Below are 60,948 nucleotides of genomic sequence, written 5' to 3' on the forward strand. Positions count from 1 at the left end.
TATACCTAATATATAAGTTTCCTAAAATATAAGTCTATATAACCAGCTGTCTGCTATAAACAAGTGCCAATATACGAACAACGTGGTCTTGTACAAGCTACAGAGTCTGTCATCAGAACTAAGAGTAGCGCTGCGAAGTTGTTGATAAGGTACAGTTGGATGCAAAATCATGTACAGTAATCCTACTTTATAATAAAATCTGCTTTACTTCAAATGGTTACATTTGTCGTTTGCCTAACTTTGTCCCGTATTAATTGTATGACTGCTTTGTAGAAATATCGTTTAAATATCTCAAGCTAGATAGAGAGTGATGTAAGAAAATAAATGTTTTTTGGAGATTATTACGTTCAACTCGAAGATGTGATCGTACGTGATGGAAAATTATTACCTTCACGTTAAGTATAGGAAATTTATAGATACCTACACACAATTATTCATTCATATTCATTCATATCGTATGGTGAGTGGTCAACCTAGTGAACCCAGTATTAAAGTTGTTCAAGCCGCCCGTAAGGCCTTTGACATGGCTTAACGACTGTTATCTTAGTAGACAACAACCGGGACCGACTTTTTACGTGCCCTCCGAAGCACGGAGACGCCCAGCTCAAATACCACTATGCGGTCACCCATCTATAGAATGAATATGAATGAATGAAGTATAGAGGCATGACATCTCTGTCGAGAGAAAATCAAGCATTATAATAAAAGTTATAAAGGTAAATCTTTATACTAATTGTATATCATCTTCATAGTTTTGCCACCGGCTGTACTCACGTCTATACCACTACAGTAATACATTTGTCCGTCTGTACAAGTTCTATAAGCAAAGAGATGAAGTGAAGAGAAAGTGGGCAACTTGAAGCAATTACGTGAATGAATAGAACTACTGCTGTTCTCTATTTAATAAAGGGACACTATTTACTGGAATAATGCTTATTCATTTATTCGTTCATTGTTTTGTGGTACTATGAATGTAAAACGTTGTCAAGTTTTTAATTGTTTTTTCATTGCAGTGTATTATTGTAAGAACTAAGGTTTGTTTTTTGAGCCAATTTGCGGAAACAAAAGGTTAAATACATGATTGCTTTAATACTTTCTAATTACTGTTACATTGTTGCCTCCGTAATATGGTTGGTAGTGTTCCTGACGGGATATTAGTTCGAAAAAACGATTGATTTTCGTCTTTACTTTAGTTTGATTTTTTTGTCAATAGCAGTCTGAATTAGCTAGGTATAGTAATGTGCCCGGTATATGGCAATAGGCTCGCCCCCCTCTTTTAGTTTTTTGTACCTTTAGTAGGGAGTAATAAACCAATTATTCGTCGATTCTAGTAAAAGTAATATTTTGAGTTACAGCGCTATTGTATTATTAGTGCGATTATGTATTAACAACTAAATATGTCACATCATCCAGTCACTAAATAACAGTATTCAAATTAATGTTGATCGAATTTATTTGAATAACCTATTTTAGCAACGCAATTAGTATTGACAGCCCGTTAGTTGGCGTTTCAGAGCCAAATTAGATACTAATTTCATTTGGTAAATATTTGGCATGCAACTAGATCAAATATTGTATGAAGTCCTAAATTTAAATTGATGGCTGACCTAAAGCAATGTATTATTAAATTGTATCGAAATAGTATTTTAGTATTTGATTTATGAATCGATACGAATAAAAAATAGGAATTTAGCATATGATACATTTTGGAAACAAAATTATTCAAAACACAATTTAAATCTAATCTTGATATAATTTGAAAATATACGATATCTTTTATCGTTCCGGTCAAGGGTTTATAATATGATGTACGAATTATATTGTTAGGAGATATATGATAATTGTAGCCTACAACAGAATAAAAAAGCATGTCTACACACCAAATGGGAATTTAGTCATAAAGATGACAATTAACTGGGACTTTACCACTCCACATCACATTATTTCATGAACACAAAAACAGAGCTATTATCCTTGACTTAAATCAAGTCAAATTAGATCCAACACACAAAAAATCTAGCTTTTATTACCGCACTAATCCGGTAGGATAAACAGCTACATCAATTACAAAGAAAGAACTTTGCCCAATCTTATCCGACTACCCACATTTGCATAACAAAAAGCTTCACATAGAATCTGGAAACAACACCGTTACAAGGGTTCCCTTGTCGCTAATCTAATCGCTGAACCCTAAAAACACTCGGCGCGATTGTTATTTGGTAATAAAAGAAAAGTAAAAGTAAGGTACCTGGAGTTTATTGTGACGACTGATGGCCCCAGTTTGGGCGCCAATTATGTGTGGCGCTGTATTTTAATTGGTGAAGGCTTAATGTTTGGTTTTCAAATAAAATTTTCTTGTGTGTTTTTAGGACTTATTGGGATGTGCTCGAGGTCAATTTATGAGGAGCTGTCTGACCCACGTTGGGCGTCAATCTCAAACATTTGTGACAGTCTCAAAACCATCCAAGCGCAGAGCAAATCTAACCTAGTAAAATTATGTCATTTTTATCCAATTTTGAGGCTTTATTGACACAGGTCTACATACGATGACAGGTAGCCAATGGTGGATGGTAAGCAGGTATTGTTTGTTTAACTTTTAAGTAATTAATCACAGCTTGGTATTTTATCCTCACACACATTATAATAACTTCGCCAAACTAATCCTTTCCGTATGAACAAAAAGTTACATCTACATTTCCTACATCCCTACACAGCGTAGTTGCATCAGAAACTGCAGTACAACTCGGTCGATATCCAATTATGTTTCTGCTTATCCTCTACTGTGTGAAGCTAAACGATAGTAGTTATCATAAGAATGGCGAGAGACGAAGCGTTAACGTTGTCACATATGTGCCGACGGAAACGAGCAGGATCTTATTATAATATGTCTTGTATAGTAGTTTGTGGAAATAGGTTACGGAAACACATGTTTTAATTAAATATTAATTAAGTATTAAAGCTGTTTCTTGTCTCTAAGACTCGTTACGTATAGATCTGGTGTTTTGTAATTCAACAAAAATATTATGTGTATAATGTTTTCCAAAACCCATTCGTATCGAAATTTGAAGTAAAAAATGCTTGTAGATGCTTGTAAATACCACTGAAGCACAATTCTCTACATTCGGTACTGTCGAGTATCGAAAGTTTGACATTTAAAATGTACTGCCAAAATAGTTCTTAGGAGCCCGGTAGAGGCGCTAAAGAGGCGTAAAATTTCTCGAAGTTAGCCGGTTGTTGGTAGTCGATAGTACTAGAGAATCGAGCTATCGCTTTACGTGCGTACGTAAAGAATAATATTTACGATTAAACTCTATCATATTAGAAATTATGTTTCCAAAAACGCGAGCGTGTTCACTATTTTTTCATTCTTTTATAGTTTTTTTGAGCTTTGTAAAAGGGTGGTTGTAATACACAGTTTTATGCCAACACCTTCAAACGCAGAATACTCAAAAGCAAAGGTTGAAGTCATTCCTCTTTGCCAGCTATGCTAAAGGTACTAATTGTTTACTCGAAGCAAACGCCTTTGCAATGGGAAGCTCAAATTGCTTGCCAAACCTACCTGCACTTTCAAAATTGCCTGTAACTTCAGCGCTTTAATTGCTACTCTGTTTTGGCTGAATTCAAAGGCTAGTCTATACATGAATGTTGATTAAAGACCTGTTTTCCCATATTCAGTTGCCTTTAATTACCTCGATACTATTATTATCGAGAGATTATAATATTTTACTTTACCACTTTAACTAATGATGTATCCAAACCTAAGCCAAATCGGTTTTTATAAATCCTATCGCTCCAAAATCAAAAAATATGATACCCAGTTTTCCTATTTTAAAACACACGATGGCTGGCTCATTGGAGTTAGAAACTCCAAGTACGAAAATACGTACACAGATTTAAACATTTAAATAAGAATATAAATGGTCAAACTTAATATTTCAATATGTTGATAAGTTATCTAATTCATAAGCATTTATAAACCTCTTCAATTTCGTAACCCAATACACAGCGTAAAGATAACAATATCTTATTAAACCATTTCATATCTGCAAACAATACGCCTCCACACGCAGAAGCAATATCCTTACAAAAATAATGCAATTACAGAACCGAGTCCCGAGTATCGGTCACACCCTCCCTTAATAATTCCGTCAATAGTACTCCGAATTGGCCTCTCCCTTGCGAGATTTCATGACTGAAATATTAAAAGTGACTTAAATCAAAACCCAGAGGATTTCTGGATAACTGCTCTGATTCCGGGCGGAAAATGGCGGAGTGGGAATGTAGAATTCTAAAATTGGATTGAATAAATCGCGTTTTTTTTTTGTTATGTTTACTTTAAGTTAAATTAAATCAAAAACTAGTCTTCTGGTGCAACGTAAGTTTCAACTCTTACTCTGCTAATGTGACCCTAAAAAAATACTTACATCTGTGTATGAATAGGAGTACATGCAAACAGCCATTGCATAATCAAGTACAGCAGCGGCTTAAAATAAAGGTAGAATGTGTCTTGAGACGCAATAGCCTCTTAAGACACATTCTACAAAAGCTAATAAGCTCTTGTAGTTTTTGTTCTTAGAAAAACTACAAGAGCTAATAAGCAATTGTAGTTTTTCGTACGACATTTCTCGATAGCTAATTAACAGTCCATATGTACGAATGTAAATAACGCCACTTAGTTATGAAGCGGTATCTGCAATGTTTTCTGCTCATAAACTTGTACTGCACTTTCTAACTACAGCGAACAAGTTTAATCTAATTTTAATCGTGTCCAACTACGCTATCGAGACTCCACTTATCAGAAGACTTGAACGGAATCGAATCGACGTCCCGTTTGGTTCCATGCCAGATAACTTCGTCGACAGAACTTAAAAATAATTTTCAACTCTAATGCTCATATTTTAAAGTCGATATTTGAATGATAAAGTCGTAACAATAGTCCCAAAAACGAAGATTCTATACCTTATTACTTTGCAATAATGTCGAAAAGTGTAAAGCTCCTTATTGAGGTACAGGAAGTCATACGGACATACAAATTTCAACCTTATTCTAAAGCAATGAAAGTACAATTTTTACCATGGACAGTTTTTCCAATCAATTCGTGTAATCTACCAACTTTGCACACTTCTTCCAATCAGCCGTGGGAATTTTGGAAACTGAAATTTGCATATTAGGTTCAATCGGCGAGGTTAGCATACACTTGTACATGAAGCAACTACAACTTGGCAGGTCACTCTGATTTGTATTTTTTTTTCACTCGCAGGCAAGGCAAAATGAAAGTAAGTGAAAACGTCAGGGTACGAAACAAGATATCGTGGATTAAAATGTTTCTCGCTTTGTAAATTACATTGGGATTGATAGATACCTAAAAAGCAGTTATCTAAAATGTATAAATCAATATAATTATGAGATGATGAAATTGATGAAATTAGGACCGTCAGAGTACATTAAAAATATAACCTTCGAGAAACATGAAGACTGACTTTCTGTCCTGAGTAAAGCACGAAAACAAAAATATTTTGAAAGATATTAGGTGTTATTTATTTTACGTTGTTGACTCTACTTAGTATTCCAACAATTTTTGTAAGAAGATGTATCAAAGGAGTGTGCGTCTCATCTTACGGAGTGCGAGATGATTTCCGCACTCCGTAATGAGGTTCACGTATGAAAATGAAATGGAAAAAACGTTGAGGTATGTATGCAAAGCCAGTTACTATAGATAAACAGAGTTTTTTTCAAGGGAGGTGATATTTGTACCTAAGGAAATAGGCTTATTGCCGAAAGTCGCTGTCAATCGCAATTGAACTATACAGATTAAAAATGTCCACATGTCAAACGGGTTAATTACACGGTTGAGTGACTAGGAATTAATGAAAAATCATGATGAGGTTTTATTATATCAATTATTTACGATATTTTATGTGCACGATATAACTGGCTGTCAATTTGTTTCGTTTTAACCAATTTACCAAAACTACTCTACCGACTTATGTAAGCCTATTGATTGTTTTAATTAATTTTAAGTAAAATCAAATCTGAAAAAGGATATTTTTATAGTAACCAAATTAGTACTGCGGAGCGGTTGCGGCTTGCATTAAATGCATTGTAGAGAGTAAAAGGCATAAGTAACCTACATATAATATACATTACACAGTGACCCTATTTAATAAAAATAATCGCCGAATTCTCGCGGTCCAAAATCTTCTCGCTAAAACTATAAACCTATTTTGAAACTAGACAACAAAGTTTTCAACTCAATTATTTATAATATGATGTATGCAAGCTGCAAATTGCGGTGGACTGTCGCACCGCACCAGGGGGCGCTGGCGACGCTGTGACGTCACCGCGTCACCGCTGATGCATTTTTAATGAGACTTTTTAGACCGAATAAGTGATGTTGTACACTAGACTGAAACTATCGCAAAATTTTAGCCTATTTTTGGTTGGCTATGGATTATAAAATCTTTGTTTATGTTTGGTAACAGTGTATTATCATATTAAAACAATTTTCTTTAAAATATTTTTTTGTTCATAGTCAAAACAGCAATCAGATATTTGAAACTATGCATTTCGTTGAAATTTTTTCTGACTGAGAAAAATATCAACGTAGTGTAGTAGTGACAAAGTATTTTTTTAATAATAACATTACGATAATAATATGAAATACGAGTATACCCACGCGTATTTCGTGCACTTCACGCCTACATTTTCGGGTCTTACAAGCATCATAGTATGTACTTATAACACGTAGCATAATTTGCAAAATATATAACATTTAGTAGCATCACATTATTAGAAAATAACAGGATTGCAGCCCAGCTTAGCGATATAAAACAGCATCCTATGTTCGTTACGCCACAGTAAACTGACGGCATAAAGTTAGGCAAATACGAGTATAAACCCGCAAGGACTGTCGGATAATAAAATTTATGCCTCAAACTAGCCATGCAAGGTGCATACTTAAGTCTTACAGATATGAAACGTCCCCTTTTGAGAACATAATGCACTTTTTTGGAGTTTATTCAATTTTTATGCGAGACCGTGGTTTTTTAGATGATGCTGAGACTTGAGAAACGACTAGTTTTACGACTTGTTTAAAATGAGATTATGTCTAAAACAGATGTTTTTAGTACTTTAGCTTTTTCTTAAGTCGTACTAAAAGAAATTCTCTGAAAATATAATTAGGTATGATACGTTTTAAAAACATTTTAATGTACACGTTTAGTTGTGTCATTTTTATCATTTGGTTAGTGGTGAATCTGATGTCAAAGTCGTGAAAGGTTCTTGACATGGCTTAACGACTGTTGTCCAATTTGATAACAACCGGGACCAACTTCTTACGTTCCCTCTGAAAACGGAAACGCTCAATTCAAATATAACGACAACAATAACTGCAGGCGTCCATCCATGGAATGACCGCGTGAGAGGTTGCTTAACGCAGATCGTTTACTTACCGACCGACCACGCGCCACACATGCAAAGTTTCGGCAGATATAACGAAATATCTATACTAATATAGTATTATACAGCTGAAGGGTTTGTTTGTTTGTTTGAACGCGCTAATCTCAGGAACTACTAGTCCGATTTGAAAAATTCTTTCTATGTTATATAGCTCATTTATCGAGAAAGGCTATTAGCTATATGTCATCATGCTACGACCGAAATGAGCATAGTACCAGATAAAAATGTTACAAAAACGGGGAAAATTTTGACCCATTCTCTCTAATGTGACGCAAGCGAAGTTGCGCGAGTCAGCTAGTATTTGCTTAAACTTCACTGAACGATCATAACTTTTATTGTTCTTATGTTTGTACTCATTACTGTTCGAACCGAACAGAAGATGTCTTACGAACCAATATTTTATTATAAAACTTTCTCGAAGGTTTTATAAAAATAATTGGCGGAAGTGTAATGGTGTATTAAGAAATTGTAAGGAACATTTCTGTTCTCTTTTACGAGCGTTTTCTTTTTCTAAAGTAATTAGCGAGAGTCGGTGCCAAAACTTTCTCAGTACGTTAGCGACGATCACGAGATGCTTCAGTTAAAATTGCAATGTATTTTTTATAGAAGAATTATGTGTATGGTTTTGACATTAATTAAGATTTAACTTAACATAACGTAACGTTAAAGGTAACTTTATCTTTAGATGTTGGTATTTGTTGCGATTTTGGTCAGTCGCTATGATAAATAGAAAACGAATAATTAAAAAAAAAACAACAAAACAACATAAAATTACCTTCCTCAGAGTACACAGGATTATTTGGCTATTAATACAGGCTTGTTAGGGTCAGCGCAGACCAAGAGGAGCGCAGCGGAGAGGATTTTTTTAACGCACTTGAAAATCAACTTTAATTTAATTAAAATAAAGTGCATAATTGCTTGAACCTGACAAAAAATGCTCGCGCGTCCTCGAGGATGCGCGGGTATCCCCGCGCCGCATCGCGCCGCCGCCGGCATCGTACAAAAAATTTCAATGTTGTTACTGAGTTTAAAGAGGGAAAACGTCATTTTTATTCTTCTTCAGTCAAAAGAGCAATTATAATCATGGCCCAGTCCACCATCGTTGACGAATTTTCACGAAAACTGGCCTATTTAATGAAGAATGGTAACTTAGAACGCTTTCCTTGCGCAGGCTCGAGCAGTCGCGAGCATGCTCGAGCATCCGCGAGCCGTAAAGAAAATGCTCGAGACCGCGCGAGGATTATTCCGGTCTGTCTGCGCTGGGCCTTACAGTATGATAGAGATAAGGCAATACTGTTAGTCACTAGTGCCATCTGTGGTTCTGCTTATTTAATAGTATTACTCATACAGTTAACCTTTAAACTAAAAAATACGTTAACGACTACTATATTATATTATGTATCAGCCTAACCCACAAGTTTGCTTTAAGTCTGCCTACGCTTAGTAAGCCTAACTTGAAGATATATTGTTTCATTTTTCTACAACTAGATGCCGCTACCCAAACTACGCAAGCTACGACGCTACGATGCTGCTACGGTACTACCGTTTTGTAGCGCCAGGCTGATGTCGTAGCATTTCGTAGCAGTCTTCATAACTAGAGGGAGCTACAATCAAGTAAGTTTACGTTTTGTAGAACCATATTGAATGTCTGTAGAACGTTGTGAGAATTATCAATTCGATACATTATTTCGAGATGGCAATAATAACAAAATTGTTGGTACATTACTTCGTCAAGAGATGGCGTTGTTTATAATAAGTATACATGGTGTTGTTAATATATTGTTCATATTATTTTCTATGCTTTGCATGATATTGTGATAGTGTAACAATTCGTCTATACTTTTTAGATCATTATAACATAGGATACTCAATATTCACTGAGGATTATTATGTAACCCAGTACTAATAAAGAAGTTCAAAGCTCTGGCTTTTAATGCTTGAATACAGTAAGCTATAGAAGCAAATCGGAAAACCAAATAATCAACCATGGCTTTCAGCTATTAACGGTTAACCATGATTGCAACCTGAATGTGTTGTCTATGTCAGTTCAGACCGATTACTTGCACGTCCAGTGCAACCAAAAACAATTCATCTATACTAATCTATACTAATATTATAAAGCTGAAGAGTTTGTTTGTTTGATTGTTTGTTTGAACAAGCTAATCTCAGGAACTACTGGTCCGATTTAAAAAATTCTTTTAGTGTTAGATAGCCCATTTATCGAGGAAGGCTATAGGCTATATATCATCACGCTACCAGTAGAAAATGTAACAAAAACGGGGAAAGTTTTGACCCATTCTCTCTTATGTGACGCAAGCGAAGTTGTGCGGGACAGCTAGTTTTAAAAATAGCACGTAAATCTATGTTATCTACAATACTGATACATATTCTAGTACTTACAAGCAATTCAAAACACACATTGAGCCCACACTTCTCTCGAAGCACGATCTCGGAACAAGTCATAAAATGGTATGTATGCGCAATAAATTGGCACATCATCACGATAGAGTGTTTGATCTGTCAGTTTGTTCAGCTTTTACGACCGGGCCGCGGGAGGTCGCCGGATTTAGATCATTATCTAACGGTTTCCTAGTAAAACACTAAAAAGGCTTGTGACTATTGAGTTGATTGTGTTGCAATCATTGTTTAGTATGATGGCGAAGATTAACTTTTAAAATATAAGGACGAAATCTACATATTTTTTAAAAATACTGATTAGAATATGCGCACAGCTTAGCTGTAATGACGTAAATCAACTAAATAAGTTTACACGTATAATCTATGGAGTGCCACAAAGTAACATACATACGCACATTCATGCATAGACCATGAACAACCCTTTGGTTGCATAGTCCGGTTAAAATGCATATCGGCATGACCTTTATACATAATTTTCAAATCATATCAGTTTCTGTATCGCTAACCAAATTGTTTCAAAGAAGGAAAGTATAAGGCCTTACTACTAAATATTTGTCTTAGAATGCTGCGATGCTAATCATGGGATCCTTTCCCATGATTATGACGTATTTAAACAACAAATACAATGAGATTTCCTTAATTATAGCCAAGTGATTAAAGGCATTGTGAAGAATTAGTATTTACGACGGAGATTTTTTTAAACGGATTAATTCGTTTAAGGAAAATACCTTGTTTTCTTTCTTATGACCAAATGCCCAAGCTAGATAATTTTTTGGACCAAAATTCTTGAAAAACAGAGTACATTCAAGCTTTCAACGTTCCAATTTCTAAAGTATAAATTCAAAATCACGTACTATTATCACTCGAATGATACAGATTTCCAATTTATTATACTTTAAATTAAAAATTTATTGTAGCATTTTTGTGTGTTTTTACTATTTATCATTATACAATCAACAATACTTCAATGAAGTACTTCTGCAAACATATTTATTTATCTTGCTACTCGGACCCTTAGGTAATTTATTCAAACTAAACAACTTGCAGCTAAATCATAAATAACTACAATTTCTATACCTACTTTTGAAACTGCAATATACACAAAATAATAACAAGATTGTAAATACATTTATTAACATTATTATTTATATAAATCATTGACTACCATTCAAAAATAAATATTAATATTCCCAATTATCTCGAGCGTGATAGTATTTTGCATCGACAATAATAATTCATTTCAATAAAATTGTTATCACAACTTTCATCGCTTGTTTTGAAAAAAAGATCGTGTATCAATACTATTTTTTGGGTTTCTACAGTTTATAAATCAAATAGTCGCCTCTACATGTTTTTATAACTTTTAGTCACACATCTTACTTATATTAAAAATGCAAAACTTTAGATGTTTGGATGGACATCCGTTACTCAATCACGCCAAAACTACTGAAGAAATTTTGATCAAATTTGGTACACAAATAGTTGATAACGTTGATTAACACATGGATAAATCTTTTGCTGGGCTGAAGATTTTCGCTGCTAGTTAGTTACTCATAGAAATATTAAAGCAATCTAAATTTCAAGAAAAATATATCATAACACATATTTTTTTAGTTTTTCGTCCCAGTTTTACGTCCCAACTCCGCCAGTCCTGTTATGAGTGAGTATATTTGAATGCACGTTCGTTTCGGTTTAGCACCACGGAGTTATGTGGTAATATAACGGGCAGTTAACAGGCTTTAACCGCGCATAGTGGGCGGTATGTCCACTTAATTTGTTTTGCTTCCTCTATCATAGTTGTGGAGTGGTTTTTTAAGTTATATTTTATAGAAAAATCAGATTCTTTGGACCATTTTCCATGTGTACCGGATGGTGGAACTGAAAAGATCATAAAAATGTAATATTCTTTATTTTCCGTAATTCTGTATTTTTTTATACAATCTTGCATCTTTTTTTTCTGCTCGTTTTTGGGTAAAGTCGTATTAAAAGTTGTGGACATAATTTGTATTCAACAAATATCTTATCTTTAAGCTATTTTAATGTATTTATTCCATTCCCGGATGGATTTTACTTAACTACATAGCTTAGTCTATAATTATCGACACCCGATTATTTTTAATTTTTTTCTTATTCTGCACTATTTCACGGTAGAGGAGTTATTTTTACGTGTCATATTTTTCGACAGGTTCAAGCATCGTCGATCTCGCAGTGAAGTTCGACGATCATCCACTACGACCACACGTGTGTCTGTTTTATACCTATGAAATATAACGAATGTGTTTATCAGAGTAAAATTTCGATACTAGCCGCTTCGTTTATAACAAGTTCTGAGACGATTTTTAAGGATTTCTTTCTAACACTAAGTTAGTAAAATGAAAATATTTAACTTGTGTATTTACGTTTTAGGGGGTAGGTAGTTAGGCACTACTTATTTGTACCCACTAAAGGGCATGTCATTGTTCACATGTATTTGGAAGACATGACATGACTCACCAATCTGAAGTGTGCTTGTAAACCTAATAATCAATAAAAACATATGAATTCAGCCCAATTGTTGCAATCAGAACAAACAAAAAAAATTACATCTTTTAAAAGTCTTTTCAAAATATAATGGCATGGCACATAATATAATAAATTATTACATTAATCTGTATTTATTATTCGATGTGAATAGTGAAATAAAATTTAATTACGGTTAGTTTTAGTTGCCTACGTGATTGTCATAACGAATTATTTGTTTTTGTGTGTACGTAAACAGTTCAATGACCTTTGTAGCTAAAGTGCTAACTTCTCTTTTTGTAACACTTTTCTTATCGTCAGATCTGAAATGCAATTCTTACAATAGTATTTTTTTGTAGTCTTTTCATGAATTGGACTTGCAAACAATACTGTAATATACAGGAAATATGTTATGATTCCCATACATTTTATATTTTTTTTTATTTTTTTTTATTTTGATTAATATTTCAGTGAGCTTGAAATACTTTCAATCCTTTTTTTACTCTCATAAGTAAGTATCTAATTCTCAATAAGTGTACAAATCATTTGCGGAAACTTAAGAAACACATTCTCTACAAACTGTTGATCATCTTAACATTCATAAGCAGTACACATAACAAGAGTAAAGTAAATAAGTCAACATCACTCTATCATATTAATGTTACATACAACTTAGATACTCATGAATAGGAAAATGTTCAAAACTAACATGTAACGACGAACTAGGTGTTTGTTTTTGCATTTAATATGCGATTCTCAAAGTTTCGTGGTACATCAAAATGATCTGTAGCCAACAATTTCTTCCAACAATGTTGGAGTCGGCTCCCAGTCTGAGTATTACATGGAACCACTGCCTATCGATCCTCCACTTCCTAGCTACCTGAGTTATAACACGATTCCCCCTGGTGCGGCTATGTGCGGCTACGATGACACTGAAGTTCAGTCACAAGTTACAAAGTAAGTTGAGTGTGATTTTTTTCCAGCCTTCATTGCTCTTTTTTGTTTTCTTGACTTAGGGAACGACAATTTGAAGAAAAGAGAATAAGTAGTACTAGTCTACTTCTTCAACAATTTTTTATTCTGTGAATCATGGAAACATACTTATGTAACTCTTTTTATTCCGTCATCATATTTGTTATAATTAAAAGTTTGTATCGACCATCTGATGGTGCAAATGAAAAATATAGTTTCTGTAATACAAAATGTTGAGTACCGCTGTATCAAATGTTAGTGTTTCATCTCCATAGTGCGGCAGCCCGCGAAATTACCGCCAGAGACCGACACATACTAGAGCTCTGATTATTTGTTCCAAATACACAGGTACAGGTTGACAATTGACGGCTGTGTAGGTTAATCTGACGCTTGTAAGCGTGTGTTTTTTAAGCAACTGCTTTGGGGACTATATTATTTAAAGGGCCGTTTATGTTTAAATGGGTTTTGGTTATCGTTTGTTGTGTATATTTTTATTTTATTACACATATTTCACCGCTAAACTGAAGTAGGGGTGGGAGTGGCATGATGATCTCTAATGGCTTATGTGGGTCCATCGAGGTGGCGGTATGGTAAAGACAGGTTTGGAAATAAAGAGGAGAGGCCTTTGCTAAGCAGAGGGACACATAAAAAAGGCCAAAAGATCCTTTTTTTTCTTTTGGGCTTGCTTTGTTATGTATAAATGTGCAGTTTTGCAGATGAAAAACACAAAGGCTCATACATGAGCTTCTATTTAAGATAATCTGTTGTTAGTTACGTGTAAAAAGTAGATCATTTGTTATAGAAAAACAGTTTCTTAAGTAAAACGCAATAACTTTGTTCGTACCTGAAACTCAAAAATTCAAGGTCAACGTTTTTTTGTAGAAAACGCCAGTCGACACCACCAGCCGGGAAATTATCCCGGAACCTCGGAAAAACAGTAACATACGCTACCATTTACCAGGGCAGTTAGTTTATAGTGTATTTTAGGGCCAAGAACCTCAGTACAAATTCAGATTTGTACCGAAATCTCGGCAAAGGCATGCAATGTTCCCGGAGTATATATACCCGTTTTGGGAGACCAACACTATCGCGAATTTGAATCGATAAGCTCCATCTAGTAGTAGGAAACGAAAACACATTTCAGCAGTTGCAGTGCGAGGCACTAAATATTTTACGGTGTATCTGTAGTAAGTCGCTTTCGTTTACATCATTTTGAATTGCAGGCTGGTTCAAACCTCATAGGGCTAATAGTGTTAAATGTATTTTTCTGTGTACATTTTACATAAACATGATGTCTATTTTAAAGTCAATTAAACAATTTCCGCACTCAGCAAGGCTTTCCTAGTCACAGGTTATGCGAATATGATTATCATCTTTTAAGATGATACCATTTAAATTGTATGTTATTATGTTTTTATTGATTAAATCAGAGCAAAGAGGAAGAAAAAATGATAAGAGCAACGCCGAATGCATAGAGCTAAACAAAAATATACTGTAATAAAGTTTTCATCAGCCAGTAATTATAGATAAAATTATTTTTAATTAATATTCCTACATCTGCTACCCACTGATGGTATTTTAATTAGATGACAGATATAAAAATAACAGAAATATTGTAAATAATATTATACTGAATGGCACTCAAAGAGTTCCACTCTAACGTAACATGAGGAAAAACATCTTTGAAACTTTAAAGCCTAGATGTGTTAAGGTTCCGTATCTTTAATTTTTATCCGTTGGTGCAATATTGAGTCTGCTATTGGGTGACTAAGAAGATTTGTATATGGAAATTTGTCGATGTTTGTCCGTCACTGTCAGAAATTTGTTGCTGCACAAAATTATATTTGGGATTTGTTTTTGGACTACAACTAATTTTATATAACAAATCCTAGTTAAAAAGACAGATTGTATAAAATTGAGATATAACTATACTTTAGTCTCATATCAAAATAATCCAGTAACACATAAATACTCAGGTATTACTCTTGTCGCCGTAATTTTTCGTGTATTTAATTCTTACAGGAATCGAAATCAGGAATCAAGCTATGAAATTTAAGTAAAAATGTAATTTTAAAACACGAATATTTTCCTAAGGAACTCTAAAAATATGCAACGAGCTTTTACCACGAGACGGCACTAATCAGTTCTGAAGTAAAAAGGACATTGAGAGTGGTTTCTTTGATGGCGCAGATATGCATCGTTATTTACCCATATTTGCCCATTTTACCCATATTTGCCGAGTTTACCCATACTGGGGTATTTATGGACGAACGCCTTCGGCTTTGTGGACATCTTTCAGTTAGTTTTGCATTTATTTTTGCTTAATGATGTTAGTTGAATATGTTTACTTTGATTTGATTTAGTTAAGAGTGTATTGGGAAATGTGAAGTTTTTATGTAAATCTTTTTATGGAAATGTATTTTTTTTTAATTTTGCTGGTAATTGTAGACAGCAGCAGCTTTTTAATTCCATGTTTTGTAATTTGTAAAGAGGGGGGTTTTGGATACTAGAAGCGAAGTTTGGTCAGGCAAAAGTTCGTCAGAGGATAGGTAACTATATACATAACCGAGTTCTTGATTTATTGTTGGCAATCAAATTAAAAGTCTGGGCTCTCATATTCAAAGATTTTAGACAATGGTTACCATTAGTCAGAAACTTGAAAGTCTGACAACCAGGGGTATAGTAATGTTACCTAAGTAACTAGAAGTAAGAAGAAGACCCAAGCCATTAGATTGTAGAGGTTCGAGAGGCAGTTTGGTTTATGTAAAATACCAGCATTCAGCTGCAATCGGTGAGGCCAGAAGCTGACTACAACACCCTTAAAAGACTGGATATGCTGATGATGACAGAAAGTATTATTAGGAAATAATACGTTGGTTTGATAATTACCTTTCTCAAGAACCAACAAACTTCTAAGTAGTAGAAGTTCTATACATTTGCTAATAGACTGGTTTTACAATAAACATTTATTTTTATTGTTCCTTAGTATCGTTTGTTCAATTGTTTTGTATCTTCCCATTATTGTCCATTAAAATTTATTGCTATCAAAGTCGAGACGGTGTTGAGTGGCTTTACTAAGTGTAGCTTTAGTTTAGAAAACTACGGTGGCTATAGTTCCAGTTGGTGATTACGCAATAATATTTGCAGTAATATTTTTTTTATTTCGATATTTTCTCTAAAATACCTCGTCGATTGAAATTGCACAAAATATTGATAAGCTATAGGTGCAAAATTTACGAGCTTTGAAGTTTAAATGCTATATTATTATTTTTGTGAGAACTTGATAGATTGAAAGACTGAAAAAAACGCTTTTATTGTTACTTGAAGAATATGGTAATTTCAAGAACAATATTTATTTCACGAAAAAAAATGCAGCGGCTTGTAGTATCTAATGATCGTTAACTATTGTAGTAACGTAATGTTAATCTTAGTAGGTGGACTAGGAAAATAAGTTTCCTTTGTACAAACTGTTGGTTAAAATATTTAAATATGATTGTGGTAGAGTACTTTGTACTATAATAGCCTACAAATACCTAAACAATCATCTAAAAATTGACTAGGTACGTTAATCAATCCAGGCTGATGCATCATTGAGGAAACTGAGAGTTAGCCTGACGAAAGTCTTTGTGATTGACATTTGTCTGTAAGTGTGATCCAAGGAGATAGTTTGGAAAGAGATGGGTGACTTGAACAACTAAAAGTTAAATCGTCGTAAAGACAAGCATGATGATTTTAATTTCAGTTAAAAGTCGAACTGAAAAATGACAATTGGAGGAAGTCATAAAACCTTTTTACCTCCATGCATGCGGGAAGAGATAAAGGCAATATGATTAAAGTTCTGAAGCTTATCTTTTATTAAGGAAACATTTATAATATTTTAGTTTTTGGCAATACAATAACCGCGATTTTTCTTATGCAGTTAATAATCTTGTCGGTAAATTACAGCAATCTTTGTACTCGACAAATAATTTTATCAATATCATACAAATAAAAATCAATCATATATCAATTTATAGGTAGGTATACAACAAGGCACTAACTCCGTAACTAAATCACATAAAAACTCATTAGTATTCAAACCGTATAAGCCTATGGTGATGGCTACGCGGCCTACGCGCTACGAGATGCTACGGCATTGGCTACGGCGCGCTGTAGGCCGGCACGCGCCTACGCAAGAGCTACGTCACTCCGCCTACTTTGTTAAGGCAGATAAATAACAACTTTTGTTCAAATGTCTTTGTAGTTTATTAAAATAAATGTGTATAGGTATTATCAAGACTAGTAATTTATGACTGTAAATTTACCATATATCTATACTAATATAATAAAGCTGAAGATTTTGTTTGTTTGTTTGTTTGAACGCGCTAATCTCAGGAACTACTGGTCCGATTTGAAAAATTCTTTCAGTGTTAGATAGCCCATTTATCGAGGAAGTATAGCCTTCCTCGATATATAACTATATAACATCTATATCGGCTATATAACATCACGTTACAGTCATAAGGAGCGGAGTAGCAACGAAAAATGTTACAGAAACGGGGAAAATTTTGACTCATTCTCTTAGGTGACGCAAGCGAAGTTGCGCGGGTCAGCTAGTGGAAAATAATTTGTATATGAATTAATTTAGTACCACCAATTTGAGTAAAACTTTTCTTGTATTTATAGCACTTGCTGCATTGTTCAGGAATAATATTGATACTATCTCAAAGATATTTCACTTTTGATTGAACTTTAATGAATGAAATTAAATTGTAATTACAATATCTTCAATAGTCAGAAATATACTAGATATTGTTTTAAATTACGTTATTTTAAATATAAAAACGAAAGCAACCAAGAGCATTTTAGTTTTCTGAAAGATCTGTTAGTACTTAGGTATGTTATTACATTTTCTTGTATACTATAAAGAAAGAGGGTATTTGGAAATTCATACCGTTAATAGCTTTAGGTTGGGGTTTACTACACGTATATAGCTGTGTATCGTTAATTATAAAGAGGGCTTTATTAATGAATTAACATTACTCAATGAACTAAAAAAAACCGTCAAATAGAGAACCTCCTCCTTTTTTGAAGTCGGTTAAAAAACGAATAATTTCTAACAATAAATATTTATAAATAGCCTAAATAGATAGCCCATAATTATAGGAATAGCTTAATTAAACGTAACATTATACCGAATACTTACACATTGAACTGATGGATACCGGGAAATGAAACAACGCGTGGCATAATAATATTATCCTTACTTATATTATTATACCTCCGTGGCGCAGTCAGTGTATATTAGCTGCAGATAATTTGGTCTCGGGTTCGATTCTCGAATCGGGCAAAGTACTATTGGGCTTTTCTGATTTGTTATGTTGTCAGATTTAGCTGATATTTTCACAACCGACCCCCTTGTCTGACGTCAACGCTCATTTCCTATCTTTTCTAATTTTTAATAATTAAGTATTATCTTTCAATCTTTCAAGAGTAGTCCGGAGTTTGTTACTGAGACCTTCTACGCCTTCCTTCAAAGTCGTCATGCTTAGACCACTTTTTCCCGAAAATAATTTTTATGCACTCCAAATTACAGCTAGGCTGCAAGGGTCCATAACTGATAATATTTTTTATAAAACCTAACCCTCTTCTGAATGGGCCCGTACATGGTATGGCATCTTTGATGTAATATTATTTAAAAAAAAACTATAACGTGACGATAAAAACGTGACGATATATGGGCCCAAATGCGGTAGAGGGTTAATGATAAGGGATTTCGGAATAGGTACATATGACTGACATCAGTTGCAGTTGCACTAGGTTTGAATCATGCACCTAACGAGGACTCTTGCGATCCGAAGATTGACGCTTCACATTGCACATGGTTTGTTCGTGACACAATATTTTAAAATAGCTTGTTTGACAAAAATATTTTTTCATTCATCGTGCTATTTTTCCGCTACTTTATTGTAGTAGCAATGCCTACCAATTCTACAAGTGATTAAGCTAAACTAAAAAATCGCTTTTTAATAAGAACGCAAAAAAGTAGTGCTTGTGGTATATAAATAATATAATTTATAGGTGTACTGTTATCTTTAATGAAAACAACGGACTGGAACCGACGTTTAAAATGCGCTCCGAAGCACGGAGACACTTAGTTTAAACACCACCATGCAGTCACCCATCAATGAAATGGCCGAGCCAAGTTGCTTAACACACATTGTTCACCGACCGGTGTGCGCAGCTAACTATGAGCGCTTCCATAGTTTATATATGAACAATATATTTTATCTTTTTTTAGTTCAAAAATCAAATTGTCTATCGAACAAACCTAAGTCCCTGGACACTAATATAAGCTAACAAGTTTTCAGTAAAAATAAAATTTACGCGAAACTAATTCAGTGTTTATAATTTCCGTTCAATTTTAAAAACTCGTTTATTCTTTAATGTCTGCATTGATTTTTTAAATCAAGAAGCGATTGTCGGAATGATTACAATTTCAAATGAGTTAATTCAATTCACTTCAATTTATTGATTTCTAGCAAATTGGTGTGTATTTTCATATCGGTACAATTTTTAAATATAAAGGACAGAGACATTTAGTTGAATACGTCAATGTCGGCATAAGAACTAAAACATTTTAGATTTCACTTATAATAAATTTAAGTTTTCATATCCAAGCAAACCACAGATATTTAATATTTTTTCAAGACCACACAAAAATAAAATAACAGCGTCTTTAACTACCTTAAAGTATTTTTGATGCAAAATACAATGACTGTTATTTAAGGAAACTTTAAAAGGGTTATCGTTTAATATGTAAAAAGTTAACAAAACTTGTAATATTCTATCTAAACACTTTTTATTTACCCTTTTTTCAAACAAATTTTTTCACACATTGTTTTTCGTAATGTTAACATATCAACACAAACTTGAAATGTACCAATACACAATTCCTAATTTCGGTGCCTAAAAACTTAAAAAAATACTCCTAACATATAATCCTCAACTTTAATCATCATAGTATTTACGAAAAGTTCCCATAAGACCACAATATACTGACAATATGACGTCACAAGTCGTTATAAACACATAATACTTTTTAATGTTAGCGCGCTCGTTCGCGGCTGTGGTATATAAGGGCGCGCTGTACGCGGCGACGGCTAGACACCTGTACGCTGCTGTGTGGGACATACGGACAGAATGTAAGTACTTATATTACTTTTTAATATTAATATTTTTTTTTTAAAAGTGTTTTTTGAATTCGACTGTGTTATTTCGTGTGGGTATTTTTGGGATATTCGTTTTTGAGAAAAAAAATATTTTGTATTTTTTTTGCAAAATTGCATTTCGTATGGTTAATCGAAATAATAGTGTTGTTTAAATAATAGTTATTTTATTTTTGGAAATTTGATTCAGATTTTTTTATTGGTTACTTTAAAATTGAGTTTAAATAATTATTCTCTTTCACAAAAGTTTGAAAGTGTACCTAAAAAGTTTAAATGATTTCTACAATTGTGACCACTATTTTTCTTATCTAAGTAAATCATTTAAGAAACTCTAGACACTTATTTGAAGCTAAAAAAAAGATTTATGTATATCAAATAAAAAAACACAGGTCACGAATTTATTCTCATAAATAAATGAAAAACTATTTTAACCGAGTTTGAAAAAAGGAGGTTCTCTGTATTTTTTGTTCAAAATCATTACATCAAAATCCTGTGCAAAATTACTGTTTATTTTAACCACACGGTTAAATGTCTTTTATGGTGCAGTTAATTTCTTTTCAATCTTTAACTTTACCCTAAATATGAATAATTTCTAACGACTTTAATATTAAAATCGTTCATTTGTTTCTATATTTTTGATAACGTCATAATATATTATGTATTTTGTCATAAATTTACTATTTCAATAATACAGTTGAATAGCGTTGATGTCTTTCGAATTACTGAAATAAAACTTCGTCTACTACATTACTTACGAGCATTATAACTTTCAAAACATTAAAATTATTTTAGTGTGGAAATAACTTAGTTTTATTATCTAATACTATTTTTAGTAAAATGTACTGTCGCTTCATGTATAATACTGGTATCTAGTAAGACTGGAAACCAACTCCAACATAGTTGGCTAGGCTTGTACTAAACTGTGCCGTCCTTTAGTCTCTGCCTACCCCTTATTTGTGGTTTGACATGATAGCCAAGTAAAAAGTATTGTCAATTTGTCGGTTAGTTCGATTCCGCCTAATTATTATTTACGGATAATTGTTACTTCTGATATTATTGCACTTCAAAGTGGTTGTAAAGGTTTCGAAATATTTAAAAAGTCATGTATAATAATAAATTTATTTATTTCAATAAATTGATTGCAGACAGTTTACAAAAATAAAGACAGTTTACAAATAAATATACGATCTTACATAGCTAGGGTAATACTTTTACAATAATAGCCTGTGTAAAGGACTTAAATAAGTACAATTGACTGCCTCCGTGGCGCAGTGGTTTAGGTCACCACGCCGATACCACTGCATCGGGAGGTCGTGGGTTCGATTCCCACACGGAGCAATTATTTGTGCGATCCACAAATAATTGTTTCGGGTCTGGTTGTGCTTTGTGTCCGTTGTTTGTATGTTTGTAAAAGTCCCCGCGACACAAGAGCAATTCTTAGTGCGGGAGTTGTCTTTTAAAAAAAAAAAAAAATAATTAAGTACCAAAAAAAAAAATCACGCATTAAAAATTCTCAGTTCCTACTATAACTTAGCGAAAAAATAATGTAGTTCAATAACGTATAATTCTCGCAAAAACATCATTTCCAAACATCTTTACTTACTAGACTCATGCAAACTCGCAAATAATAAAATATTAACCAACACACATACTTACGTACAAATAAGCGGAAAAGAACTAAGTAAATAAAATTCGATAACCGATAGTTATTAGTATTAGTACTGAAATATTCAAATATTAGGAGGAAGGGTCCTCAAGCACTCCTACGTGTATTCTAAGGTGACACTTGTTGATCTTGAGTCTTTGTCCACATGGCAACAGAAATAGAAAAATATTTACAATATAAAACGCGTGACTTCGTTCGCGAATATTTTTGAATTATTTTTTTTTGGTGAAAGTATAATAATATAATATGTTATTAGCTGTCTCCTCGTGTGGGATTTCATCTCCTTCGGAGTGTAATTTTCAAAAATCATATCTTAGTGCTCCTCTACAGTTCCTAAGGAATCTTTATATCCAATGTCAACTTTCAATGCTCAGTAGTTTTTTGACAAAAACAATAATATTATGAAATTTGAACTATCGCATCGCTCTGATAAATTCTATCCAAATCCATTCAGCCATTTTAGCATAAAACAATGAGTGACAGACAAACGCACAAGTTTTAAAACAAGTATAAGTATGAATAAACGGGTACAAATACACTTTAGTTATTACTTACATAAACTACGAAGCTATGAATGATCACTGAACGCATCCATCAAAGCCACTAGTTAGTATAAGTCCCAGTTTATAACATTCCATACTATTTGTATGGAAGAAAATATTATTAGATGATACTTATCTTTTGATTTTTGAGAAAGTCATTTATAAAATACAACTCCCGTTTTGAGTACTACTATCATCTTGTGAAAACTTTTACGAACATACTAATATTGGACACAAAAAACATTAAATCTAGTCTTTTTTGTGATTCAAATATTTAACTCTAGTAAGAATCGAACCTACTATACCCCCACATCGACATCGGTATGACCACCTTAACCAGTACGTCACGAACGTAGTAAAACTTTATCTTCTACTCGCGACATCAAAAAAATATTTTGTTTTTAGTCTATAGTACACTAAATCTCAAAAAAATCGATATAGTATTTTCTTCTTAGCTCTTTTCATAAGGCTCTACCCCCTTTCCGAGCTAGTGGTAGATTCAGTATCATAAGTGTCAATATTTGACCTAAATGAATAAACGATTTGAAATTGATTTTCTGCGTGAAAAAGTAACAAACACACATCCATACTATCAAACCTTCGCATTTATAATATGAGATATTTTAATTAAACATTATATTACCATCCTTTTCCCAAATCGAATGATCAAAAGTATATTTCCAAAAAGCAGGTGTTTTTACCCTAAACCCATCTAATTCCAAACCCCGCGGGTATTACCGTAACGTTTTACTAAGAATAGTTCTACAGCGTCTACTTCCGCACATTTGTATACAAGTGTTATAATTACCTTGTCTGTCTGTTCGTCTTTATGTCTGTGGCGAATAGAGCACTAATGACTGGAAAAGAGGTTTTTATAATATGTGTATAGGTAAAGCTAGGGTAAAAGTCTATGCGTGGTATGAAAGCATTATATAAAGATGTGTCTTTGTAGTTTTGCCTGTAGTTTTGTTTAATAATGTTTGGAAGAGAAAGATTCAAAATTCGGTTGTTTTTTTTTTGTTTTGGTTTTAATTAGTGTATTCTTTGGTAATACGAAACTGGGTAATTTTCTTTTTATTATTTGTTTTATCTTTTCATCAATGCTATTTTCCGAAATTAAATACTTAATTTGTGAAAATTTCAGCTTTCTAGCTATCACGGTTTATGAGATACAGCCTAGAGACAGACAGACAGACAGCGGTGGCCTAATAATAGGGTGCCAGTTTACTCATGAGAACGGAACCCAAAAATCGTTTGAGTTCGTAAAACCATTAAAATTGAATCAGCATTTTCGATAATTTTCTCCAGCATCCAAATTTTGCTAAAAATATACGTCGCTGTTAATAATACATATACATTTTATTACCTATAGTTTTAAATAACCAAACTATAGGACCCAAATTAAAATAAACCGCTCAATCAACAAATTACATCGCTCAAACCAAAATACCTTCAAGTCTCATTGTAATTCTGAAGTAGAGAAACAAAATTATTAACAAATCATAAAGCACCTGTTGTTTATTGTTATCTTAAAACAGATTGGGAATCTTTTGTTGTTATTTAGAGCCTGTGGGCTGAAAGGGCACGGGCTTAAGTCAACAAGATGGTCAAGTAACAAGTTATTGAGAAAACCAACCACTTCGATGATTTGCACTTGAATGTTTGAAGGAATTGGGGTACTTTAGATTCCACGGGACGGGGACGTAACGATAATGATCCGATTTGTTAAAGTTGTATATTTGCGTGTCTACTTTTGGCGATATAGACAGCGGTGTTGTGAATATATTAAACACACTGCTGTTTCAAATTACTTATGTTTTGTAAGAGAGAGGTTATATTGGCTGTTCTAACCTCATATGCTACCAAACTCTGTACGACAGTGAAATCAAAATCAAAATAAAATCATTTATTCATGTAGGTCAAATATTGACACACAATATGATAGTCGTTACTGAATCTACCACTAGCTCGGAAAGGCTTAGAGCCTTATGAGAAGAGCTAGCAAGAAACTCACTGCCAAACGAACAATATCTTTTGCACGACTCAAATCCAGGTACCACTTAGGCTGTCAAGTTTCAAGCCAAAAACATTAAAGTTCCGGTTATAACATTTTAAAAGTTTCACATTTCTGACTTGAATAAATTCAACACTCAATGTGCCGCTAACTAGTTAATTATTTACGGGTGTTAATTAATACTAACCAATGATGCATCGTTGTCGTGTCGTCGCCGCATCGTTTAATATAAACGTGACTAATACTACCCGCATCGTAACGACAAGAATAGACGGATTACTTCGAAGCGATAATAAAACGATTAGTTATAAAAATCTTGCTTTTTCTTCGCCAATTTATTCGCTATTCTCGCAAAAAATGCACGTTTAAAATATGCAAAATTACTTGCAGGAAAGCTTTTGCATAATAATTAATAATAAAATTCTTAGCGCTAATTTTATGGACGTTTTTGTCGCTTCTTAGTACCGCTTTAATTTTGTGACGATGAAAATATATTAAAGCAGAATTCGAGTAACGTATCAATAAATTAAATCTCTTTATTAGTTTTAAGAAGAATATTATAATAACATTTTAATTTTTGGAAGGGAAAACACAAGTATTCAGATTTCTCTCTGTACTGTATCGAACCAGGGACAAAAAACTGGATACTGCTACTATTTGACTCTTCCGAGACAGGCTCAGCCTAGTGGAAGAGTCACTAGAATTATTAATATAAATAGAAAATTGTAACTTTAGTTTAGTATAGTTTTTAAGAATTGGAATGTGACTGGTAAATAAACATTATTATTTTTTTTTTCTTAATCCTTGATCCAACTTATGTCAAAATAAATTACAATCTTTGAATATTTAATAAATTAAATAAACATTGACTCCGGAAGCATTTACGTTTGATAAAGCAAAGCCTTAATCCTTTCCCCATATAAAACACTTAACAATCGCGTGATTTGCCTTACTAATTTTATATTTTATAATTTAACAGTCAATGTTTCTTTTACCTTACACCCTTTATAAAAGCAGAGGGCTAGAACTGAGTAAAATTATAAGCGTTAAAAGTTCTTCATCAATTGAAAGGTACATTATACCAGGAAGACTTACTTTTAACATTAGGAACACACAGATTATCCAACCCCAGCAGAAGGAGGGCTGCTATTCAATAAATTATATTTTAAATTGTGTGTAACATTTCCTTATAAACAGATAAAGGATGTTCAATTTGTGACCCTAATTAGCGTTCAAACCGAGGGTTGAAAGTTCAATGTACGGGTTATTACTAATAAGTAAAACATTTATTTTGATACATACTCGATACATATTGAATAGAATGCACAATTTTTTTAACCCGTTACTGTCTCACTGCTGGGCAAGGGTCTCCTCCCGAACGATGGAGGGGTAAGGCCTTGAGTCCATTACGCTGGCCAAGCGCGGATTCGGGACTTTGTATGCCCTTATAAGAGTATTAAACAAATTGGCATGCAAAGTTTCATCGCGATGTTTTCCTTCATCGTTCGAGCAAATGACAATTATTATTATGTCTAATACACACATTACTTCGAAATATCATTGATGTGTTGCCTCGATTTCATATCGTTGGCCACTTGCGTGAGAGGTTACGATACCTTATTTGTTACCCGACGTTTCAACCAAGTTACACCGGTTGAAGTCACTTAAAAATACAGTGTGTTTGAAAAGAACCAGTGGTTTCATTAAAAAATACTTGACACTAGTCTAGTCTAAACCTGTTATCAAATCTGGATCTTTACTATTAAAATTTGTACTTCAAACTCAAGGAGATAAGAATTGTAGATACGTAATTTTCTATTACCTAAAATAATTTTGTATCTTTGACTACAACACTTAAAACAAACGTTTAATTGTTATTTAAATAATCATTCTTGTCATTACGAATAATATTTAGTTGTTTTAACGAGTTCATTGCTCTCTTTAACTAAAGATCGGTATAAATTATACATAGTAGTTTAATGCTACACACTACACATTAAGAAACAAAACTACATAGAAACTAAACTGAAATGGCTACTGATTGTTGTTTTATATTTATTAGGTAACTTTGTTGTTATTATGATTATTATTTATAATATATTTGCTTTATGACAATGATTTTCAAAATATTTGTCATAATTTTGGTAAAAGAGAGCATTTGCACATTTGTTGAGGAACGCAGAAATTATTTTAACTCTTAATCTTATTACTCAAAAGAAAAATAGCAACCAATTAGTAATATTATATGTAATACCCCGGAAATCCAAAATTTCCACCCCATTTTCACCTTAAATTGAAAAAATCTACAATTTAGATGGAATTGTGAGTTTACCGGAATTCAAACTAAATTATAGAGTGGTGACAGTTTGGATGGCGTTGAAATTAGAAGCCGTCCCCACGGTATCAACTAAAATGATATAATACGACTATAAATATAATACAACCTGCGTGTTTTTAAAGGAAATAGCGGAAAAAGGGTTCAGTTTCGTATAATACATATTTTCCGGCATGACGTCTTGCCATCTGAGTATTCGGCAACCAGTTTAAGTGAAACTGGTGCAGAATTATGTGTATAGTGTCCAAGTGTGTGCACAATACACAGATACACTTTCTACCCCTTCACTCTCATACTCCGATGGAACATATAAACATATGGTGGACCAGAGTGAGGCCAGACGCAGAACCACCGATATACCCCAAAAATCTGAAGTTTCTTTCGTCGTCCTGTTACAAAAGAGATGTCTTATGTCAAATTAGTGAGCATCATTTAAATATATTACATTTGATACAAAATACAGGTTCGGGAGAATCAATACGATTGTGTCATCGCGAGATTTTTCTACGAAAAAGTATCTTTAACCCTTTGATCAACTTTGTATAAAAGGTAATGTACATCTAGTTTTTCTGTACTTAAACAATGACGTATAGATTTCTTTCAGATACTCAAATATCATCTATTCTTATCGAATTTTGGCTTTTTATATACATAATACACATAAAAATATTTCGCAAATCACCCCCTAGGGTTGTATTCGGGGTAACACGTTTTCACGTTCGAATGACATACAATATCTCGCGTCAATTTAGTTTTGATTGCGACAAAGCCGCGGGCTAAACTTGTATGCTATGATTTGATAGTTCTTGCCCTTCTTGTCGCAAAATGTAGGGTTTCGGTCACCGGAACTTTGTATATGTATGTTATTGCGAATGTTGCATAGATATTAGTGCAGCGCAGTATCTTAAAGCACATGTAGTTCTTGTCGTACATATTATAAAGATTAAAGGCTGTAAGGAAATTGCTATTCAAAAAACCTGGTGATATTTGGTGGGATTCCGTAAACAATACCTTTGGTTATGTAATACTTTCCTAACTGACTACTGAATAAAAGTCTTTCAAGATCGCTTACATTTCAAATAATTTCAACACCTTTTTCTTGAAATGGTAATTCATTCATAATATTCCGTTTGTTTCAATTTAGCAGTTATCCAGGCATACTTGTGTTGAGTAGATTTTGATCAAAGAGTGGCAGTTACACGATTTTAGATTAAACTACATACGATAAGTTTATTTATGGTTTAGTTCATAAAATAACGTGATAGTTCTATAGTTATCGTGTGTGTATTTTTATACAAACTTTTAGATTTTTGATTGGTTCCTTACTTCCGTACCAAGTAACTACAAACTATTATCATTCTAACTTTACTAATCAACTTACCTCACCAATCTATCTATCTATCGTATGGTGAAAAAACTTTGACACCAGTCAAAGTTGTACAAGCCGCCCGAAAAGCCTTTGACATGGCTTAACGACTGTTATCTTAATTGACAACAACCGGGACCGACATTTTACGTGCCCTCGAAAACACGGAGACGTTCAGTTCAAATACCACTTTGTCGCCGCAGATCGTTTACCGACTCGTGAGTACAACTGGCTATGAGCGCCTAAACCTCACCAATAAAATCTATAGTGATTAAAATACAGAACAAAATTCTAACCATATTTTACTTTAGACATTGACATTTCAAAACTTACCCCAATTACCCAAAATCTCGAACATTCAACAAGACTTATTTCTGCCATTACCCTTTACTTCCACACACATACAGGTACAGCTAATTAATTAATAGCCACCGTTCCCATTCGATATAATCGCCTGTCAATCAACTCTTTGTGTTAAATAAATAATGTACTACACGACAGGCTGTATAACGCGAGAACATTCATCACTATACAACGTATTTTCACTATTACTTATCATTTAATATAAATGTTAAAGTTCAGAGGTACGAACTCCTACCACTATCGACAACCGGCTAGCTATCGTAAAATTTTGTATAAGAATTGGATCAGAGCCTATAGCGCGGGCCGTAGGAACTATTTTTGCAGTACACTTTAATAAATAATAAATAAATAAAAAAAAAAGTGAAAAATACTTATATCTCTGTTTTGACTATCGAGAGCCCAATAGTTATCGGGAAATGAAAAAAGATCAGCACCCTTGCTTATTCGGCAAAACTTTTTTTCTTTGCAAGTGTAGGAAATCGTGCGTCCGTTTTCAAGACATAATAGTGTATATTTCTTTAGCCGACTAGCGATACAGAGGAGTGTAAAGTGTTTATGAATCCTTATAATAGGTACTTATACATAAAATAATTTAAAAACGCTACGATCATGTCAGCATAAAAAAAAATCCGGCTCGCAATTCCTCTCCGAGAAGTCGTAATTTATAGTGTCTTAGTCCATTGAGATATTTTACCCTAATAATTATCTCAAGAAACCTATGATTTAATTACGGTTTTGTCTGTTTGTAATCAAGTCCACATTAAAGTTTACAATTCGAATCGAGAAGTTTATTTTACCCATTAGTTGTCCTAAGTCACTACAGAAATCTTATTAAATCTTAATACTGTCGATAGGATAACCAAACCAATATAACCAACGCTTTCGAATAAATAGTTTGAGGATATTTTTCCTTGAGACAAAAGTTCAGGTGGTAAAGCAAGGTAGTATGAAATAGGTACTATGAAACCACCAATAGCTCGATTCTCTACCACTGTCGACTACCGACAACCGGCTAGCTATTGAGAAATTTTGTATAAAAAAATATCAGCACCTCTAGCGGGCTCCGTAGGAACTTTTTTGGCAGTGAATTTAGAATTAAATGTCAAACACTCTATACTCATCAGTACCGACTCTAGAGAATTGCACGTCTTTTCAAATCTTTTTATCAAAGTGATACGAGTAAGTCCAAAATTAGCTTGAGTCTTAGTTTAAATAAATTATAAAGGATTCAATACAAATCGTCATGAGACTTAAGTCTATTAATATTTTCTCGAATACCTATTATGAAAAAAATCCGCTTAATGGTAATGCAAACAGGTCTTAAAAGCGACGATTACTTTTACTACAATGTTCAATTTCAAATTATAAAATAACCCGACATTCATTGCAATTTAGTTCCTATAACCTGCATTCAGACATATACAGTTTAGCAAATACCTCAGCAAAATTTTCGTGTTTACACGTGTAGAACAAGAAATATTGTTCCATATACCTTCCTATAATGATTGACATCAGCAATAAGTCGACGTGCGCTGGCATTTACTTTTATTGATCATAATTATCGACATGCGATATCCTTCTCTGTGTATGTTGTTTAGTAAACGAAAATAGTATTTGAAGGTTATGGTAATCGGCTAGGTTTTGAGTCGATGCCTTAGCTAGGCATCCGTGAAATTTTTGGAAATGATAAAGGTATATTTTTTAAACTAACTGTAACTATAACAGCGAATTACTCTGATTTTAAACTGTTATAAGCTATACGGTTGATGCAATTCGGTCAAAACGTCGGGTAAACAAATATAGTATCCTTACCTTTGATTTTCAATCGCGTTTAAGACCCGTAACATTAGATAATTATGTTATAAGCTTCCTGATATATTTTCATATAGGGTTCTAAAACGAGTAAAATTGAAGAAATTTGACATTTTTATAAATTTTACGACTTTCAATGCGTGATGGTGGTGAATGCGATTTCTCCTCCGAACTCGAGCCCTAAATCCAGGACTCAAAAAATTGTTTAAATTTTTCTCCACATCGTAATTGCATTCAAACTGCCGTCACAAAGATACATAAAATAAGTATTTTCAATAACGCTATAACAAGTTATTACTTTAAACAAAATAGTGTAACCTACATAAAGACATAAGTACATCTATTATCACGCGACACAATCCCTTGCAGGAGCACACAACAAACGTCTGAGTAACGCGAGGTAATATGTAATAACCAGCTGCGTTAGAGCTGATTGTGTGCAGTTAACTGATATTAGTAATGCTAGAGACGTGTGTCCTGATTCACGTAGAACTTACTTGAAATACAACTGAAGGATAATTGGTTTAAAATATAGGAAATTCTCTAAAAACACAATAAATGATGATGTATTATATGATTGATGAATGACGTCCAGTGAAACTAGACGTAAAGACAGGTCAAGTGTAAAAAAACTTTAATTAAAATAAATTTTGTGAGCACTTCGGTTAGTAGTTCAATTTATTTCGACTATCTTTGAAATAGTATTCGCTCTTGCGCTTATTTTACCCCTTAAACATCACTACACACTCAAATAGTAGGGTTAAGATTTAAATTAGTCCTTTACTATTTTAAAAATCATGACGATCGTATAAACGAATAAAACCTAAGATAAAATACTGCCAAGTCCAGGCCACAGTGAGTGTAAGTTCCTTGCGTGTGTATTGAAATAAAAATAATAAGCATTCAGTAAGATACCCCCGCAGCTGTCGGCGAGAGAGACATGCAAATGCATTGTCGAGATAAACGCTACTTCTGTGTAAGAGTACACCCAAGTTATGAGAGAATAACGAATATTACTTGTAAGATTTAGTTATTTACTTTTAAGACTTTTGCGTGAATTTACTTATTTAATGGTACAAGTGAATTTGAAACAATTATGCTCTATATACCTTATTTTAAGTATATATTTAATGTATAGTTTTGTTGTGTTAATTATGTTTTGACTAGTTTACATTGACCACAGTCAGTCTACAACGGACAGTGTAATTGCAGTAATTCCTAAAATATATAATAATCATGAAGCTTATGTTCAGTTTAGTTTGTCCTGCGAAAAATCAATTTACTAGTTAAAATTGTAAGTCACCTTTTACACAAAAAAAACTAAATTGAAATTTCTGCATCGATTCGGGAGTTATGTTACCATAGACAGACATACAGACACGTCAAACTTATTACACCCCTCTTTTTGCGTCAGGGGTTAAAAAGTAAATGATATCGCATCAGACATAAAATTCATGTTTTTAACCTAAGTTCTTATTTATGTTGTAATCGTATTTATTCGTTGTGTAGTTACCACAGGAAAAGGCAAAACAAGAAACTAATAACGCTTTATCTCATAGTTCGCACTACTCGTGCCGCACCGATTACGATCTAGCATTTTTATGCCGAGATACATTTAGATTAAAAGGCTTACATTGCGAAGATTTATCACTTTTACCAACTTTTTCTATAAGAATAATAAGTTTCTCAAGTTAATTATGATAAGGTGTGCCATGGTTTTAATTTATGGAAATGACATGTCCCGTTAAACGTACATTTATAGAAGGAAAATATTTTTTGTGGTCTACCTAGTATCAAATTTGTTTAGGTCCCCAAAAGACCTTTGAAGTGGTTTAACGACTGTTATCTTTATTGACAACCGACTTTTCACGTGCCCTTCGAAGCTCGGGGACTCTCAAGTCTAATACCACTATGCGGCCAACCATTTTTTTAGTATTTTTTAAATCAAAACGCACCCATAGTCTATAATATAATAATTTACTAAAAACTTTAACCATAAACCAAAATAAACAGCAGTTCTATTATTAACTTCTATTCACAGCCATAAAAAGTAATTAATTCCCCACGTAATTATAACTATCCTACAAACTATCTAACCGAGGCTATAAACCTGCTCATTAGCTCTGAAACTTACAAGTGAGGCAAATTAATTCATTCCAACATTACCTGCATCTTGGCTGCAACTTTGAAACTTGGTCACTTGGCCGCTTGGCCGCAACACTACTTGGCTACTCGGCCGACCACACAATCAGTTCCGTTTCAACTACCAACCAAGTTGTGTTATTACAATACTTGGCCGGTTTTTACTTTTGACTTAGAAATACAGGGTGTTGATTTTATTGCTTCGTTTCGTTTTATGGTTTGATTGATTTTGATTTTGTAATAATAAGGATGTTTATGGGATAGCATCTTGTGATTTTTTGTAAAGAAATGAAGCTTGAAAAAAAGTTTTTTCTATAATTTGGGTAATGTTCAACATTTAAGTTTTTTTTACTTTACATGCTCATCTACCACTTATACATATACGTGTATACATATATTATATTAAAAATTTATTCGAATATTAACTCTTGATTTTGAGGGTAAGGAACATTTAGAGTTTGGAAATAAAAATCAATTTCATTTAACTGTGCAAAAAAAACTACAGCCAATCTTACGGTCATAAAATCCCTCATCATTCCTAATCTTGTCGAAGTACTAAGTCACAAAAAGAAAATCATAATATTAGTAAGACACACTTCCTAATAAATACTTCCTCAGGAACAAGGAACAGACATATTGTTTCAAATTACCCCATTGTTGATACAAGTATAATTGTATCACTAAATAATTGCTTTCCATTACTCCGCTTCTGTTTTTTCGGTAAATAACAACAATTTCGTATTAATATCTCAGAGAGATGTGAAAATAGAGCCAAGTATTATTTATAAATGTTCAGCTTTTGTTCGTAAGATTTCAGATGTTAAGATTGTTGCTAAGAGATTGTTCTGTACGATTTGTGAGATGACTGATTTAACATCAATGATCCTATTTTAGAAGTCGTAAATTTTTAACAAAAGTTATTTTGAGAAATAAGCGGAACGTATAAAATATTTAAAAGAAAGTATGTTTTTATTGAAGCGATAGGATTGGCTTTGTGATAAGGGCCTACTATGATTCAACGAAAACAAAACTTCACACAAAATTTTGTTGATTCTTACCACGATTTCATAAATTTTCAAGCTTTGTTTGAATGGAATTTGAATCTTTTAAACCTACTTTAATGAGCGATTGTAGGAATCCAATAATCTATTTATACATTTGATAGTTATGGAACACCAAAATTGTAAAGAATCTTCATATTCATGAAACATATCAATTAGTATTTTGGAAATTGTAACTTGGCGAACCCTCCGCCAAACTTAGTGTTTTGTTGAGATTGCGTGGTCTTGTTATTAATTAAGAAATCAGAGGTAAAGAGTAACATAATTACTTGTGTTTTATACGGCCTATAGATAAATAAGATGACTGGAAATTATATACCTTTTAAACTATTACTGACTATTAAGAATTTTAAACATAATAAGCACCAAGATATTCTGTAGTACTGATTTTAAAACTATGCAGTTGGAATTCAATTATGTATGTGTTTTAAATGTAATATACAGATATTTTAACACCTTTTTTTAGTTTCAAAGTTGCTCTATAAAAGAAACTGTATGTTCATGTTCATTTAAAATTATTTCGTTCGGTATTCGAGCCCACAAGACGGTGTATGGCAATTGTAGTGTGGAAATGACATGCGTGTCAAATGAGCAGTCAACTAGTATGATGATAACGCTTGTTGTTTGTTACAGCATCTACATAGAATCGTCGTAATGGATCGCAAAGCAAGCAGGACTAGTCGGTCGGCGAGCGCCGTCACCAAGATCTTCGCTCTTCTGCTTGTCATATGCCTCGTGGAATGTGCTACAGGTACAAAATATTTCTTATTTCATTAGTAACTAATAGCAGCTTAAAAACAAAGAGATAGTATAAGCAAGATGTCCTGTACAAGTTAAAGTTTGTTTTTGAATATACATAATAGGTTTTCGATTTTTTTCTCTTCAATCAATCAATCTATAATTTTGTAGTGCGAGCTTATTCTTAGAATTTAAGCTGGCCTTATTGATATGATTCAAATAAAATTATTAGTATATATTCTCGATTAAAAGTATATATTCTCCCATCACCGGGGAAAAGTTATCAATCGATAAACATAACACAGTAGGAATCTTTTATAGTTTACTAAAATATCCTCGCATGCAAAATACAGAACTACGCAGGGTTTAAATACTGTTTTATCTTGTATCTTTAAATAGAAAAGCCTAGAAGTTATTTCCATCTCCACTATTTGTTTATAAAAATAGCCTGTATCTTCATACGGCAAAGTTTATAAGCTATGAAACTATTTCGTATGGAAGCTAACCTGAAATCACTGAAGTGACTTAATGAGTTGTAAGATTGAACGGCACGTTGCACGTTTTTCATCAATTTTTGGCTTCTTTGACGCAGGTTTATAGGGGACTGTATTTTTCAGTGTTTAGTAAATATTTCTCATAACTTTCAAGACAAATTACAATTTTAACAAACGTATTTTACACGGACCATTAAAATATTTTACAAAGAAAACTTAAAATAAAAAGTAGTAAATGTTTATTAAATTTCCTATAACGTTATTAAAAAAAAAGTAATTGCGATATTTGCATTATACTACAAACAAATTAACGTTATATGATATAGTTATATGTTAACTATAGCTAACTCAAAAAATAGCACTCGTAACTCAAATAAACAGTTGCTCAGAAATGCAATTTGGAATAACATAAACGTTTGTTCAAACACCAGTTCTTTACATCAACACCACAACAAAGACATACATACAAATAAATCTAGCTACAGTAAAACAATATTATTCTCGACGATAATGGTTGTCTTTTGGTTGAGCTGTTTTAACCCGGATATGATCACCACAGGTCATTGACACATGACACCTATAGAATACAGACATAAGCGACTCGATGTTAGTTCAATATTATGTCGTTCTTTATAGGTGCGATGCGTTTACTAATTAAAATATAACTTTTACAACCGAGAGACAGAGTACAACCCGATCTAAAACACCTATTTTTGTGGCAACTGAACCCGCCTCTCCTATTCCGTATGGTAACGAAATGATAATCAACAACTCCAGTACGAAAAAAATGTTATAAATATGAATTTGAAAATGCTATAATTTATTAACTTTGTTCTGTTAGGTACACACTCGCGATATTTCCTAAGAAAAGCTCTATCAAAACTTATAGACTTCTACATTACAATACGAAAATATTTTTTCACAACCGATTAGTTAGACATCTTCAAACAATAAAAAATTTCGGCTTTAATATAATATCCTCAGATTAGGGCGTTCAAACAATCATACAAGATAACTCTTTCAGCGTTATTATAATAATATTCGTCTTATTACTTAATGTGTAACATATAATGTAAAGAAAAAAAATATAATCTATACCTACTAATATTTTGAACGTGAAAATATAATCGTCTATTCTTTCGAGGCTACACTTTTAAGCCGATTTTCAAGTTTCACATGGAGATCGGCTTAAAAGCTTTCTATGTGACAGTTAATCTCGAGGTCTCGGCTTCAATTACCGGATCGAGCAAAATGCTAAGTTTAGTGTATTAACCTAGAGTTAAGTAACGTATCGGCTATATGGCAATAGGCTCAAAAATAAAGAAAAAAATACATAAAGCATAATATAACTAATGTTTGAAAGATAAAGTGATTACGGTCACGATAGTATTTGTGATGATCATAAACTATATATCTTATATTTTATGTGTTACTCGGTGCAAGTGGGTAGTATACGTACTTTTATTGTGTCGGTTAAAGTGCGTAACAAAATTGTTATACTGCTAGTGAGAGACGTAAATTATTGTGGAACTTTATTGATTTAGTTATTGTTTTACAAGGCAATAATTCTTGTTTTTCTTTATTAAATGGTTAAGATTGCTGCAAATTTATTTAATAGACGTATGTCGACGAGTTAATTGTAATAGTTCTTTAAATCAGTAATTGTTGGAATACAAAGTAAGTGCAGGAAGGTATGAAAGGAGTCCGTTTCAGAGTAATAATAAGTTCAATTTATTAGATTTCTATTGCAGCAACACGACAAAGATAAGCTATTACAAAGAAACCGTAAATTGTAAGAATTCATATAACTCAATTAAAAATACCAAAAACACTGTTAATACTATCCACTACCAATCTCCTTCTCTCTAATCGAAATCAAAATCAAATCATTTATTCATTTAGGTTAAATATTGACACTTATGATAGTCGTTACAATTACTGAATCTACCACTAGCTCGGAAAGGAGGTAGTGCCTTATGAGAAGATATGAAATCCATCTAATCAGCTACTGTTGAGTATAGGCCTTCCCCTCAGTAACTGTACGCCACTTAATACAGTCCTGCGCTTGTCTCATCTCTCTAATAACACAATCCCGAAACACTAACAAAAAAGCCAAATAACTACAACATCATAACTTTACATTAGCCAAGGAAAACAAACGATAATCCAACTTTCAGATCATAAAGGTATAATCTAGTAATCACAACGTGTCGGCTCCCATCGGCTTAGCCGAAAATCTTCGTCAAATCTCATACAAACACATTTGTATGGAAAAGGATTAGGGAACAATGTTATGTTGACAAACTTGCTTGTATTAGCTGTTCAATTTTGTTTTTCATGAGCTTGTGATGTGTGAGAAATAATGAAGGCTATTTATAATAATTTGTTAAAGCCTAATATCACATTGTTGGTAAAGGTAGCGTAAGCTCAGGATATTTTAAAAGTGATTTGACTTTCTTGTTGATAGTAGCGACTGACTTATTAAACTTAGCTTATGTCATACCGGCTTGTATCCGAAATTACGACAAGACAAGAAACTATCAATGTATCTCAGCACGTTAGCAAAATATAACGCAAGAATATAATGCACAAATAAACGCAAAAATAGAAGAAGCTATGTTCATCCATATAAAAAAATTATAAAGTATTTTCTTATGCCTAACCCTAGTCAAAAACTGTTTCCATTTGCTAATTTTTACATAGCTATAGATTTCAGCCTAACTCTTTTTTTGGTAAAATGTTTCGGGTTAATTATAAAAGTTCGAACAATATTTCGCACGTGTACTTAATTTAGCGAAAGATGGTTAGAAGCGGTCATAACTCATATTCTAAAAACAGCTGCATTAATTTTCCTTGAATCGAGGAAATTTTACTAAAATTAAAAATTCACGAACATTACTGGCAGAGCGGAAACAATCACTGTTAGTGCATAAGTGCTCGTTCAATTAAAGCAAAATCAAATTTCTTTGAAAATCGTTGCTATAATTACATCGGTTCTATATTTAGGTCTTAGGATGAAATTAGAACACTATGAAAGGTCAGTGACGCAATTTGAAAATTGTTTTTTTATTGAATATTTGAGGTGTGCCACAGATTATATAGCAGTGAATGATCGTTAGTTAAATTGATTTATGTGATTTCTCTTATAAAGTTTTGAAATATAAAAACTGAAAAAAAACTAGACTTATTCGAACTGGTTTTCAAAAAGCATATTACTTCTAATGAAAATCAATAAATTTTCAGAAAATAATGCAGTGATTGTCATTAAAAATAATTTGACCCGACTTTTAATTGTGGCCTTAGTTTGGTTATACAGTTTTGATTTTGACTATATTAGACTGCCTCCTTAAGCAACTGTGCCTTCAAAAATAAATTTTCCGATACGGCTGTCAAAACATAAAAAAATATTCTCATAGGTGCTAAAATCTTGTGAAAATCGTGTCACGGAATACAAAACTTCGATAACAAAGTTACAAGAATGTTTTGTCAATTGAATCATTTGATTTGTCACATTTATAAAGTTATCGCGACACTTTGCCGATTATTCGATTTAGTTATTTTGGACGATTAGATTTTGTATATATTTAGTTTTTTGCTTCGAAGTTCATTCAGGTCTTGACTTAGGCCGCTAAGGACCATTTATGACTTGTGATGTCTTGTTAAGGGTTGGTTTTTTGTTTTTCATGCATCATTTTGATATTGCATTTTGATTTTACATGCCAAACCTTGTGCAACTGCAAGTAACTGGTAAAGTATCACTGTGTTAAACGTCTGTCGACCGGTTTTGGAGAAACTGGCTTAAACTAAAACAAAAGCCTATAGCTCGATTCTCTGATACTATCGATTACCGACTACCGGCTACCTATCGAGAAATGTTGCACGCAAAATTTGATCAGCGCCTCTAATTTGGGCGTCGTAGGAACTATTTGGGCAGTATATTTTAAAAGTCAAACTTTTGATGCTCGATAGTAGCGACTGTAGAGAATCGCGCTACTAGATCATAAATCTTATTTATATTCATTCGGCAAAATAAATAAAAACATAATATAATATTAAAGTACACTAATCTAGAACTTAGTTTTACGATTGAAATAGAGGTAATTGTAAAGTAAAATATACAGTATACACATTATATTATCTCTTTTCAAATGAAAATACCATGACGTAATGAAAAAGATTACAGCATACGTGACCAATACGATCATAAACCGTTTGTTTGTCAAATATATTAAACCCTACTTTTATATAGTCGTAAATATCAGTGAGTACACATACAACTTTAACGACTTAAGTCATACCGATATTAGATTCGATCGTGGTGTAAATCTGGCCATTGATCAGTGTTAGTAAATAATTCTACGTTGTAAATATAGTAAGAGATGTTTGATTGTTGAATATAATGGAATGGCTCAAGGTTTAAGGAATTACGAAGGATTCTAAACTTTTAAATAGAATTTGTGGTTGACAATGAAACAATTCGTACCATAAATTTTACATTATAATAAAAGTAGATAGTAATATTAATTTTATAAAACTCTTTAGGAGTGTTATTACAGCCTAACGGTTCATGCTTCGGAACATGCCAAGAATCGATCTAAGTTGTATTTTACCATCCTAATAAAGAATTTCGGGTCGAATTCTTCAAAGCATTATTTAAAGAATTCACGAAAGAAATGACTTGGGTTTCAAGTAAATACCAAAGGTAACATAATGCATGAATATTATGCAATTGAATAACAGCCACTGATTGCACAATGCCTTTAATTGCAAGAAATATATAACAAAAATATACATTGTTTCATGATAAAAAGTATCACAAAATTGCTATCACTTAAAAATCATTTACCAATACCCCCATTTTCAACCCAAAGTTAGTACGAAACACCCACTTTCCATCAATTACAGTTTCAAACAGTTATTAAAACTATAATGATTCATAATCTAGCCTTCCACGATGCACTTTTCAATGACATCATTTAACTAGAACTATACTAACATTACAAAATTGTAGAGTTTGTTTGTTTGTTTGTTTGAACGCGCTATTCTCAGGAACTGTTGGTGCGAACTGAAAAATATTCTTAATGTTGGATAGTCTATTTATTATTGAAGGCTATAGGCTATATAACATCACGCTACAACCAATAGGAACAGAGTACCAGTAAAAAATGTTACAAAAACGGGGAAATTTATGACGAACTAGCTGACTCGCGCAACTTCGCTTGCGTCACATAAGAGAGAATGGGTCAAAATTTTCTCAGTTTTTGTAACATTTTTCATTGGTACTCTGTTCCTATTCGTCGTAGCGTGATGATATAAAGCCTTCCTCAATAAATGGGATATCTAACACTGAAATATTTTTACAAATCGGACCAGTAGTTCCTGAGATTAGCCCGTTAAAACAAACAAACAAACTCTTCAGCTTTATAATATTAGTATAGATTCTCTCTTACATGACGCAGACAAAACAGCGCGAGTCAGCAAGTAATAAATAGTATACAACATACAATGTGTGTAAGTGGTGACAAAGGTTGTGAACTTCCACGTAGCGTTTATACAATTATAATTATTAATACAATGCTTGTTCACTTGTTGGGGTAGGTCTGCACGATATGAGTACGATGTAGAGTAGTTAGTTTGTTAGAGACTTTTATGAAAACTACTCTTTATAAATGATAATTGCACATATAATAAAGTACCTTGCCGCTTCTACCTGTCTGTTGCCAATAAACTCAAAATGTACTAGATTTTTATGCAGATGACACCAATAGATAGAGCTATTTTACGAGGAAGATTTTTGTGTATTAACATGGGCAAAGACGGGCCCTGTCGCTAGTTCATAAGTTCTATCTGCATTTCATAAAAATGCAACATGTTAATATGAGAATTAAAAAATACTTAGTTGAACCAGTCTGCTCTCGGGACGAGAGATCTGTTGTTCTCGAAATCCATTAAACTGGCCTCGTAGGGTTGAGCAGCACATTCAATATTAGGAATGGAAATCAATAAACATCATTCATGTAGTTACACATTTCAGATGTAAATACCGACAAATACAAAACAGAATGAACAGTGTTTTAAAAATATCTTCATTCATTTTTGTAAAATATCTTTTTGAATATCTTTACGTTTAAATTTAATTATATCGTAGTAAAAGAACTTTGTCACATAGAATACAAAATACAATAGTATTATCTATGATAAGTGACAATAATTAATATAAAATTTCTAGTCCTATCAGAGTAATGTGAACTGTATGTAAATAATATACAGAAAACTTTTGATAAGGACTTTATTTTAATTTTATTTTAAACGAAATTTTGAGTTTATTTTTCCAGTAACTGTTTGAATTTTTAATATGTATAATATCGCTACTGGACCTTGTTAAATGACAAAAAACGATTTATAGAGACTATTAGATATAAAGATTGTACAACATTTGACACTCATAGGTAAGAACAAAAAAAATAACTAGTTGTTTTGATATTGGATATAGACATCAATTTACGAGAAAAATCCATCGAGATTTATCTATCCCGTCTCTTAATAACACAGTTTTATTACGCTATACAAACTTAACAAACAAAATTGCCGGAAAAATCACCTTAAACAGACGCAATTCTCTACAAACAAACAAACAAACATATATCCATCCACCACACCTAAACAGCTTTTAATCAAGTAGTAAGATGAAAAGTAGCGTTTAAGCCCATTGTCCCGGCGGGTTCGGAAATAACCAGTCGTTCGTGACGTCACGTGATGGCCGCGTTATTGCTTATGGCGCTTCTATTAAAAACGACAATTGATTGTCTAATGCTGAAATGTGAGGAAGAAAACGGTTGTTTGAAACTTGTAACGACTTTAGCCAGTTGCGCTCACCGGTTGGTAAACGATCTGTAAGTTAAGCAACCCTTGGGACGGTCGTTCCTCAGATGGATGACCGTATATGGAAAGAGCGTCTCCGTGCTTCGGAAGGCACGTTAATAAGTCGGTCCCGGTTATTTTCAGTTAAGATAACAATCGTTAAGCCATGTCGAAGTACTTTCGGGCGGCTTGAACAACTTTGGAACTAGGTAGACCACTAATCAAACGAAGATGAGATAAAATAAAAAATATAAAAAGCAACATTTTGATCTTTTCGAAAGGTTTTTTGAGAGACATGGGTTAATTAGTTGCATTCATTCAAAGTGTATTTATTTTATTTATTTATTTTATTTTATCAAATAGGTATAGTAACAGACAACAAATCAAGCTTGATTACAATAAACATATCAATAATACACAGTTGTAGATCTGAAGTCCAATTATAACTATACACAACATTTATAAATTATGAAGCATCTGTGAGAAATAAAGGTGGATACACACAACAATAAAACATCAAAATAATTACAGTTAAGTTTGAATTACTTTGTTAGGAACATTGTCTTGAAACAATATCTACAAAGATTAGTGATTTCGATTATAAAAGAGTAAAATGATGCTATTATTATTGGAATAAATAAAGCCAATAATTGTTTTCACATTGTCTTTTCTAAAATTGTCTACAATTCATGCATAAACGTGATTTATGCTTTTGATCATAAAAGTAATTTATTTATTGTGGTAGGTATTAGAAACATACAATGTACATACATAATTAACATAATGTCACAATAAGAAAAAACTCTTAAAAAAGTCCTAGCTTAATTTGTCCGAACATAATTTAAAGTAAAAAACACAATCATAAGATTTCACATAGGCCAGAAATTTAGAAAGCCGTTTCCGATTTTTTCCCGTTAATTAGGAAACTGCGTATTATAATTTTCCGCCGTCAAATTGAACTGTCACAATGGGCAATAATTGACATCTGAACTTCGGCAGCCATCTTGTTTTCCCTTCTAATTTCATGTATTTTATCCACAGAGCAGAGAATTAACAGTAGGGGTAGCAAACAGTCCAACCTTATTGAAAAGGTCAACGGGTGGCGGAGTCAGCGCGGAGGTATGTCGGTCATATACGGTCAGCATGCGCTTTAACTGTACATAATGCAGATGTTGGTAGAATACGCGTACAGATGTAGAGTATTTGATGTTACGTTTAGTAGCGGCGGTCATATACGGTCAGTTGTATTGCTAGTAAAAAGAGTCGGTAATAAATTTTGCTGGTAAATTAGGCGTACGTCATTCACAGTTAGGCTTGTTGTATTGCTAACAAAACAGTAGTTTTTAGTAGAATACACGAATGTGGTTGTAGCGTAATCGATGAAACTCTAATTTAGTAGCGCCGGTCATATACGGTCAGTTGTATTGCTAGCAACACAGTCGGCAAAATGATTATTAATAGAATAGGCGTATGCAATTTTGTAGAGTAATGGATGTTAGGTTTGGTAACGCCGGTCAGTCAAGCTCAGACTGCTGTATTGCTAGCAAAATATAAATGTTTGTTGGTAGAGTAGGCGTATGCGACTGCAAAGTATTTTGATGTAATGTTTAGTAACGGTCTTTCACGGTCAGTTGGTCAGTACTGCAAGCAAAAAAGAGTCATGAAAAAATGTTGCTGGTTGAATACCTCGATTGCGATTGAAGTGTAATGGATGAAGCTCAAGTATACTAACACTGGTCATTTACTGTTAGGCTTGTTGTATTGCTGACAAAACAGTAGTTTTTGGTAGCGTAGTAACGAAATCGATGTAACGCTAGTTAAGTAGTGCCGGTCAGTTACAGTCCGACTGTTGCATTGCTAGCAAGACTGTCGGTAAACATGCTTTTTGGTAAATTAGGTGTATGCGATAGAAGAGTAATTATTGATGTTCCGTTTAGTAGCAACGGTCATATACGGTCAGTTGTATTGCAAATAAACTATTAATTATAACGATACTAAAATATGTTTGGCGGTAAAATAAGCGTGTAGGATTGTAGACTAATTTATGTAACGCTACTAAATCAGCACCGGTCATATAAAGTGAGTTGTGATGCACAATAAACTATGAGCGATATAAATTCATAATTATGTATTAAAGTTGAACACGAATATTGCACCGAGCTACAGTGTCTCTAGTTCCGTCAAAATAGTGATACGATTGATAGCAAACCTCACGATAAAATCGGCCCGCAGTCAGTTTTATTGCACAATAAATTTGTATTGATGCGTGATATGAGATAGACTGGAGACTAGACTTGGTATACATGCTTACTTTTTTTGGAGATTGCAATCGATAGTAAAAAAGCCGTAGTGCAACCCCTATACTATGGTTCGAAAACTTATTTGTTGCACTACAGACATAACTTGTGAAAAAACTGGATTTAACTAGAAAGCTAGAGATTGCTCCAAACTAGTAAGTTCTTAAATATAACAGTACTGAAATTAAATAGTGAAATGGAATACAATATGACAGCATGGTAAATTGATGTATTTGCACGAACTGTTAAATGTTTTCGATTGATGTTGAAGTATCAAAATTAGGACCCAATAAATGTATCTTAGAGTATACTTATACAACATGAAGTAATTGCTGAATAGATAATAATTATTTCTGAATAGATAATAATTATTTCTGAATAGATCTTTGATAAATAATTTTAACTAAATAATAACTAGGAGTGTATTGTTTTATAATAATAGAACTAATTGGTTATTAGTTTTTAGATCAAGCACCTGGTCTATCTTGTACAGTTAGAACAATTAGTAACTTAACGATTATAAGGCATTGTTTTACCAAATTATTTGTATTGGCAGCTTACAATGAGAGGAAGAGACTCCTTGTATTCTTATTTCAAGAGAAAACAAGTCGTAATGAAGCAGTGAAAAACAGTGATGAAATAGTAATACTGGGAATAACTTGCTCATGTATTTGCCTCGGTTCGTTTGGTTTGAAGCTGACCACGTTACATGCGACTAATATGCGATATGAGTTGTGCAATTCTTAAGTTCGAATAAACTACTTTACAAAATCTTTATTTAGTTCTATTCTACAATCGCCATATTCAATTAGTTTTAAGAGAAGCGTACGGAATCAAAAACAAATATTTAATGTTGTTAATATTCTTCGTATAAAAAATGTATTACCCGTATTTAAAGCAGTTAACGCATGTTGAAAATCGTGTAATAAATGTTGTCTGCATGAAACGGAATGTTATTGAATGAAAACAAAGTTTGCTACCTCTGCTTTGTAACTCTACTCTGTGTATTTCTAGGACTTGTTTAATGGTCACGTGTGTATTGTCAGTTTTACAATTAATACGGGTTGTGAACACACGCCATGGCTCGTAAGTCGTTGTTACCATGCATCGTGTTTGCATATTGAACGGGTGAAAGCTCGTAGCACACAAACATATATATTCGAATGGCGAGGATGACGAAAATAGATCGTCACTACTTCGCCTTTTGTCTTACCGTCAACGCCGACATCTAAGCATCTACTAAACTCTCTGGATAGGTCTATTAGGCGTTGACTATAATGTTAACCATTTTTTAAGTACTCATTAAATAGGTGTTGACGTTTTGTTTTGGGACTGAGAGATTGATATTTAAACATTTTAAATGACGCGATGACTAGCGATGCTTTCAGCTTAATCTTCACCTAATTGTCTCCGTGTTGTCAAAAAGCGATCGACGGTACAAGACTCATTATCACACAACAAGTGAATTGCAAAAATGGGATATGAAAGGTTAAAGGTGATGTATTGTCGATCACTTTATAAGTAGGTACGTGTGCTACGACCCATTTACCTACGCTTTCCATGGAATATAATATTTCTTAGAATATAATCATTTACGCTTAGTAATTAGTTTTACGAAGTACACTGTCAAGGCTTTCGTAGTATAGAATTAAAAGTAAAACATCACTTTTAATTTATGCGATGACAAGTTTTTTATTGGTTTTATACGGAATATAAAATAAAGTGTGATTAAAACCATTATATTTTATACTAAATTTATATACAATAATTTACGATCTATTTTATTACTAACTAGCTGACCCGCGCAACTTCGCTTGCGTCACCGAAGGGAGAATGGGTCATAATTTTCCCCATTTTTGTAACATTATTCATTGCTACTCCGCTCCTAACGGCCGTAGCGTGATGTTATATAGCCTATAGCCTTCCACGATAAATGGGCTATCTAACACTGAAAGAATTTTTAAATCGGACCAGCAGTTCCTGAGATTAGCGCGTTCAAACAAACAAACAATCAAACTCTTCAGCTTTATAATATTAGTATAGATAATAATATACATGACATAAAGCCGACAACTAAGTTTAAAGGGTTACTTTAGCCTGTTATTGACAGCAATTTGTCAGACAAGTATATTACCTTGAGGCAAAATATTGTATTGGGAGAACTATTTTGAAGTTAAACTGATATACTCATTACTCACATACCGATCATGACAGAAAATACTATTTACAGTAGCCCGATTCTCTACCACTATCGTTTACTGACAACCGGCTAGCTATCGAGAAATTTCGGGCGTCGTAGGTACTATTTTTCTGTACATTTTAAATTTTAAACTCTCGATACTCAACAGTACCGACTGTAGAGAATTGCTCTACTGAAACGTGTAAATCATGAGCCTGATTAAATACCAGTACCACGTAACCGGGGGGGTTTCTGAGGTACATTTAGTGGTAGTTTATCTATTCAATAGCGTAAAAACTCATATAAAAATCCTATTGAATAGATAAACTACTGCTAAATGTACTCAGAAACCGGGCAGAAGTCGGGTTCAATATCCGACTCAAGTAACTAAACTGCCTTATAAATGACATCATTACTTAACTGTTTCACCCAGAATTCACGAGTAAAGTTTTGTATAGTCGATCAGTGATTTTGATGACCACTATGGCCAAAAAAATGTGGGCTAAACACACAGGTATATTTTAAACGGAAACGTGCCCCAGTATTGAAATCATTCACCTAGTTTCATACCTATTAATTTAACTATACAAAAATAGCAATACTGAAGGCTTTTACAAAAATATACAACGATGTTACGGAAAGATAAGCAAAAAATAGGCTATTCTTGATTGAAAAGAATCCACGATTGGATGAATAGATTTGTGTTCTTAAATTGTGCTTTATAAAACACAAAGATAGGACTGATTTAGAAATTTTATTTTAAAGAAATCCTAAACCTTTATTTTAAAACTCTATGGTCTAACATTTTAATCTCAAATCATACAAATTACTATTATACTAAGACTAAGACTTAGACTATGACTATGACAAAAAAAAATAAAGAACTATTTCTAGGACTAAGTGCCTAGTGTGCAGTGTGAAGATTTTAAATATAATCCAAGATAAAAAATACTATGGTATATTTGAAGCAGCTTTATTAACCATTAAACTATGACTATATCTTACTTTATTGTGTACTCGAGGCCGCCCGCGACTTTGTCCGCGTGGAAACCCTTCCCGTGTAAATCGCAATCCCTCGGGAACTCCGGAAAAAGTAACCTATGTGTTATTCTGGATCTTCAGCTACCTACATACCAAATTTCATCGTAATTGATTTAGTAGTATTTGTGTGAAAGAGTAACAAACATCCATACATACATACTCACAAACTTTCGCATTTATAACATTAGTAGTATATCCGCTGCTACATACTATGTATCTTCAATTAGTCTCCCAAAAAAAACTTAAAAAGTCTCACTATTACTTATTAATTAATTTATTTATATTTTAATTAAAATTTGTAAGAATTATATTCATGTCCTCTATCGTTTAGTAGCATCACAGTAATGTCATTATTAACTTAACAATGTACTTGTAATTACATAACGCAATATTATAATCGTGAACTTATGTTTCCAACTCCGACGAAAGCTTGTGGATAAATATAGATGTTCAGTTTCTAACTTTGTAAATTGAATTTTGGTACATAATCGTAATTATTTAGGAAGGCGTATTTATATTAAAATCATCTATACTGGAATTATAAACTAATATAGCAATAAATCAGCATTATATATTTAATTTGGTAGTTACCCAAATAAACCATATAATGCTGATTATTGCTGATGGGTTGCTAATACGCGTACGTTCTTAACTAAACAAAAATATCGCAAAACTTTAAATTACTGTGATCAATAATTTTTGATATCAAGAAGATAATGATAACTGTATGTAATTTCATTTAATAATAACTATTAACAAATACACATCAGTATTTTTTTATATCAATTTAAACAAAAACATTGCCCAGGAACTCGTAAAATATGTGAATATACAATACTTTGCACTTGTACAAGCATGTTATAAAGCTAACACTCCCCTCTGTGCAATTATCGATCGCAATTACTTTCAAAACATGCAATTTTCACATTAATTTGTAAATGCGATGACAGTATTGTTACTACGAAAACAATTACTGTACTTATTCAATAATTTGTAGGAAAAACGTAACAGTAGAAAACGGTTAGTAGAAAATAATCGTGATTAAATTAATAGCACTCATTCAAGCGGCTAATGAAAATCAACCCGGTAAATGAAACACAGGATTATGAGGACCGAGCCTTTTCGATCCTTTAAAAAACCACGGTCGGAGGTTAGGCCATATAATACAGCCAATTTGAAAAAAATTTGTTGTTAACTTTTCGATATTAAGCACCCTCATAGACAGAAAAGCAGTACTAACCCGTATTTATCACTAAATGCATAAGTTTGCTTGCCTATTTCAAAACTATGTAGAGCCTGTTATGTAAGGTCTTTTCTTTTTTTAGAAAAGACAACTCGCACACTTAGAATTGCTCTTGTTTCGCGGGGACTTTTACAAACATACAAATAAAGGACACAAAGCACAACCGGACCCGAAACAATTATTTGTGGATCGCACAAACAATTGTTCCGAGTGGGAATCGAACCCAGGACCTCCCGGCACAATGGTTTTGGCGTGGCGACCTAAACCACTGCGTCACGGAGGCAGTCAAACAAAAAACATATTATTATACACATAATTACATATTTTTGGGGGGAGACACTCAGCAGTGGGCCAGTAACAGATTATAAAAAACAAATATAACAATTATGAGTTGCATTCATATTCAGAACAGAACTCGTGTTCACTAATTTTTCCCGAGGTGGAACACGGATCCACAACTACGTTGACTGCTGGGAGACTCAATAAAACAATGCCATATTAATACTAAATCACCATTAAAAACGCGACACTTCAAAAAGGACAAAAACAAATTCATCATTCGTATCAAAATACACGGTTACAGCCTTTTAGAGTCTCAATACACAATAAATGTTACACCGAAGGCCTCTTAAACGTTTGTACAGCAGTTAAAAAGGCTCCAATCAGTTTGTTTCGCTGTATGAAACATAAATACACATGTGGCTGTTTATAAATTTCCCTGTAGACCTATAACAGGTTTTGCTTTGCATGGCAGGATGGGCGATGAGTAAAATATTGAATGTAGACTATTTTGATATAAATTTTGAATTAAATATTTTTTTTGTTTTAGGTTCAAAGACAATAACTATTAAAGTTAAGTGTAGTTTATTAAAGTTAAGTAAAGTTTCGCATAAAAAATGTACTTAAACACTTTTTTCAGACTAGTATTCAGGATTCAAAATTTTGTACTATCATACCATATTATGCAACAATTATCACACTTCTAGGATGCTTACGTATTTGAGGGTCTAATCATCATCGACAATCAAGTTTTGACCGAAAAAGTTTTCAAACGAACTTTTAAGCGCATAAGAAGTGTTTCGTAATAATTATTATTTTCAAGTATTTTTAAATGTCGTACTTGATAATACCTATTGAAAAAAAATGCGCTACAAATCAAAATAAAACGAACTAGGCATTTTTAAAATCCGTGATGAGACATTTTTGTGCAGTTGTAAAGATTTATATTCTTTCTGTGAATGAGTAAAGCTGTTAATGATTTAGTCAATGAATTGTAATTTTACAATTATCACAACAATTTCTAAAGCCTAAAATACATCAAATACAACACAATACAAGGTACAGTGCAGGTCAGGTATCACTCAGGCCACAGAGTGCATGATCACATTAGCGCAACACTCCGGACTAATGCATCGCAAGAGGTTTGCCAAGACAACGTATATCGGAGTAGGGTTGCCACTAGTCACTTGTAATTCGTCATTAATGGAGACGGGATGTGGGATTTGTGATTGCTATTGGGGACGTGTTATGTAGTAATAAATCTTAAGAGGGCAATTAAACAGGTTTTAACAAATTTATATGTTTTAAATAAGTATAAGAGACGGGTCATGGGGTCTTCTGGGCTCCTGAAATATGTATTATGAGATGTTAAAGTTGATGTAGATTTAAAAAAAATAGGCAGATAGATAGTTAGCTTTACTCTCAATGTTATCAATTTATTGTCTGGCATAGCATTAATGAAAAGTTAAAAATATTTATAGAATTAACTAAAATAATGATGATAAGCAGTTTCTAACAGCAATTGAAAGTCTAACATAGAATACAAATCTTCAAAAATAAATCACTCTAATACACAGATTTGGAACCCAATAGTCCTAATGTTCCATAAAACAACAATAAAGTAACATGGAGACAACCCTACGTGAATTTATCGTAGTCATTAATGGGCTTCACAGGAAGAGTGCATCCTTTTCTATTGTGTTTCTTACTAAACTGTTTACTACGAAGAATCTTTCTTACCCCTGTAGAAAAACAGAGTTTCTACGATCTTTCTACTCACACCTGTAGAGAAAGAAAGCTTGTATGTTCTTCCTTTTAAAACAGTTGAACCACTCAGTCAAAAAAAGATATGACAAAATAATAATGTTTTTATATTGGCAAATGATTTGTAACAATGAATTTCTAATGTTATAGTTCCGCATTGAGGAACGATTTTTTGTCGTTCATATATTTTTTGATTAGCTGGTAGAAGCTGCTAGATTTTCTGTCAAAAAATCTGGATGGACTAGTTAAATCTTTCATGTGTTTTATAGAGACGATTTTTTGGCTTTAAGTCGTATTTATAATGTGAAAATAATACTGTAATTTTAATGTTTCAGGATCGTGTCTAAGCTACGGACACTCTTGTTGGGGAGGTAAGTTATTTTATTCCAAATACTTAACAAATCATATCCTTTTCAACTGCCTAACTTATCATTAATTAATACATATCAACTTTCTTTGCGATACGTAAGACTTTAAACAGGAACTTGCACACAAAAACACCCAAAACGTCTATCTCATGTTTTGGAATCTAATGACGATTACAGTTGCACATATTTGTGGAGATGTGACACCGTAATTGTAACACCAGTAACCAGAGCGAAATATCTATTGAGATATATTGGACTTTTGAACTAAAGGACGGATGCTACCACTTCTAGGATAGACCACTTAACATATACATTTACAAAATGTTATATGGAAAAAAGATTTGCGCTTCGAAAAAAGTGAAAAGTAAAATTTAAAAAATGCATACTTATAAACGTTTGTCCTTTGTGCATTTACAGCAAAACGACTGAAACGATTTAGGTCAAGTTTATTTCGTATGCAACTTACCATAATTACTTAAACCATTTAAAAAATGGCAGGATTAAAATATTAGTTTCTGGTGATTATTCGAATACTACACATTCGAATGAAATTCGAAAAACTATAATATTTTTCTAAATTACGTTCTTGACTGGACTAAAAACTTCTGTCAATTTTGAGAGCAGACCCTTGTCCAGCGGGACAAGTGGATTTAATGAAAATATAAAGAAATATTATTAACAGGACTGGACTAAAAAGTCACCTTTCAAAGTACTTAGTTTCGTTCTCGAATGCGTTTAGTATAAAATGCAAGGAGTAAATAAATGAAGTGCCAAGCTAACTGACAATGTGATTTATGTACCAGTATGGTAATCAACAGCTTTATACTGCTCGCCGAGACATCGCTTGACAACACGTTTAAGTTACCATGCAGTTACGATACTCGATAGTTGTTCATCGTTCAACTGATAATCAGTTTCTAGTAGTCAAAAGAGATTAGTGAAAGACATTGCATGTCTGAGAGTTCTAGTTACATGCCCAACTCACGAATTTAAAGTCTGATGGAATAGACTACAAAGTGGGTTTCGTTTGTTTTTTTTTGTTCCCCAATATTTTGACATGTCGAAGAGTTTGCGCTTGATAAACACTTCGGTTTTGTGCAATAGAAAAAACATTTATCTTTTTCCAAACACTGTCAGCTGTTCATTTTTGTTTTTTAAAAGACCTTTGTATGATTTTCAGGTAAATGCTTCCTCTTTTATGAGTAATCTACAAAGTTAATCAATGCTCAAACACAGATACTACCTCCTTTGATTTTTGTTTTTCTGAAACTCTCTGGGTTGCGATTTGAAACGATAAAATTAGATAGATACTGCAGCTTTGATGTCTTAAAATATTTATATTAATGAACAAACAAAAACATTTAAAAAATACGCATTTCAGTAATGTCTTCGGCAGTTGCCCAAGATGTTTTTGAAAAACAAATGTTACGGTAACAGTAATGTAACAGTTTTAACAGATAGTCCGATCTGCCTACATACATATCATCATGCCTGTTATACCCGAAAATATATCATTAACAATGTTAGTCCCATGTAACCTTACATACAATTTAACGGGCACGCTACCACACTCCGAACTACTATCAATAGACCAATAAAAATTGAAATAGACCAAAAGCACTTGGGAGTCGAACCCGAGACCTCGTGTTTAGCAGTCGGACACACTACCGACCATACCACAGATTCAGTCTATATCCCGATCGACCTGTCAAAATTATTACATCACTATTACACAAAAAAAGCCGGTCAGTTTTTCTTTGTCGGCACTATTATCATCAATATTGGTTCCGTTTTAATCCTCAGGCTTATGTCACACAATATGACTGCATGTGTTCCCATCATATAGTTCTTATTGCCTTACCTTATCTAGGTTTTGAGTGAAATAATCTTGTGGATTGCCATGGGATTTTTGCATGACGGTTTTTGGGTTTAATTTGGATTTGGTGATATCCTTTCAATAAGACAGGTTTACTTGCCACCTACGATTAAATGGATTTGAAGCCAAATGAGACTGATATAATATTTTATTGTGTCTCGTGACCTAATCTTCTAATCATAAAACACAGACATTTTTTTTATAGAGACAGTTTGCAATAATTTGGTAAATTATAAAGATTTTTTTGCTAGACATCTTTTCTAGATATAAAAACAAAAATAATTCCTTGAGCAAGAGTATTAAAGTAAAAATACCGGTAATTAAGCTACCGTTATGAGCTAGCGGAGCCATCAGATATACCTACATTTCATTTTGGACAAATATATTGCAAGGAAACAAAATGCTTACAAACATTTTGGCTTCCGAATTGGGATGATACGAAAAGTGCTACTTCCCTAAAAGGATGAATCGAAAACGTGTCCCGGACATGAATGTTTGTGGATGACATTTCATAACAATTTACAAAAAAAAAGGTCACACATACACACAACAGTCAAATATAATTCTTTTTATGGACTTTTTAAAATAATGGTACATACCAAATGTGATGCTTATCCAACGATTATGCCATTTAATTTCCGAGAAAAAACCGTATTTCAATGCGTAAAATTGGAACCATTTTATAAAGTTGAATCTAACTTACTTGCCGAAAAAACAAGACTCATTCGTAATATTCATGATATCCCGTATAGATACAAACCAATATCAAAAATATCGTCTCAAGATAAACATACTAAACCTTTAAAATCACTTATCTTTTACAAAATCATCCTTAATTCTAGACTTAAATAGCTCTGAAACAGGTTGCCTATAAACCTCAGCTGTTCAAACTACCCACCATCTCAATTTACGTCAAAAAAGAGACATTAATTCAAATAAATCTCTGTAATTTAGACCTCGTAATAATGGATCATGAGGTTTAGTTTAAAGGCTAATACACATCAGATGTCGGCATCCTAATCCCAGGTATAACGAGGCTAATCAGGGGCAAGTAATTAAGAACAACCGTTACGTGTACGGGGGCGAATATTAATATCTCATGTAAATTTTATTGTTGAATAAAAAATATCGATTATTGAAATAGAATTTTAAGTGGGGTTGTGTTTTGGTTTTTGGGGTTAATATCTTTTGTAAACAACGTGATTTTATTTACATAATAGCTTGAATGAATTTAGGGTGATTTAAAGTTCTTTTATAAGCAGAGATCAGAGCCTCCTAGTACTTTTTTATATGTAAAAGACCTACCAATAGTTACAGCAAAAATGTGTACATTTAGTACTACGCAAAAGCGCTTATTTTTATTCAGGAAGGAGCCACAGGCACATATTTCTCCAGTCATAGATATTAAGTTTTATAGTTATTTGAGACTGAAAATATGGCGAAGATTCAATTTATTATCGGAACAAAAAAAAGCACCGCTTGGTTTCAAATCTCTATTAATACCAACCTAATAAACCCGAATTAAACTTCCATAAAACTTTGAATTAAAATTAACGATGTGTTGGAACCAGGAATCTAAAATGGTTCTATCTCTCTCGTTCTTATATGGAGTGAAAAGGATGGACATGGTTTGACCATTGGGAATGAAAGTTAGGACAATGAACAGGATATTGAAGGATAGAACACGTCACGTCCTGAATTTTCAGCTTTCATGTTTTGAGAATGTAGTTTGAAATATGGAAGTAGGCCAGAGTGAGTCCATGACTGTAGCTTATTTGGGTGTATACGTAAATGATTATGGATTTCTTTTTCCTTCTCAAAACAATGTAGTCACCATGCTGGGCTGTGCAAAACGGACTGTAAATATTTTTGGCATTCTGTAAACTACTTATGACTACCTAATAAATTCTTAAAACTGTTCTAGGCTTAATAAACCACAATAATCAAACTCTTTCTTGCCAAAACCTAAAAAGTATTTGTTTCTTTAATTTATTTGTGTTTTGTACTTTACAGCTCATGGAAAGCGGTCCGGCAAGCCTCCTGGATCTGCCCCGGACTGGTACCTCACCAGGCTTCTGCGACGCATGGCCGCTAATGCTGAACTGGTAAGCCTTCATCACTACCATATCATTATGAATATCCATCTATCTGTTGCCCATATATTCAATATGTACTGAAAAAAATAATTATAATACATTTAACTCTTGGATCTTTAAAATAATTCTTTATTAATTATTTTGTCGTATGACCAAGCTACATATTTCTAAGTTTTGAAAACGATACCAACCTACTGCCATCTACATTTACAATATGTAAACGTTACAGAACCGCGTAAAGCAGCTGGCTACAAAGAACGACGACATTGACGCCATCTATCAACTCAATATGCAAGACGATTCGTCCGCGAACAACAAAATGATGTAAGTTGGTTTGACTTTGATCCATAGATGGCGTTAGTAGTACGTAGAGATGAAACTTTCTTAAACGGAAAAATCTTAAAATATAGTATTTTAAATTGAATTTAAGAAAATAACTTTTAAGAAGAGTTATTTTAAGGGATAAATAATTGAGTTATTATAATAATAATATTTAATTAAGTCCCCACTTGGCGAAAGTCAAGTCCTAAGTCAGTCAAGTCTCTCATTCTCGTAGGGAACCCATACCCAGCAGTGCAACAGTATCGGATTGTATTTAAGTATAATTTTCTAATCGATTTCAGTGTTGACAACGATGAGGGTCCGATGGAGCTGCCACTGAGCGGCAACATGGAAGCCAAGCCGATGCTGGATGATGATCTGTTATCTAAGATGAAACTGTGGCAAATCATGGTAATTATAACCATTAATACTTGTACTTCTAAAGGCTTACTAGCTATTTCAGCCACAGACACAGTAAACTGTATAAAAGATTCTGTGGAGCTTCGATTAAGTTCATGAAATTATAGATGATGTATAGTGAATAACAAAGACAGGAATTATTAGATTAGATAGTAGAAGATCGAGTCTATACAAACCTGATCCTCTCCTTTCTTGGCTATTCATCCCATATGATGCCGTGATCAGCCATCCTTTTGCTTCTCTCCTACTTTGCCCTACTTGGTACTAATTCGACTTTATCATCAAGAACATCGCTGTCCCACACCTACCTACAAATCTTCTTCTGTCTATGTGGTCTCGTGTCTCTTTCTTAGACTTTTTCCGGGAACGAAATCCAAACGTTAAAGAAAACATATTTCTGGGTATCGTTGATTAAAAAATAAACAACACCTGTACTTATATCTGCATTACTTTGCTTTCAATAAGGAAAATGTGTTCCTTGTCCAAGATTTTATAAATTTTTTAGAAGAGTAATAAAATGATGTAAAAAATCTTACACTTACACCAATATTTAAAAACTAAACTAAACTTAAACTTTATCATTGCCCATCGTGTTTTAAATATACTTATTCAAATAAACTTACCACCTAAAAAATTAATAACATATTATTTTTTATTTTCAGAGAGAATCACCTGAAGAGAAATAAATAAAAATAACTAAAAAACCAAAGATTGACTGACGTTATTAATTTCAAAATTTATTTTCTTATAATTATATTATTTAATACATTTGTTCTTTATATATTATATAATTTAATACTCTAATTTTAAATTATTGTATGTAAAAACGTCAATTGTAAGGCTGGGTTGCAATTGGCAAGTAGTATAGAATAGAATTTAAGATAAAATGTGCCATTTATAATGTTATAAGATCTTTATTTATTTCCTCTTGTTCAATAGAACTCAGATCTGTAATAGATGTTTAGAAAATAATAGAAAAACAAAAATAATAATTTATTCACAGAATATGTAACTTAATTGCACTATGTACAAACACTTTAACTATATAAATAATAATAAAATATATGTATACTTAGTTATTTAATATATTTGCAATGTTATATTATTGAGATGTATATGCGTTTCCTATTCAATATAATAGTACTTGAAACAACTTTATTATTATTCGTATAATTTTGCTTTTACCATCTCCTTTGCTATTTATTTACTTATATTAACGGCTACTACTAAATTATGATTATATAATCACTTATAATTTTAGTTTCTGTTCAATAACTGTCTCATTTTTCTGTGTATTTTTTTAATTTCAATCAATGTGTTTCTCATACTCTGTCAACAGATATCACTATAATTAAATTTCAATTTATTTGTGTTCTTTATTTCTTAAATAACTGTCATATCGTGTAAACGAGTAAAAAAGAGGCTTTGAACTTATTAATTGTATTTATTCACTTATTTGTAAAGTTTAGTAGAAACGCAACTGTTCATGATTGTTGGTGTTATTATATAAAATGAAACTGTAAAATATAAGGCAGATTCATCTTGGATCGCTTTGTTTTATTTACAATCACATACTTAAGACAGAAACAACATAAAATTCACCTATCATCCCAACGAAATAGGTGAAATTTATTCCTGAATTAAACTTAGCTACCAGAACATCGACAAATTTATAAAAAATACTGGTACGACATATTGGAATAGACAGGCTTATGTCGTACCAGTATTTTAAACAAAAAAAAGCAACATTTAAATACCAATAGCTCTGCACACAACACCAAAGAATACTCTGCTGTAAGTTTTACACAAAAATATCAATTTTTTTAACACCCACTAATAAAACTTGCAGATTTATGCTCCCGTCAATGCAATCATACATTGAGCAGAATTGTACACCAATAGTTAAGGACTAAGCATTTATAACTACCATTAAATGGTTACTCTAAAACTGAAGAGACTAAATTTTGGATGCTGCAACGTATGTATTTTTCTTTTGAGGTTTTCTTTGTAGCAGCCTGTAAGCTTTTTAGATCAAGAACAGGACTGAAATAGCCCCTATATTCTAGTAGATACATTAACTTACTAAAGCAGAATATTCATATTTTTCAGTTACTAGTTTTACCTAGGACTGCTACATTTCACGAAGAAAAATGCTCAATATTATAGCCCAATTTCCAATAATCATAGTCAACCAATTACTTTCCAACTAATAGGAACGGGTCCCACTCAATATAAAAAGGGCACCCGGAAGGCAAAGTTCTCGAGAAACTTTCACTACAATATAGTTGCAAAAACATGTATGTATTTTAGCCAAAATATGTCTTTTAATTTCTTTTATTCACAAAGTTAGAAGGCTCATACTGAATGTTTGAATGTAGTTTGCACTAAAAGCATTGTACTGCTTTATCTCCTTTGGGAGGGGGGATAAAGGTAGCGTTAATTGTGCCTACTTAGCTACGTGTGGTGTGGAGCAAGTTGTGAAAGAGTGGCGATAGATGGCGGTGTATGTATGTTGGCATTAGAAAATGAGAAAATATACTAATTATTTTTACAAAGCCATTGCAAATTTTGCGATATCAGTATTAGATAATATAAAGCTTAGGTTGAAATCTGTCAAATATTTGTTTTAATTTACACTGCAGTCTATGTTAAGTCATTATTTTATTACGCAGCACATTAAATCTGATGAATACATTGAGAGTTTGAAGAGTTGTCAAGAGAGCGCAAGGATAAAAAGATTTCCATATTAGTATGATTACTTTTATCTTTTTATATTCTACCGCTTTATCTTATATTTTGCACTACACTCAAATAAGTGAAACACGTATTTAGTAGAACGTTGCTGCTATTCCACAATATACTCTATTGCATCAATTTTAATTAAATCCATTATGACTGATGCTTATAATATTGCTATACTTTCATTTATTAGTACGTGTCTATAAGACTAAAACCTTAGAGAAAAAGAATTGTATTTAATACTAGTGATTACTCAAACTCTTATTCTTGAAGACGAAATTACAATGAGTAGTAAACGATAGAAGCTTCTGAAAGAATAACACTCTACTTAATTCTAAACAATTAGGCAATTTACTTACATCAATGCATCATTTACTTTAATAATATATTATAATACTATATCGCGGGACACCACTTATTTTATCAGCGAGGCACAATTTTAAAACTACAAGACTTTCAAGACTGAAATAACCCTTCAAAAACAATCACAGAACCAAAAATCGAACCAGGACTACAAGCCCCCAAGTATTTTATGAATTACATACATAATATCACGTCTTTTCCTCATACAGGTAGGCAGAGACCAAAGAACGCAACTTGGTTCAATCCTTACAAACTTCCCTCACCTCATTCACATCCATACATCTGAATTTACTCCGGCTGTAATTCAGTACCATCCACACGGCCGTTCATTTCACACGAATGCAACTCAAATATGGGTGTACCTCAAAGCCTGCATGTTACCGTGCTGCTCAAAGGATTGCAAACGTCATTGATGGACAATGATGGCAATTATTGATGCTTTAATTTACCAAGAGAATGGTGTAAAACCTCGTAACTCATGAAATTAAAGGGATTTTTTCCGAGAACCTAGATGCTGGATAATCTTCTAAATTTTCCCACCCACAAGATTAAGAGTTTCGATTGACAGTATGATAGAGGAAAACATGGTCGTAATTTCGGCGGACTGCATAGGCCTTAGAGACATGATGAACCATTTTTTTAACCCGTTACTGTCCTACTGGCAGGGGTAAAGGAAGATGGATGAGGTTAACAATTTTTTTTTACCCGTGACTGTCCCTCTGCTAGGCAAGGCAACGAGCAAGCAAGGCCAAGGCAACGAGCAAGGCCAGCATGATAGACTCAAGGCTTAACACCTGTTAAGCCTTGAGTTCACCACGCTGGACGGGTGCATATGTTAAAAGAGTTGCTACTCGGCTATCACTGCTACTTCGTTATTTAGACACAAGTATTTTGTATGAACTTAAGCACAACCAAACTTACTACCTTATTTTGGGCCTTTGTTTTAACAAAAAAGAACCTAGAATTTTCCACAGATTGTATTATTCTGTTAGCCACTAATCGCTCGCCTCACTTACACCGTCTTAGCGATAAAGCAATAATTTTCCTCTTAAGGCGTCAATTTATAAACTTAATGGAAATGAAAGGTACGGAAATTATGAAGCGAAGCCGCGTGATAAACTTAGTAATGAAATAAGCTGCAAAATTATATTAGAAAAGGCAAAGGTGAGAATCAAACTTTTGTAAAATTCCTGAATATTTTTAACTCTTGTCCTGTGCGATCGGACGATCAGTGGGTGGACATTTTTCATCGTATATACTAAAATTAAATTGAATATTTCTGGCTTTGAAGTTTCAGTTCATCATGTAATGCCATAAAATCTGTCTAATCTGTATATGAAAATATCAAGAATGATTGTTTGTTTCTGAATCGGTAATAATGTTAACAATAGTTTTAAAAATAGGTCCGATTTATTTCTAAAAATAGATCGGCAGATGTGCAATATATATCACAAAAACAGGTGTGAGCTTGTCTTTATCTATCCCGCAAAAGTATTAGACTACTGAATGTGCAAACCTTGGCAAAACCTGAATACAAATTTTAGTAGTGTTATTGTAAACAATATAAAATTACACGAAAACTGATATATGAAATATAAATGTACGAGTTTCAATAAGTTTGTTTTTATCGCTATTTCTGTTTTATCGAATCTTAAGTATTTTCAAAATCCTTACCTAGTTCCATATTTTTTTAGGTTTTAATCACGCCCTTAGTGTCGTAATCACTTTTGGATATTATTCACCAACCTTAAAATTCACTTATATTTTTCAGCCTTTAACCAACACAATTTTTGTTTCTAACTCCCTACTTTCAGCACAACTACCATTATTGTAACCATTTAATAAAAGGCGATTTATCTTACATTCAACACGCTATTCGTGTTCAGAGCAAGCAAAGCGACGATCTGTCACGTGCGGCCGGACAATGGACACATAGTTGTCCCTTAAATAACATGTAGGGGAGACTACAGAGATAAATGGAGATCTAAGTTTTGTAAAAACATTGTAAATAGT

The 60,948-nt window shown here is 33.0% G+C and overlaps 1 protein-coding gene across 2 annotated transcripts; it reads left to right on the forward strand.

The window, feature by feature from the left end:
* Positions 1 to 20,507: 20,507 nt before the first annotated feature.
* Positions 20,508 to 57,364, forward strand: CCHa1 (neuropeptide CCHamide 1). Of its 2 annotated transcripts, XM_076119974.1 has the most exons (8): positions 20,508 to 20,531; positions 34,490 to 34,607; positions 42,991 to 43,068; positions 51,088 to 51,123; positions 55,010 to 55,101; positions 55,322 to 55,416; positions 55,716 to 55,824; positions 56,496 to 57,364. In XM_076119974.1, the coding sequence occupies exons 2-8, from the start codon at positions 34,511 to 34,513 to the stop codon at positions 56,517 to 56,519; spliced, it is 531 nt and encodes a 176-aa protein (XP_075976089.1). In that variant the 5' UTR covers positions 20,508 to 20,531; positions 34,490 to 34,510; the 3' UTR covers positions 56,520 to 57,364. The 2 variants fall into 2 exon arrangements, with proteins under 2 accessions (XP_075976089.1, XP_075976090.1); XM_076119975.1 differs by lacking the exon at positions 42,991 to 43,068.
* Positions 57,365 to 60,948: the final 3,584 nt, after the last annotated feature.

The sequence above is a fragment of the Anticarsia gemmatalis genome, chromosome 11, assembly GCF_050436995.1.
Source record: "Anticarsia gemmatalis isolate Benzon Research Colony breed Stoneville strain chromosome 11, ilAntGemm2 primary, whole genome shotgun sequence".
Taxonomy (NCBI): domain Eukaryota; kingdom Metazoa; phylum Arthropoda; class Insecta; order Lepidoptera; family Erebidae; genus Anticarsia; species Anticarsia gemmatalis.

Excerpts from the sequence above, each read along its gene's own strand:
- CCHa1 (XM_076119974.1), top strand. The coding sequence starts at position 34,511 with ATGGATCGCAAAGCAAGCAGGACTAGTCGGTCGGCGAGCGCCGTCACC. Across the intron at positions 34,608-42,990 it reads CCTCGTGGAATGTGCTACAG|AGCAGAGAATTAACAGTAGG; the intron begins GTACAAAATATT and ends TTTTATCCACAG. Across the intron at positions 43,069-51,087 it reads GTGGCGGAGTCAGCGCGGAG|GATCGTGTCTAAGCTACGGA; the intron begins GTATGTCGGTCA and ends TTAATGTTTCAG.